At 38.2% G+C, this 72,089-nt stretch overlaps 2 protein-coding genes across 2 annotated transcripts; one reads left to right on the forward strand and one right to left on the reverse strand.

Annotated features, from left to right (window-relative positions):
- The first annotated feature begins 4,377 nt into the window (after nt 1-4,377).
- LOC108675814 (thioredoxin domain-containing protein 2-like) lies at nt 4,378-5,106 on the forward strand. Its single transcript, XM_018163843.1, has one exon. The coding sequence runs from the start codon at nt 4,378-4,380 to the stop codon at nt 5,104-5,106; it is 729 nt and encodes a 242-aa protein (XP_018019332.1).
- Nucleotides 5,107-18,453: 13,347 nt separating this feature from the next.
- LOC108675815 lies at nt 18,454-35,099 on the reverse strand. Its single transcript, XM_018163844.2, has 7 exons — nt 34,336-35,099; nt 29,939-30,555; nt 28,807-28,977; nt 27,053-27,095; nt 22,520-22,638; nt 21,357-21,540; nt 18,454-19,243 (listed from the first exon to the last, which is right to left on the reverse strand). Exons 1-7 carry the CDS (start codon nt 34,748-34,750, stop codon nt 18,843-18,845), a joined length of 1,950 nt encoding a protein of 649 aa, XP_018019333.1. The 5' UTR covers nt 34,751-35,099; the 3' UTR covers nt 18,454-18,842.
- Nucleotides 35,100-72,089: the final 36,990 nt, after the last annotated feature.

A 72,089-nucleotide genomic window follows, 5' to 3' on the forward strand; every position in this document is an offset into this window, starting at 1 on the left:
GACGGGATGAATCGTAATATGAAAAAAAATTCTAGAGTGCGGAATTCACGAGGCATTTTCCACATTCAGAAACATTGGCTTATGCTTCGGATTTTAGATGTACGATGTGAATTTTTAGTTATTTCTTCGGAGACTAAATGAATGCTCGAGTAAGCAAATTATTACTTTAGTCCTCCTTAACTTTAAAGTCTTAATATGAGTTTCCCGTTCAACTTCTTAAGAATCTTCTTTTATTCCTGCTTCTTCAATTGTTCGAAATAGAAATAAAAAAGGCCCTAGAAAACAGACTCGGATCTCTAATTGAAAAAAGTTTTCAAGTTCTTTGAAGATCAATTCTTCCACCGTTTAAATGTGGAGAGCAGTGAAATTATTTGTCTCTCAGCAATTTTGAAAGTTTTGCACACTTTCTCAAATTGTTTAAACCAGTCTGTCCTCTTATTTTAAACTTCAACCTCGTTTACGCCTTTTCCCTGGTTTTCAGGCGCTACGAAATATTCTATTATGAATTTTTCTATTCCCGACATAAACTTTTGTTGCGTTGTCGTATGACGTCATTGAGGCTATAGTATCATCCCTCTCTCGCGCAGCAACTTTCACGACGTTCTTTAGCTACAAACCCTCATCAAAAACCTTGGTGCTCCTCTTCAAGCACACTCGGCGTTCCTCACTCACGGTGAAGACGAGCTCGAGATTTAGAAGGGAACTTTTGCGAGTGTTCGCCGTTGTTATGCGTGCCCAGCAAGCACTGATCGCCATGTGTACTCTGGTCCTGCCTTACAGGCTCGTCTCTTCATCATGTCGTAATTAGGAGCTTTCCTTAAGACCTGCGTCACAGGCAGCGCTTTGATCCTTCAGGAGAGGACACTCTTATAGCGTTACGGAGGTCGACAAGGTTTCGGCGAGCTCTCCGCCTCGCTGCCATTGTCCTTTTCTTCAGATGAGAGGCAAGCTCTGAACTAAAATGCGGGAGAAACGGAAAATGTTCCAACAAAATTTTATAGCATGTAAAATATGCAAAATTTCTTGTTGACGTCAATTGGGGCGTCAATTATATCATTCACAGTAAAAAAAAGAAACAACTAATGGCAATTAATTAAAAAATCCGTAATTTGCGGGGTCCTTGTACATTTTGAAGTAATTTCCAACCTCATCTGAAGGGTATCAACGGCTAGTACAGGGTGCGGCGTGGGAACTTACTCTTTTAAAAAAATCACAAAGTAAAAAGTATTAAAGATAGCGTTTTAATTCTTTCTTTTTTACAAAGAGCTACATCTGTCTCTTATACACATCTAGATGTGTATAAGAGACAGTTATTATCCTATGTTCATGCTTGTGGCAGGGTGGAGCAGGTTGCACGCGCGGGCAAACCTGTTTTCACTGTGTGAGTACACCTAGTTCCGATTACTTTTGTGTCATTTGATAGTCATAAAAACCGATGTGGTTAACGTGCCCATAATTCAAATTATTTTCAATTATTAAAAGACATTTAGGTTTTTTACCTTACAATTTATTCATGTATTCAAAATTATCACAAATTCATTATATGTTAAATGAAAACGTCTCGGAGACCAGTTCCATCATCAATATAAGAAATTTCATGAAATCCACATACAATACTTCCTATTGACTGTACTTGTGTTCTATATAATATCTGTCTCTTNGCGGGGCACTCACTCGTAGAACAACAAATGGTGAAAATATAAATTTTATTCCACTAAATGATAACTTGTTACGAGAAAATGAATGCATATAAAATAAGCAATCCACGGCGATTACTTGACAGATGCGAGGCATAAAATTGTCCATATAATATAAGGTGTGCGAACCGAAAGCTGTAATTACCTTCAAATGAGTCAATTACAGTTTCAGACCTCTTATTTCGGCTTGCTAAAAATTCACCTATATGAAGAGAAAAACACACAAAATTACGATAACTATATGAAATAAGAGACATTCTGGCCTTCCATGTACTAACTCAAAACATTTTTTGAAGAATGTAGAACATCGCTAAAAATTACATAGAATTTCTGACAGAAAACTTGGCATTTCATATGGCAGAAATAATAAATCCGTAGAAACGGCAGCGCGTGTTGGAGAAAAATATACGACTAATTTCAGCGGCATGTGGCTGGTTTTCATAGATCCATGAAATTTTTTTTGCTTGTGCCAAAATAAGATAGTAAAGTCTGAGGGTCGTTTTTCAGTTGTTGAAATACTGCGAAGATGAACTGAGGGCGAGCGGTGAGCCCGCTGTTCATCGCGGCGGTGAGAAGAAATACGAGGTATAGGGTGAGGGCTGTGAGATATAGGTTGAGGGCTGTGAGGTATAGGGTAAGGGCTGTGAGGTATAGGGTGAGGGCTGTGAGGTATAGGGTGAGGGCTGTGAGGGGTGGAGGGTGAGGGCTGTGAGGGGTGGAGGGGTGGGGATATGAGAGGGGAAATGTGATAGCTGAAAGAAGCAGTTTTGGGAGATGAATGAATTGAAAGAAAGAAGAAAAGAAGTAGTAGTAGAGACATGAAAGTAAGGAAAGTAGAGGGCTGATGAATGGAGGATAGGAAGGGAGGTAAGTGGAAGAAAAGAAATGGAATGCAAGGTGAGGATTAAACGAGGAGAAACGAAATACAGGAGGGAATTTTGATAACTAGTTTGAAATTTGTCGGGGAAACTAACGTAAGCCCGACCGTAACATACGGGATCGTCCCGTAATTTGTAGTTAGTAAGTAACGATAGTCCATTCCTCTCATCTCCGTCAGTCAATCACTAGCAAGCGTCCATATCACATGTCAAACTAATTCAATCTGTGTGTTGTCATTTATATGCTTGCCAGTACTTCATTGTCCGTCATGTGTAAATAAACCATTCTAAACCTTCGCCGACTTGTAGAACCTGGGTTAATTTCCATTGTATATATAGCAAGACCTATACCATCCGCCACAAAACTAACCATCTGCGAGGTGACGAAATTATTATTGAGATTTATCCTTTACAATCTTGATACATGCTTAAACTTTAACATTTGTCTGAGTACCTGCTGTTGCACGTCGCAGGGCCCTGTCAGCGCAGAAGTTTTGACTGCACGTAGTTTGTTCTAACACAATTTAGGCACCAGGGCCTATACTTGAAAAAAAAATTAAGAGCTCGTAAGTTTATCAGCCAATCATTGACGGCCTTTCGAGCAAAATCCACGAATCATAGACAAGAAAATAGAGCGTAAGTACTTACGTTCACTTAGCGAGTTTTGAAAGTATGGCACCAGGCTCGTGCGACGACAGCACATCTGTGTTCTTTGCTGTGATCGTGTAGAAAATTTGAGGTAAGGAAGGGCGGAAGGACGGTAAAAGGATCATATGAAAAATTTTCACATGAGATACACCAAAATTCCACAAGCAACACAAAGAACGCAATATTTGTGAACTTCAGATGACATTCATAGGTTTTCCTCATAACGTAAAATCTCTAATAGGGCATAGAATTGAAATCTAAGTTCGAGCTCAGAAGTCAATAACGATTAAAAGTGAACTTTACGAACAGCTTCAGAGTTGGCCGTAAAAGTTTCACTTTTACAATTTTTTTCGACTAGTTGCTTTGTCTCCGTCGACGAAATTTCAGAATTGCTGCTGCCGGATCCTTTTGAATTCGATGTAATTGAAATATGCGGCAGCGCGGAAAGCCATCAAGCGCCAAAATTCTATATGAATTCTAGCCACGCTCGATTTTGATCACCTTATCAATCCTTGAAACCTGCAGGGAAAGCGCCGTCTAAATCAATTAGTGTGAAGGAACTGATGTATGTGACTTGCATGTCGTAAAGGATGTAATTAATTAGAGAATAGAACTATATCTTCGGTCCGATGGGTTACTTTTTTGACGCCTCTTTAAAAAATTTGTCTTGGAATCGAACAAATACGACACAGCTTCTTCAACGAATCAATTTCATAACATAGATTTTTTCACGGAAAAACGTTATGATTTGGTATCATCAATCTCTTTAAAAATATATCTTCGAGCTCATTGCGGTGAAACTAATATTAATGTTTTATGGGTGAGGCATAGAACGCCAATTAAGGTGCTGGCAAAGATAAGTAGGTGCGTCTAGTTTATTTCTCCTCACTGTAATGTTACAAAAAATATAAGAAATACTAAACATACAGGGCCTTTGTGTTTTCCTACAACAACATAAAATGCACCACGGTGTCCACCAACATCTACTAAAGTGACACTCCGGTGTCCAAAAACAACAAAAGTGGCATCACGACACCCAAAAGCAACAAACGTGTCGCCACTGAGTAAGAATCTAAGCAACATAAATGTCATTACAGAGCTTAAATTACCCAGCAGCAACTTAAATGTCATTACAGAGCTTAACAGGTGTATCTATGTGTCAACGTAAGTGTTATCAAGGACCCAACAGGAGTTTCCCTAAGGCCCAACAAAGTGTCTCCAAGTCCCAACAGAAGTGTTTCAAGTCCCAAACAGCAGTGTCCCTAAGTCCCCAACAGGAGTGTCCCCGACACGAGTGTCCCCAAGTCCTCAACAGAAGTATCCCCAAGTCCCCAACAGAATTGCCCCAAGTCTCCAACGGAAGTGCCCCCAAGTGTCCAACAGAAGTTCTCCCAAGTCTCCAACAGAAGTGTCCCCAAGTCTCCAACGGAAGTACCCCCAGGTGCCCAACAGAAGTGTCCCCAAGTCTCCAACGGAAGTACCCCCAGGGGCCCAACAGAAGTGTCCCCAAGTCCTCAACAGAATTGTCTCCAAGTTCCCAACAGAAGTGTCCTCAAGTTCCTATCAGAATTGTCTCCAAGTTCCCGACAGAAGTGTCCCCGAGTCCCCAACAGAAGTGTTCCCAAGTCCCCAACAGAAGTGTACCCAAGTTCCTGACAGAAGTGTCCCTAAGTCCCAACAGAAGTGTCCCCAAGTCCCAGCAGAAGTGTCCCAGGGTCTCCAACAGAAGTTTCCCCAAGTCCCAGCAGAAGTGTCCCAGGGTCCCCAACAGAAATGTCCCCAAGTCCCCAAAAGAAAGGTCCCAAGTCCCCCAACAGAAGTGTCCCCAAGTCCCCAAAAGAAGTGTCCAGCAAAAAGAAAGCTGTGCTGCCGAAATCGTTTAGGTATACAACGCTTGCGTGAAGATAAGAGGGTCCAGGCCGGGCCTTTGTCCCTAGCGAGGGAACAAAGGCACTAATCTTGTTGTCGGTCCTCGGCTGCTCCTCAACACAACCCAAAAAGCCCATTGCCGCTCCAGGAAAGAACTGCGCGTCCAGCACCAGATTTTGCGGCGAGCAGCTGCTGCACTCCGGGTAATGTTGCGCTCAGAATCGCAGAGAAAATTAAATGCGTCCTCTGGACTAACCGAGCTGCCATTCTTTATGGAGTTTCGTGGGATGCTTCGTATCACGTTATTATTTGTAATAAACATTATCACATAATAACGCAATGCGAAGATTCCGTTGTTATGTGTACTGAGCATTATTACATTCTAAATAATTAGTCAAGACTAAGATGCATGACTTCTTATAGGTATAATGAGTACAAGTAATCGTTACTCAAAGGTGCTTAATTGTAAGCCTTAAAACCTTGTGATGGAATTTATGCTTGTTTCATCATATAAATAATGGCTGGTGCAAGATTTAGGTGACAGAAAGACATGCTTCCTAACAATCTTCCTACCACACAGATTAGGAAGTTTGTTGGTTGGGTACTGTATTGATATTAAATCCAAATGCTGTTTTTTTTTTCGAAATTACACAGTCGACTCAAGTATTTACGGTGGAAATTTCACAATTATTTTTTTGTGTCTTGTGGAGCGACAGAACCGAAACATCCATGAAACGAAAACTGTAAGCTTTCATGTCGATGGCGTTAGTTTCTGAGGCCTAAGTTAAGGACTTACTCAAGTAAAATTCAAGGGTAAAAAAAAACCAAGAGAGTTTTCACACCGGCATTTGCAACACACACTCGAGTTGAAAGGAAGTCGAAGCAGGTGCTGCAGTCCTCCAGCGTATGCAGGCAAGTTCCAGAGGTGGCCATGTCGACCGATGTAAAAGCTTCTACGCCTCAGAGCTATGAGGTGATTTACCCAGCAACAGAGAAGGACTTCATTCCCGCCACCTGGAGATTCTCGAGTCGCTAAGACAAGGTCCAAAGTCGGCTACCGCAGCCAAAATTAAAGAATCTGTTGCGGCTGCCGGAATTATGGACGATGTGCCAGGTTCGGTAATGGTGATGGTGTTTGTGAGACGCATGTGCGATTTGTTTTGACCTGGAAACGACCCGAGAAGCCGATATATTTGATTATGATTTCCACTAAGACTGAGGGTAAGAAGAAATCCTCTTGGCTTGAGGATGTCTCTGAGCACAGCGATGATAAACTCTCAGAATGGAGATGGAAAGAACATTTTCCATTAAAACTTTCTAATAATATGATGCCATAAATTCCCGAGGATCTACGAGGTGTTCATTGCTTGCTGGCGGTTCGCACTCCCGATTCCCTACATTCATCATTCGATGCGATTGACCGCTCGTCCACAATGAGGACATTATCAGCATACATGAGGCAATAAGTTCTTAAGTATGCATACACCTAGAGTATATTTTGGAGAGTAAGAGAAGCGAGTATATTTTAGAGTAAGCTGAGAAACACTAATACTTATCAGGAGTCATGCTTTGCCGTTCGAACATGACTAGAGTGCACTCGTTTTATATAAGGATATGTAGTTCTGATACGTAATAGAAAGTCTTACCATCTTATTATTACAAACCGATATCGATACCGAGACAAAACGCAGACGCTATAATAATCGACGGCTGCGCATTGCACAGACTTCAGGGATGGACGTACGGCTGCTTAGCGATGCTTTCGAATCAAGTTTCGACTGAACTCCGTTTGAAGGCTTGTACCGTTAAAAAAGGTCTCCACAGCTGGCTCTGCAGTTGGCAGCACTAGTTGGCAGGTGGCATTTGCAGCAGATGTAGTTTCTATCGGCGTCACTTCAGCTTCGGATTCACAAAAAACACGCCAAAAAAATTGTAGAAGCTGGCAAATTTAGGAGACTTGGCGAGCTCCAGGAGCTCTGGTTGCGGTAGGAACGCCATCAGAGCAGAGGAGGAAGAAGGGAAGAGGCAGAAGAAACTTGAGCAAATGTAATATGGAAACAGGAAAAGGTGAAGAGTATTAACGTGATTAATGAAAATCTCGAGCTTTAATCGAATAATTAGTATACGGGAAGAATGTTATCAAACAGTACTTAGATTCTTAAAGAAATAATGGAACTGAAAGCGATTTGTAAATCAGATTATTGCATCGCTAAGTACCCAAACTGAGACAGAATAAAAATTGATTCTCAAGCTGAGAATCTTTATTATTTTTTATTGCCGTAACTCTCTGCAAGAGCAAAGCCAAGAACTGTTTAGTTAGGAAGAAAATATAACGACAGTTCATGTGTTGTAGAAGGGAATCACATGATAAATATTCCATCATACAAGTAGCGTTTTACTTTTTTGTTGAATAACTGTTATCCGTAAGACATTACTTCGTCTATGATCGCGTCCATAAAATCTTGTGCCAATCGCTTTTTATTCTTCGTCTGGCCATCTTCCGTGCCCTCAGTCACGATAAAAGATCTTGTCAAAGATCCTCTCATGATGGCGCGGACAATGTAGCATCCCAAAGACACTTATTTCTCCTCGATTCCGTGAGTTCAGGGAGATATTCAAGTATGTTATTATACGAAAATTGTTGCTGGGAGAGCTTCAGCCTTGAAATTATTATAGCCCACCCAATTCTCACTGGATTCATTCAAAGATAATTGAATGAGGTGCCTGTACCGTAGGGTCTTACAACAAGCGGTTCTTTCTTCCATTAAAGAGAGCTATGAAGGAACGAAGTTCAGAGTTTATTCACAACAACATTGGACTGCATTTAACAAACAAGAACAAGCCTGCTAACATTCTCGTGTAGTTTCGGCAGCATCGCATTCGAAACCATCATGACAAAACTCGAGTGTTTATTGTTCATTTTCGAGCTACAGTTGTATATGTATGGGTCGAAAATGGTTGTATATGTCCCGCTATTGCTTTTTGCAGAACATTATTCGAATTTACATGTCGTTAACAACGCTAATTGTGAGTAACAGAGAAATGATGTACGTATTTTCACTATAAATTCTCATGCTATGCAACATTTTAACAGGTTGAAGTTTTCAGTAGAAAACAATGATCTTAGATTCACAACAGAATTAATTTCTTCAAAAAAATTTTTTAAAGCCAATGTATTCATATTTTTCATAACCACACTACTGCATTTTTTAAATACAGTAAAAATTTTACCAATAAATTAATTTCCGTTGCGCAGGTTTTAAATGCATAAAGTTTCTTTCTTGTGAAAGAAATATCCTCATAGTAAAATTGTTACGGGTTCTTTTCGCACAATTAATTACAGAAATACTTTTCGCTTCGTCATATATTCTTATGATTATTTATTTTTTACCACCAAAAAAAGGAAATTGGACATTTGATGATTCGTTAAATAAATGTTTTAAAATTCCTAATGCTTGCAGAGAATATTGCTTCTTAAAAAAAGGAAGGCCAATTTTTTCAGTATCATCTTTGCTCTGAGAACATTATGAGCCAGCGAGGTGATTCCCAAGTCGATCCAGACGGCGGAAAACCGCAGCGCCTGGAAGCTTTGATTTTCAATAACGTAATCCGATTTCGATGCTGCCGGCAAGTCCCAAACCTTTCTTCAATAATATTACAGCAAAAATTACTTTGAAAAATCTTGCCTCCCTCAAGCAAATGAGCTGCTACTTCATATAGCCTTCATGGGATATCAAACAGCATGATTTCCTAAGGTCTCATCGAAAATATTTTTAATCTCACTATTAGCTGATAATGAATTTATGTCAAAAAAAATTCGGAAAAAAGAAGATGTACAGGTAATGTTGCAAAACATATTCCAAACTCCGACCAGATGAGAGCGTTAGCGTGTATTATTGCACGATATTATTTCAGTGTTGCTCCAAAAAAAATTGTGTACTGATTGTATTATGTCAGTTAACTAACACGTGAAAATTTAGTTACAAAGTATCATTCGTCAGTTCCCCTATAATTAATTTTCGGTCCTACTATTATACAATTATACTATAATTGTATAAGCTTCTGATGCAGGGACGATGAACGTTCGCCCAGCACGTAAATTAGCGACTCTATGACCACTTTACGCTCTGTTTATCTGAGCGAAGTGAGCGCCTGATTAGAATGCGGTAAATTCCCTGGCGGTCGTAGGGCGACCGAGAAGCGCGCGCGTATTAGGCACCTAATACCTTCCTGGGCCCATACTTTCAAAAAATGTTGAGAGATCGTAATTTCATCAGCCAATCATTGACGGCCTTTCAAGCAAAATCCACCAATCATAGACAAGAAAATAGAACGTAAGTACTTACGTTCACTTAGCGAGTTTTGAAAGTATGGCTCCTGGGCAGGCGCGGCCGAGTCTGAAATCAGGCTCCCTCCTCCCCCATTTATTAAATTAACTACGTTGCCTTGTGCATATTCCTGCACAAACGCCTGGACTAGAAAAAAAGCAGAGATGAAAATGCATTGACGTGGCACAATAATGAAATTGGTGAAGGAATGTCTTGCCCATCTCGACAAAGAACTGCAGCCAGTATAGTACTGGCTGAAATTCTGGTGCTGGTTAATATGACTTTCAAAGTTGTTAATAAATTTCTTGCTTCTATTTGTTAGCATCCGCTCCATTATGGGAGGGAAAATTACTTTAACAGTACACAAAATCTCACTTTAACATACGCTCAACATTCTCAAACATTTATCAGAACCAAAAATTCCCCAACATTCGCTAGGGCTCAACATTCTCCAACATTCACAGCATTTAATGTTCTCAAACATTATACAGCCAGTGAAAAATATGCCTTACCATTCATTCGTACCAAACATTCTTTCACATTGACCAGTATTTAACAATCTTACATATTCACCAGTTCCAAGTATATACTCGGATTCGACAGTATAGAGTACATACGACAGTACATCCTATCGAAATAATATTCACAAGCAAATGAATCAGTAGGCCAATGTATCTACGAGGCTCAATTTTAAGACATTGACTTGAATTAGAACTACCCTCCTATTATCATGGCTCTGCTCAAATATGGTAGCCAATTTTCCCCTTTCCAGCGATGGAATACTTAAAATATTATGAATTGTTCGCGGTAAAGCAATTTAAGGTAATACTCGCATTCCTTTTCTTGCTACGAAGGGTTACATCCGGAATTCTTTGCTAATGACTTGCCACGAAAATGGCTCGATGGCTACTTCAGAAATCTAATATACCTGATGATACAATTGAATAAAGTACATCGTCATAGAAAAAGTGCTCCTCACTAACTTGGCACCTAAATTAGTCCGAACTGAACTACTTCCCACTACTCAAAGCCCAACAGTCTCAGGCACGGGTAGTTGATAACCCCAACTTCTACATTGTACCCCAAGTAAAATGCGGATTATTTTGGTATCCCTGCCACTGAAACGTGGGTGTTTTTCTAAACACTTGCAATAAGTGTTACAATAACGTACAGAAATGCACGTTCGTACGTTCATGTACGCGCATCGTAAGCTAGTTGAACAAGCGTAACGAAGCATGATGAAGATAACGCAATACATGCGTGTTAGCTAAACGCGCGCAAAGGTCGCGTGTTGATGGACACGCTTGCGCAAATGCTTGCTATCCAACAAATTAGTTCAAAATTTTTTTCCCAAAAGTATCGAAGAATTTAGTGTGAGCAAAAAGCACTGAAATCAAGCGTGTTGAAGATTTCAGTGACGCACGCGTGTAGACGTGACGCACGCGTGTAGAAGTTCGTATGCATGCACACGCATTGTCGGAGTTTCTGAATCAGGGGCTGATCACGCTCGCGCTGAGAACTCATGCCAGCTACTGATCAGGGTTAGCTGTCTAATGTCAATTCGGCCATCGGGCATGCGACTCCCGAAAACGGCTCCTAATTAGCAACCGAATATAGTAAGCGGCTGATTAGCGTCTGATTTGCCTCTAGGGCGACTGAGGCAAATCAGACGCTCCGGTACCTCTGAACGGGATTAGAATTTCGACTGGCTTGTTGTGTTGTTATACAGACGCTTATTCTGCGTTCTTCATTTTAAGGATAATATTAGTTTTGTAAATTTTTTTCCACACACCTGGCCTTCCACTCAGTTCATATTTAGGTGCCTTTTTATTCGAAACATCGTATATCAACCGGTCAAAAAGGTTATGAGTCATTTTTTCTGCGATCAGCTCTAACATTGTGAAAAAATTCAAAGAAATTGCTTCAAATAAGCAAGTTACAAGTCTATCCGTGCAATTAGTCATGGTTGACCAGTATACGTTTTTCTTCATAATTTATCAAGATTTTTGCTTTTTAATAGTTGCTTCTCAGAACATCATCAAAAAAACGCACGAAGAAAATTAAAATAATTGCACCGTGCATTATTTCTTTCATAAAATAACAATTGAAGTAACTTCGATATTTAAAGGGGTTAAGTATGTAAGCTCTGAACGCACTAAACGTCAGTGGTGCCTCGTCGGATAAGTAAAATTTGCCTCCGAAGGCGTCAAACGTCAGTTTGCCTCGTTGGATGAATTAAATCTGCCTGTGAAGACGCCAAACGTCAGAGGTGCATCGTCGGATGAATTAAAAATGACGCCGAAGACGTCAAACGTCAGTGGTGCATCTTCGGATGAATTAAACCTGCCTCCGAAGACGCCAAACGTCAGTGGTGTCTCGACGAATGACTTAAACCTGCCATCGAAGACGTCAAACGTCAGTGGTGCATCGTCGGATGAGTTAAAAATGACTCCGAAGACGCCAAACATCAGAGGGGGGATTGTCGGATGAATTAAACTTGCCTCCGAAGACATCAAACGTCAGTGGTGCGTCTTCGGATGAATTAAACTTGCCTCCGAAGACATCAAACGTCAGTGGTACGTCTTCGGATGAATTAAACTTGCCTCCAAAGACGTCAAACGTCAGTGGTGCGTCTTCGGATGAATTAAACCTCGCATTTCGTTGGAGTCGCAAAACTTGCCTTCTCTTTAATGGCGCTTTAAAGTGAGCCAAAGCCCAGGCCACACTAAGGCTTCTGAAAATATAAATGCGGCTTGGCAGGGCTTGTTGACTCAATTTAAAACAGTTAATGAGGCTTGGATATGGATACTCAACGATATGGAGGCTCAATGATATGGAGACTCGACGATATGGAGACTCAACGATATGGAGACTCGACGATATGGAGACTCGACGATATGGAGACTCAACTGCGAGGGAATGGAATTTCTAGCTCCGCATTGTTACTAGAACGAGTTTTGTGATGAATCTCCAATTGAAAAATGACCCGTAAATTTAAGCATAATGAATTATTACTTGGAATTTCAATCGTGAATGCTATGGATGAAGAATGTTGTAAATCGTGAAAAATTTTCGGGCTCTAACATCTCTTGGCTAACGGATGAATTAAGCCTGCCTCCGAAGACGTCAAACGTCAGTGGTGTCTCGACGGATGAATTAAATCTGCCTCTGCAGACGTCAAACGTCAGTGGTGCATCTTCGGATGAATTAAGCCTGCCTCCGAAGACGTCAAACGTCAGTGGTGCATCTTCGGATGAATTAAACTTGCCTCCGACGACGTCAAACGTCGGCGGTGCATCTTCGGATGAATTAAACCTGCCTCCGAAGACATCAAACGTCAGTGGTGTCTCGACGGATGAATGCCATAGCATACCTCGCATTTCGGTGGAGTCGCAAAAACTTGCCATCTCTTTAATGGCCGCTTTAAAGTGAGCCAAAGCCCAGGCACACTAAGGCTTCTGAAAATATAAATGCGGCTTGGCAGGGCTTGTTGACTCAATTTAAAACTGTTAATGAGGCTTGGATATGGAGACTCAACGATATGGAGACTCAACGATATGGAGGCTCAATGATATGGAGACTCAACTGCGAGGGAATGGAATTTCTAACTCCGCATTGTTACAAGAACGAGTTTTTTGATGAATCTCCAATTGAAAAATGACCCGTAAATTTAGGCTTAATGAATTATTACTTGGAATTTCAATCGTGAATGCTATGGATGAAGAATGTTGTAAATCGTGAAAAATTTTCGGGCTCTAACATCTCTTGGCTATATTTATCACACAATTGATAACGACACTTTTTTTACCATCATCATAAAACAAAGTTGATTGAACAAATATTTGACATGTCGATACCACGAAACTCTTCTTGGCGAGGCACGTTCAACACTCCGATAAAACGGTCATTTATAGTTATGAGGTTATGAGGAAACTAATCATGAATAAATTTTCCATTAATTGCCAAGATTTTATTCGATCCTTTGCTCTACGTTTATTTGACCCTCATTTTTCCTCACGCGAATATATTCATAGATGACTTCTGTGAAGATTCAGAAAACATATAAGTGAATTACAAAAATTCGTTTGACGTTTTTCTGACGTTTGTTTAACGAGGCAAGCGATTTTCCGGCTGTTAAATGCACGAGGTCGACTGCGGAGGCTCCATCAACTGACGGACTCCTGTCAGCAAAGTTCGGCCGGAACGCAAAACGCAATTTAAAGAATTACGAAGATTAAAATATTCCCGCGCATGGGACTTTGAGCTGTAACTGCAATAAAAAAGTTATAACGATGAACCGAGTTAGATGGCGGAGTTGGGAAAAGCATGGGCTTGCAATGCCTAAAAAAGTAATCATCATTTCACAGGTCAATTTGAGGGCGAAAATTCGGGATTAATTTGAAGAATAGTCTTTTGGTTCGTGGTGAATTTAATGGTGAATAATCTTTGCGCTGCCTATTTATCTCAGAATTAATGTTTCGTGTTGCTTTTTATGGTAAAGTACTGTTTCGTGATGCATTCAGTTCAGCTGTTTCGAGCTTAATTCAATTGTGAATAACTGTTTCATGACGAATTAAATTGAGTTTTTTTCTAATTATATAAGCAGTTAACGGCTAATCCGTGCCATTTCTAATTGTACACGGGTCTGCGGTTACTTCAATTGTGTATAACTCCACCGTTGAGAGTTCTACAGAAGCAAGTTAGTTCAAGTTTGGTACATTCAAGTATGGAAGTTAAAAACTTCCAAAGTAAGTTCAAATTTAAATAAATGTCTCAATTAGGGTAATTTTTTCTTGAAATAATCTCACTGTGGTGAGTTTCACCATGAATACTAAACCAGTGGTGAGCTTATGAGTAACTACAAACTATATCAGTTTGGATACCACCAACCAAGCTCAGCATTCACCTGCAGTGAGTAAGTCTTCTAAGATGAAGGGTTCTTCGATTTTCAATATAAAGTCTCAGGATAATTAAAAGATCTCAAAATTCTGAGCTCTGAATATGGCATTATTAAAAGCAATAATATTAAAATTGATCAAGCATTTTGATAGCATTAGGTATAGTATAAATAATCTCTCTCATAATATCCTTTATAATAATATAAGTGATATCAATAATATAAGAAATCTTAATAAAAAACGTATTAAAATTCAACTTTAACCTGAAGGAAGGCAAAACGTTGATACGAAAATCTCGTTCGTAAGAAACTGCAACTCGTGTAATGGCCGGTGACCTCTGCCTGTGGCTAGTAAGTCTTATCCGAATTTGTAGACATAAGGATATGATAGAACTCCTTTATTTATTGAATATGTTTATTCAGCACATAAAAGATATCAGTGACTCTTAAAATTGCATGTAAACCATCTTTCATCGACGTTTCAGGGCTAATTAATTCTTAAAAACAAGTATGTGAGTGTGACAAGCGTATTCGATGATTAGATTTCTAAAGATGAAATAATCTTACTAATTAACATTATATTGTGGACGAACACGTTCGATGTCGCGGCAGAGAGTTGCAGCTTAAGCGGTTGAGCTACAATTAAAGAAATTCGATTCAGCTGCAGATAAGTTAATCTCATGGCTCGAAACTCTGAATGTTTACTTTTCTTTTACCCCAAACCTGCACAAATAAATAAAATTTGCTCTCTATTTGCACTCAACCAACCCCCTTTATAGAACAATTGGCTCACTGAGCTTTATTCCCACTAATTTGAAGGTCACAGGTGGATTTCAAAATGGATCCTAAACCATTCACGTCAATCACTACATATACATATAATAACCACCACTTGAACAGAAGAGTCACGTCTATGTAATGAGGACTTAATTCACATATATAAACTGCTATCATTCTTGGAAAACTAATCTCAATTTATTTTCAGCCTGAAGATTTTTCTGAGTTGTGCAAAAAAGTTGGTACGTCATCAACGAATATTGTGGTGGTGATGGCGTTAAGTAAAATAGCTTGTGCTGTTAGCCTTGACCTTTTTTCATCCCCCTGCCTAACCGTTACCACGTTTTTGATCACTGTTAAAAAAACTGCAAAAATGAATGGCTCGAATGACGTTACAGTGACCGGGTTTTAAGCAGGACATTTTACTGGAAAAACGTATTTTCCTCGCACTACAATCATAAAAATGTTAGCCCAAACTACAGAGAATCAGAGGTTAAAACTACGAAGAAATTAAATACCGCGGCGGGCGGTCGCTCTTCTCCAGTCAGGCACGCTACCACCCGAGCAGCTGTGCTCAGTGAAATCTATGAGTAATACGTTGAACATACTCATGATTAAGCTTTTTTAATTTTTATTAATGTGTAGATCAATTTTGGCTTTTTAACCTTACGAGTGCCTCGAAAAAATAAATTACAGTTATTTACCCGATTCATCGACGAGTAACCTTAGTATAATATTCATTTGCCAAATTAGAATTAAAGTAAGATAAAGCCATCAAATTTTTGGTACGCTTAATGAACTTTCATTAGCTTCATCGAACCAAACAGAAAAATGGTTTTACCTAACGAGAAAAATATTTTTTTACTTCTCTTAACAAGAGATTTATATTCTATCAGTCTTCAAAGACTTCTCTTTACTCCAGTGCATTTGAACTTAGCCCAATTTTTAATTCGATTTTTTCTTCAAACGGTTTACCCAGCTGAAGTCTAATTAACTCGAACCACGCTAAAGAAATAGGTTTCAAATATGTGTACAAAAACCGGCCAGTCTCTTACTGCATATAAAAAAACTTGCACACACACACCTGAAAACTTAGTTGCTGTAGCTAAAAATATGAAATTCTAAGAATTTAGAACGTCAGACACTCAATTGTCGAAATATTTCAGTCTAGCATGTAAGGTGGCGCGGACCATGGAAATATCACCCAACACAATTGAGGCTCGATGAGACTAACACTAAACACCATATTTAAACTTTATTATAGAGAATATGTGACAATCATTTCCTAAAAAAAGTATTGAATTTTCTCCGCCGTTTTCTGGAACAGGGTACAGTTCAGATTTTTTATTGCAGACTGTGTAAAGTACTGCTATTTTGTTCACAACCTGGCCACAGTATAACGCCAGTGGGCCATTTATATTTAAGGCGTTCCAGCGAAGGGAGCTCACAATCTTTCGCTCGCTATAAGTCTGAGGCCATCGTCTAATTTAAACAAGGAATGCTACATTTCAATGTCAGTTGTGTCATTAATAACTGTGTTGCACAAGTAATGAAACTATTTAATTTTAAAAAGTCCTGGCATCGAAAGGATTTATTATTTAAGTTTTCGAATTACCTGACATATTACATGTACTCCCAATAACATATGTAACAAGTCTTGTGAAGAAACTGTTAATTTTGCTATTTATACACTTGTCAATTATTATGGACACTGCTGAGAAAAATGACATTCAACTTGCATACACGACCATAATTTCAAAACTTGCAATCGCCATGTTCAAACAAAAAAATAAAAACTGGTCTGCCTATTTATACACAGCGGGTTTTCACGTCTAAACCTTTTATTTTTTGTGAAACGAGCACGAAGAGCATTTATACGCCGATAACGAGCGATTTATATTCTATCAGTCTTCAAAGACTTCTCTTTACTCCAGTGCATTTAAACTTTTCACAATTCTACTCCTGATTAAAGAGTTACAATGCCTAAGAAATTGTTTGTCCAATAAATAACATCTTACCTTCAGCACGTTTTATTTTATGCATAATTTGTTGTCCTGACAATTGTTTAATGTTAACCCTACCAGCTTGGCAGTTGTTGCCTAGTTTTTATGACAATGAATTGCATGGACGCAAATATTCCCATGGAAACAACGGAAAGATCAAGTCACTTGCTTTACACGAGACTCATTGAGCTGCATCATCACATAAAAAGACTAATTAAAGACATTACAAAGAAAAACTTTACAAGAGAAATGCTCCCATTGCCGTAAACTTGCCAAGAAAATGTACACGTGCAGACCATACATATTTACATATATAATTGATGATGTTTGGTAGTTTTTCTCACTGTTTTAAAATATAAATGAGACAAAGACATGGTAATGATTGTAAAAAATTTCAATCTTTAATCTTTTTGCGATTGACGTCACGTCATCTGATACGCCAGCTCAATTTCTTTCCATTGTCATTGCAAGCAATTATTCGGTTAAAAACGTTCCATTTCACGATTCCTCTGAGAGCATTAAAGCTTTATCTTCATTTGAAATTTTAATTTTTAGGAAAAAGACAAGGCTTTTGAAAAGCTCAACTGAATGCTTCTATATTAATGCGGAGAAATGTGAACAATTGATTGACCTTGCGTACAAGGATCACATTTTATGGAAAGAGAAGCTAGTGCGTGCGAAATAATTCAATCTCATTCTCATTTGCACTTCTAGACGCTCCATTTTAAGACAATTTTCTTAGAAATTTTAACTTGTGTGCCCAGCTCCCGCGTTATCCTTTCATTTGTTATTATAATCTTGATGTCCCGGCCAGCTGTCATTGGCGCGTCTCTTTATTTAATAGACAATTCCATATCAAGAGACAAATCAACATGCTTGCAGAAATATTATTTTTACCAGCATCATTTGCTTGTCTTCAGTTAGTTCTTGAAAAGTTGATTTCAGGAATGGCGAACTATTTCCATACTGTTCTGAGTTTTGTTGCTCCTGCAATGGCATTGGGGAACCATACTATTTGTTAACTATTTCAATTTATTTACACGACGACCGTAGAATTTACGTAGTCTGTTAAGCTATGTTGTAATAGGTTTTCTACAGCATAATAAACTCGGGAAGTTTTCATATAAAAAATACACAAACTTAATCTGCCATCGACATTTATAACCACACCGAGACTTCTTTGTTACTGTACAATAATTCTGTACAATGGTTATGTACAAACCTCTTAGAGAATGCGCACAATGACTAGGCGATTGAACACACCGTTTGCTGCAATTAAATCAGTGTCATCTAAAATAATTCCCGTAAAAAATTGTCTCTAAAAGACAAGTCTGAACTCATAAATAAATTCCACGGGCTGAACAAATTTTTAATTGAAGCTTGGATGTCATGCATGGTAGCGTTGCTCAAAAATCCATGTAACTTGTCGACGAAAGTTAGTTGGTTTGCATTAATCATATGAAGCATTTGGTGATGAATGGATATAGCTAATTTTTGATGAACTGAAAATTTTAGTCATTCCCCAGCGCTATTTTACAAACGGTGTTGTATTCGTTCATCTTGTCGAAAATTAGTGAAACAAAAAGAAATCTAAATTAACAAAGTAAGAAAACCTATTTTTAAGACTTTCTTGGTGAAATTTTTGAACATAATTTAAGCATGAATACTTGAAGAATTTAATCACAGCAAATGTCTCATCGCCGTATCAAAACCCGCGTTCATTCGAAGAGGAGTCAATAAGCTAGTCATGTTTTAGACGTTCTGACTTCCCTGGGAGACTCGAGCTTACAAACGACTTCTGTAACCTCCAGAAAGTCGGGATTCTGGGGCCACGTCTTCGAAGCTGTCGGGTTCCCTTCTTTATCAATCTCCCTTTGTTTGTTTCTTTGTGTTATCGAAACAAAATTACGCACGCAGTTGTGAATGTCAAAAACCTTTATGACGTTAAAGCAGAAACTGAGCGCAATGCTCGATGTCGAGAAAGCTGTCCAGCAAACGAGGGCCAAGAGGCTGTAGGTTGACGGCTGTTGAACATTCGCAGACATGACCAATTGGCAGACAACAACAGCTGTTACAGCTGTAGTCGCTGCCACAGCTGCAGGGCCTCTGTTGGTTGTGCCATGTTGCATTGCTGCTGGATGCTCGTCTGTGGAGCAAACGAGGAGCATTTTTGATAAACTTGCAATCAAATAAAAGAATTTTGAGGCTAAAAATTGAAATCTGGCCAATAAGAATTTTAAGTTTGGTTTTAACCAGAAATGTTTAAACGAAATAATTCATAGAAATAATTCGGATTATTTATGGAATATTAATGAACTTAAGACGAATATATATTGTTTAGAATTTATTAAATTATCTTTACTTCAAATATTAAGTGCTTTTAAGTTTCTTTAAAGTGCTAAATCAACTCAGTACAAAAAGGTTAAACGTGAATTATTAGTGCAGCATACAATAATTTAACTCATAATAAAGTATGAATTTATTTAGAACGTAGAATGAATCGCGCTTGCAAACTTTATTAAACTTTAGATCCCGATAAATTTTTTAATGAATTTCATAGCTTAATATCAGCTTAATTAAGGCTATGTCTCGAGTTTCAGGGCCACCAATTGATCTTTTTGTTGAATAGAGACGCAATTGTTTGCTCTGTTATTGTACGAGTCTTGCAAATATCAATCCCTCTCCACATGATAATACGCAATCAAAATAACTTATGCGGTTTAACTGCTGTAAATAATATCATATTAAAGGTACGAGTTTTTATAATGACAATATGTCAAAACTAATTAATTTTCAATTCGTTTTGTTGCAGTTGAGTGACACGAACAGAGCCTATATGGGAACAGTGAAATTTTTAATTTTATAGATTATTTTTATTGCGACTCTCAAGAATTATTTATCAAACACAATCTTATTAACTATTAATATATTAATAACTCCACCGTATGATGGCCGTTGAAAATCAACATAGATGCCATGTGCTAAAGACAAGCTGCACATCACTAGTTTTAACTCGTAAATTCATTGGGCATTTTTTGTGAAGCCAGTATATTTTTTTGCAGCTGGTACATGTTTCTTGCAGCTGAGATATACGTGTTTTACTGGGATAAAATTAATAACCCGACCAGTGTCCGGACATATTGTTGTGAGTCTGTTTCCTTTGTTTGATGGTAAGATCAAACGATGGTATTTTGTAAGATGGTATTGTATGGTATGGTAAGATGTTTGTTATGGTAAGATATTTGGTATGGTAAAAATTTACGGTAAGATGTTTGATGGTATTTTGTTGAGAAAAATTTTGCTCGATCGATTAGTGCGCTTAACGTCAAAATGACTACATGATTAATCAGGAAAAAACCTACACAATGTGCGTGGTGTTTTAGGCAGCATTACATGCACCACGAGAACGCAGGACTCAGTCGCTATTAACGCAGGCGAGAGCGATTGCTTCAGCGGGGACCAATTAGAACGTCTAATTAACGCGGGACATTAGTATTGCCTCAATGAATCTGTTGATTGCAGAATAATAGTAATATTTTTTTTGTAGCTGATATTGTTTTTTTTTTGTGAAGCCAGTTGATTTTTTGCAGCTGGTACATGTTTCCTGTAGCTGGTATATACGTACGTGCGTCACGAGCGACAAATGTATAAGCCTGTATTTATGTTGAAGAAATTCTTTAGAGAGGGAAGAATTTTGTTAGAGATCATCCGAAGAAGAGTTTAAAAAGTTAGATGGTGAGTTATAACTCCATGAATAATGCAGCAGTGAGAAATGCTAGCATACAATATTTTATGAATCAAGTAAAGTTGGGACAAAAATAGACTATCGAAAGTTACTTAGTAGAAGAAGTTTATAACAGCCACTCAGCACTCACCGCGCAGCATTCATCACTTACCGCGCAACATTCATCACTTACCGCGCAACATTCATCACTTACCGCGCAGCATTCATGACTCACCGTGCAGCATTCATCACTCACCATGCAGCACTCATCACTCACCATGCAGCATTACATCCGGGACCCGAGGGCGGGGTGACCTGCCTAGCGACGACTCGGAGACGGAGGACGACGAAGGCGGCGCATCAGCGTAACCGGGGACTAGGAAGTCCCGAACTCATCCTCATCACTCACCATGCAGCACTCATCACTCACCATGCAGCACTCATCACTCACCATGCAGTACTCATCACTCACCGAACAGCACTCATCACTCACCATGCAGCACTCATCACTCACCATGCAGCACTCATCACTCACCATGCAGCACGTGCAGCGTCACGCTGGCGGGGTCAATGGACGCGGGGGCGCACGTGTAGTTGCCGGAGTCCCGCGGCGCCGCGCGTCGGATGGTCAGTGAGGACGCGTGGCGGTCGCTGGCCACGCGCACCGCTGCGCCGATCACGAGCCGCCCTCCCGCCGCGTGGATGAGACGCGTGCCGTCCTGGCCACGGGGAAGGGGACGTGGTCTTAATTTCGTGAAGAGGACGTGGTCTTAATTTCGTGGAAGGGAAATTTCGTGGAAGGAGACGTGCTCCTAATTTCATGGAAGAGGACGTGGTCTTAATTTCGTGGAAGGGGACGTGGTCTTAATTTCGTGGCAGGGGACGTGGTCTTAATTTTGCGGCAGGGAAATTTCGTGAAAGGGACGTGGTCTTAATTTCGTGGAAGAAGACGTGGTCTTAGTTTCGTGGAAGGGGACGTGGTCTTAATTTTGTGGAAGAGGACGCGGTCTTAATTTCGTGGAAGGGGACGTGGTCTTAATTTCGTGGAAGGGGAGGTGGTCTTAATTTCGTGGCAGGGGACGTGGTCTTAATTTTGTGGAAGAGGACGCGGTCTTAATTTCGTGGAAGAGGACGTGGTCTTAATTTCGCGAAAGAGGACGTGGTCTTAATTTCGTGGAAGGGGACGTTGTCTTAATTTCGTGGAAGGGGACGTGGTCTTAATTTCGTGGAAGGGGACGTGGTCTTAATTTCGTGGGAGGGGACGTGGTCTTAATTTTGTGGAAGGGACCGTTGTCTTAATTTCGTGGAAGGGGACGTTGTCTTAATTTCGTGGAAGGGGACGTTGTCTTAATTTCGTGGAAGGGGACGTGGTCTTAATTTCGTGGAAGGGGACGTGGTCTTAATTTCGTGGAAGGGGACGTGGTCACAAAGAAATTACGATGTTTAAGGATGCATTTATTGTCGCCACTCATATTAGAATATGATGCCTGCATGGTAACAACTGTTACCGTCAGAAGATGAAATATAAATAAATAAAACGTAAATTTATTGAGAAAACAATTGAAATCGACAAGAAAAACTAACTTATTATAAAAGTAATCGCGTTTTTAACTAGTTAGACTTTCTTGCAACGTAGAAGTTACACTCCGCTTCACACTATCAATGTAGCTAATATCAAAGTGATGTTGTAGCCCTGACCTGATACCAGAATATGAAGCTGGGCTCCTCAACCGTGTTGTGCAGCTCACATGTTAGCGTCACTGTGCTGCCGGCACGCACGAACTGGTCCTGAGTGCCTGAGATCACGGCTGAGGGTTCTGAGAAAAATGTAAGATATTTGTAAATTAAATTGATTAATATGTTCTATAGTAATACTTTAGTGTATTAATATAATAATTTATTATTTTTATTCAGTAAAATAAAATCCTCGATTTTCTGATCTATCGCACTCTGCATGACAGAGCCACAAAATTAATCGTTCCGATGAAACGTGATAGTATTCAAACAAGAGAAAATAAATAAATAATGAAAAGTATAATTAATGTTGTGAAATTAAATTCAACGAATAGCTCAATTAATATATAAATGTCCCTCTGGGTTGGTTTCTACACATTTAATTAGAAAGAATGCCTGCGAGGTGCGACAAAGATTACTCAATCACACGTCATCATCGATTGGTTATAAAGAAAATAGAAAACTCAGAGAATAACAAATAAATTATATAATAGTTTGACAACGAATTATTTTTATCTAATTCTAAAAGTTTCCCCATAAGAGAGCTAATGAATAAAGTTTATATCGAGAAAAGCCTCTGCAATCACGTCCGTCCGAGCTCTTCTTGGGGATGTTTAAACTTCCCCTGCACTTTTGTGGTAGACTTGGGGAATACAGATTACCCCTAATGAGCAGGAGGTCTCCTCACACAAAGTGGGTGTAATTATCCCCATCGCCGCTCCCAGTGCACCAATAGTCCCCAGTAAATCACCCCCATGGGGATTAGATAAGAGGATGAGAGGCTCTCTAACGCTATTTCTGAATTGCCAAGCGCTGCAAACATGGACAGTACATGTCAAGTGAAACAGAGACATGACGAACCAACTACTCATGTTTTTTTCTTGCTGTATATTGCAAACATGGACAGAACATTTCAGTGGAAACAAAGAGATGATGAACCACGCATTCATGTTCTGTCTGAACGCTGCAAACATGGACAGAACATGTCAGTATAAACAAGGAGATGATGAACCACGCACTCATGTTCTGACTGTACGCTGCAAACATGAACAGAACATGTCAGTAGAAACAAGGAGATGATGAACCACGCAGTCATGTTCTGACTGTACGCTGCAACAACGCTTCCGTGCAGTTTTCTTTTGGTCAAGCGCATTTGCGCAGTTGAGAAAATTTTCATTTTCTGAGCTTTCAGTTGAAGCAACTGTAAGAAGCGAAAAAAACATCCTGAATTTATTTTTAGAATTGAGACTGTCTTTAAAACCTTTGTTAAACATTAAAGTTCATAGCGTTCATAAAAACACATACATGCTATTGTCACAATGTTGATCAAAAATGTGAGAATTGGTGACAAAAATTGACTGGACCTGGCTTTTAGCAGCTAATTCTAATGTACACAGTTGGTCATGTGGGTTACCATAATTAATTAAAATGCATAGAGTGCTTGTTACATAGTGCTATTCGATTTCATAGATACAATGCGAAAATTCTATTCCATTAAAACTTCGGGCATCAGCTTCGTCATATAATTATACTCAAAGAGTTTCTTCATTCTAGACACTATAAAACTTACAGCCTTTACTGCAGAAAATACTTTTTTATATGCTGAGTGACACCTTCTGCGCAAATACTCAATAAAAACGTGCATGTTATATTCATAAATCAAGATTTCTAGCTTCAATTGCATAACTTTACATCTATATACTGCATTTTTCACAAAAAAAAATCATTTTTTACTGCTCAAATTCTCATTCAGTAGAAGTAAATTATACTAATGGAGCAATTAAAATAAATCGATAACAAAACATGGCTTGGGCTCTGAGGCACAGGGTGCTGGTACATGAATGTCAGGGAACAAGTTCGTTCCCAAGACCATCTTCAGAGCTACTAAGTTCTGCAGACTTCGACTTGAGTTTAAGTTGACTTCGGATGCAGCTAGACTACGAAGAGCATGGAGAGTAATTTGCTTATGCAGGGAGGCAAACTCTATTGAATTTAAGGGAGAAGTTACTCCTGAATTCCATTTGAAATATTCGCGTTATCCAAGGTAACAATTTCAATAATTTAGTTTTAAAGCGGACTGTGTGCATGGGCTTACGATATGCGTGGATGTCATTACAATTCATCACATGTGTGAGATGCTGCTGTCAGATGTGGCTGTTCAAATAGAGAGGCGCGTGACTGCGTCGATTTAAACGCAACAGTGAAGAGATTAGAAGACGTCAGCTGGAGCCTATATTTCTGAGCTGACAATTAGCGAGATGTCAGTCTGGGGATTCAAATGTGCAGAATGGGGAAGAAGAGAGGAGGTGAGGTCGGGTGATCGTCAAAGTTTGTTCAAATTGGTTCATATTATGTAAACTTAACACCTCGGCCTGGCGCTTTAATGCTAAGTACCTCGTCGAAGTTGTGCTTAAGAGTGCCGATTGATGTAATTGAGTGACTGGAGGACCTATGTATATGCCGTTTCCTAAAAGCCTGATATCAAAATAGGTTTCCAAGATATGTTCATAAGATTATGTAATTTGGCGTTTAACGTGAAAAATTATTTAAAATTTAGATAATCTCTGATGATCATAAATTTTTTCCCTGATCTGATGTATAAGCACTATCTTGCATGAAGTTTAGTGAGCGAGATCACCATATTTATTCATTTACCCATGAAGAAATGAATAACTTTGCGTTTCTTTACGCGCATCGACCCGCATTCTGTGTGATGTGTGTGGTCTGTGTGATCTGTGTGGTTTGTGTGATCATGTATTATTCGGCGGTTATGATCGACCTCCGAACTCTTATAATGAAATGGTCGACATCTTCAATTTTGATTTAGAAATTCCTCATGAGACTTGGAGTTCCTCCAGTCTTGGTGACTTGAAAGAAATAATTTTTGCATCCTGAACTAGTACAGATATTAAAATTTTGTTTTCTTATTTTTCATTCATATCAATCAAATTCTTATATCAGGAATTCATGCCCTCCGAAAAACTCACTTGGCAAGTTTGCTTCCCTCTGAATATAGAACGAAGGCTAACCCTTTCCCCTGATGAAAATCAAAAACGGCCTATAGGCTTCCGACGGCTGGCCAACGCTGTAGCGACACAAATGAAGATATGGTTGAGAGTGTCCGAGTGGTATTCAAAGGGGTCGTTCCAAAGTTGTGTTGCCTACAACTCTACAACAGCTCTTAACTAACCGGGGCAGTTGCTACCCAGGGCCATGCAAGTTACTGTACGTCTCGACCCATATACCAGCGGCCGCTCCCTAACTTAAGCTTAACTTGTGGCCGCGCCAAACCACATCCGCCAAGTCGGTTCCAAGTCAGAATTCTGCTCGGGATTTTCATGGGCCTAATAAAAACTGAAGTCGTTTTGATTGGGGAAAATGAAGTAATTTCTCACGAGGAACGAGCAATTTGAAGGGGGAAATAAATTCCTATTTGAGTAGAAAGATGAAGAGTCTTCTTTTGATGCGTCAAGCGACAATATTGTGAATAAAATCGTTGTGAAGAAAGCTGTGAATTGCAGTTAGCGACAGAATTTTCTGTTTGCGGTTTTGTCGCATGTTGGTATTAACAAAAAGTGAATACTTATTTTTATGAATCGTCAAATTATAATTTAGAAAAACTCGTTATATGGTGTGCACGAGGTGATATTTAGAATGCAAATTTGTATGTTAGTGATTGGACAAGCGGAATGTATCAATACCTTATGAAGCTACCTTTGAAGTGGGAATTTTAGCAGCACTAAGCGATAATTAGAATGAAAATTTGTATGTTAGTGATTGGACAAGCGGAATTTATAAATACGATTGAAGTGGGAATTTTAGCAAAGATTTCTCTTGGTTTGCGTGCTGGCTAGACTTGGCAGGCACGGCACCAGGTCATCGGCTTGCCAAGATCTCATCGCCTTGCGAGCGACGGCGCGACGAGAGGCCGACATGTGAACGAAATTATTTGCCGACCTCCGTACGCTCTGAAGCTCGGCTCTCGTCTTATTTAAAGCGTCTGAGAGAACTGAAATATTTTAGTAGCAAAACTGCAAAATTTATCAGACAATTTTGTATATTGAATAAGTTTTTTGATAAAATTTTACACTTTAATTGGTGAGCCTATGACAAGTTTGCTTCCCTAAATTCACGCCAACTGAAGACTTGGTTCGATTTTTTAGCCCCTTTTGGTGTAACTTAATGGAGTACGAAACTGGACATGCAAAATCTATTAAATAAGCTCGGCACTCAAAAATGCTAACATATAATAAAAAACGCTTTCCGTGAGATATATTTATTTATTTTTTGCTAACTTTATGAAACTTCCGTTCGCAGAACATTTCTGGACTTCACACTGGTTGTAAGTTGCATAAAACGTCTTCTATTGAAAACGGCCTATCCGTCATTTATTTATGCGAGTGTTACAAGACAATCTCGCTGACAGGCAACACAAGGAGCTCGTAGGATTAGCGTTAAGCTCACCGCTTAATTACGAGTTCCTTGCAAGCTTAGAACCTTTGGGCTGAGTGGAAACTTCTGCGGAATGTCGTTTGCATATCTGCCAGGGTTAATATCTTGTGTTATATATTGTCCATGTTTATTAAGTTGTACATTTATTGTGCTACGGGACGGGATGGAATGTTATGCGAGTCTAATCTTCATTTGTTTGGATTCTTATTTATCAATTTGGTTCGGGTGAAATTACCAATAAAAATAATCGAATGGCATTGCTGTGGTGTTCGTACTTGTCTTTATTAAAAGTTTTGGGCAGCAGACTGACTACTAACTTGGAATTTGTTGAGTTTCTGAACGAGTTTATCTTGAAGCCACAAACATTTATCAAGTATTTGGTATAAAATGTTCATGTATCCCAAGATAGGCGCATATTGAAACGGAAACAATGTAACACGAGCACATAAAATGATGTAAATACGATACCGTAAAAGCTGCAATATATTTGGTGTAAATTTGAATAAATGCGATGAGTTTCTCTTTCAAAATTAGTACTTTTCTTCAATTTAGTTCCACAAATTTAATATTAGCGGAAAACTGTAAAATAATTACACGCTGTAAAAATCTACTTCGTCGGCAAGCTGTACATTATTTTATATATTTAATATTCCATGATTATTTCACAAGTAAAAATGATGAGAAGTGCAAGCCGAAAAATTCACACACGAGTGAGCATATGTTTCATTCAAAGCACAGTTACTCGCGAGGCCTCAGCTTATTATTAGTAGCGATGAATTTGAATGCATAATCAGCTTCCAAAGTAATTAGACGAAATTTGTCTTACACTCTTACTTTAGTGAACACAAGTTTTGAAGAAGTTCCCAGTTCAAACTCCGCTTCATATGCCTCCTCACTAAAACAAAGATCACCGTTTGCTCATATCAAGTTACGTTCAAGTCTGAGCTTCATTTTAGTTTCGAACTTTCACTTCAAGCGAACGTCGAATTTTTCTTAAATAAACGAAACACTTTAACGAGTTGTCAAGTTTGCAAATGTAGACGTTTTGGTGCTCTCTCATATGAATGATCGTGAGGAGTTTGGTTAGACAAAAATTATGACTGAATTCATTGTAAAAAGTGTGACAACTTATCTTGCTGATGCATGATAATGGCTCGTAAAGACTGCTTTTTTACCTGCAGTAGTAGATTGCGCAAACTTGAAGTTCTATTTATTCATGTTTGTCTAACAGTTGTGTTACACTTCATCTAAAAAATTTCGCTGAATGCAGCCATCGTCATGAAATCTAATGTTATTTTCCGTCAATGATTTATTTATTGTTTACCAGGCTTAGGAAAGTTAGACTTGAACACAATTTTTACAGACAACTAGCGTCTGGTCCCGGAGTTCACAGTCTCCGATGGCGCCGGGTCTTCAATTTAGGCAATTTGCAGCGCTTTGAAATGTCGCGGCGCCAAACTTGGTTTGCTTCATCTCGCGTCGCGCACCCGGTGCTGGTCGTTCAAGTTTAACCAAGTAAGCAATACAAGACATATTCAAGTGGCATCACAAGTCAAACCGTAAGAAAACAAATTTCTGAAATAACTCACGATGAGACGAAAAATAATTTATGTTGTAAAATCAGTGGAAGCTGGTAAAATGAAATTTTTTTCACTGCTCAATCGAATAAAAACATTTTCAAATTTCAGTTTTGATGTTAACGCAAGTACTTTTAGAGATAACTGCATGGAATTTTTCTACCATGCAAAGTTCAGATACATTCTATCTCGGCAAAGCAATACTAAAATATATTTTTAAACGGTTGAGACTTGGCACTCGTAGTCGCCGGCGTCCCGGAACTGGGCGTACTGGATCCGTAGAGTCCAGGACTGTGTGCCTCCCTCGTGCCAGGCGCTGAAGCGATCGTCAGCGATGAATGTGTTGCGATCCACCGTTAGGATGTGCGAGTCCCGCTTCCGGAACCACGAAACCTAAGGCAGAATATTTAAATAGATATGTAACTATAATTATTATTATTATAATTACATAATATGTAACCATAATCACCGATCACGTGTTGCTGTTTTCTGAACTACGGTAACTACATTTGGGTAAGAAGAAGTCCTATAGATTTGTAAACTTTTCTAGGGCGATAAAATACAATTAGTAAAAAACTAAAGAAGAATAACAACCATAACGTAACGGGGTAATTCCTAACAAAGAATTCGGATTACGTTGAAATAACGTAATCCAATTTCCAAAAAAATAATTTGTATTACGATGAAAGTTACAGTAGATTTATATGTAATTCGGTCACATCTTTCCTCATCGTGCAGGCCTGACTAACTGCACTGTTGAGGAAGTCGCTAGGCCTGCCAACTTTCCATCAACACTGAACAAAGTACATCGAATAAATTGTTGCCCTCGAAAACATTACTTAATTTTTTGAAGAGATGAAGAAAATTTATTGTTTATGTTTTTGAGAGATTAATGCCGGGTGAAAATGGTAATTTTTATGAATGTATCTGAATTTTTGCGAAAAAAGGTATCAAATGCTCGGGTCGTAAAATGAATTCTTCTAATTTATTCTAATTATTGGTGCTTGCTGTTTGAGTTAGCTTTTTCCTTTAAATAAGAAATACATCCATTACAATAACAAATAAATGCGAATAATCTCTTATCTTAAATAACAAATAAAGGTTTGTAGTTTAGTAGGCTAAACTTAATACGAACCGTGAGCTATTTACTATCGAAAGCTTGAAAGCCTTATTGAACTAAAATCCCGAAATGTTGAAGCAAATGTTGTCGTCTAAAGTCTATTTGGTACCAGTGAATAGAATTCCAAATCTGTCCTGATTTTCGCACTGGCCGTCGAAACAATAAGACTGGGTTTGACCAGCGGCCGAAAGCTCAAGAGCTCAAGAGTGTCACTCCAAACTCCAATTGACTCACAGATTTATTGCCGAGGTTTTTTATCCTGCATGGTAGGTAGGCACTGGCACCCAGTTGAGCCGTAATATTCTTCGGCGAAGACACGTGGAATGATGGAGGACCAACACCTAGAAAACTCCTGCGCTTGCACCTCACAGTTGATCTCCTATTCCGTCCGGTGGATTGATTGTTCCACTCGTTCGAATTTATAGTCCATGTGCGTGATCGATAACTTTGTATTGCATTTCGCCGGCACCGGAGACCCTCGTGGACGTTGCTTGGGCTGAAGACACTTGGACTTTTACCCTTAGGGATGAATGGGGGCAGTTCGGTAGACATTGTCTCACTCCGGTGCAAGTTGTCTCGCAAGAAATAGTCTGATGAGCTTCCTCGAAGGCTTCCTGACAAATAAATTTGATTGAGTCTCTGATTGTGGTGGACTTCCTCATCTTGTTCTGAGTTCTGGACTTCCAAGGATCGACGTCGCTGACTGGTGATGGGTGGAATGTTTTCATAAACGGATCGTTTTCGGTCTGCATTTGAGCGCAGTGACCTTTCCAACTCAGCACCTCGTTTCTTTCTGCGACCTCTCTCCTGAGGACTGCGGTCAAGTCGACTCGCCAGGTTATTTGTCCCACCTGAAATGAAACGTAAAAAACACACGTTAAAAATTTCCAAAATTTAGCTCTGAAATATGGCGCCTCAGTTAGTTTCTCCGAACACATGATGTAATATAACGCTTAAATGCATTTTAAACATGGTTTGGGGTTCAGAGAATTATTATTCGCGTTTCTTGACGTTACAAGCCAAAAATTCTCAATTTTAAGTTAGGCTAAAGAAACATGATTATAGTTTGTTCATTGGAACATAGATCCCTAAATGACCCTTATGAATAATATAATGCACGAATTAATAACAAAATATAAAATTAGGATTTTATTTTAGGCGAATATTTTTCCGATAATATTTCATTAATTCCTTCACGCAATTTAGAACAAATTCAAAAAAGTTGTTGGCGCTCGTTTTTTTCAAAGTCGGCGCGCACCATTGAAAAGGCGCATCGTTTGATCGGAACCCACTTCAATTAGACAATAATAATTCAAAGTTTTTTGAGCAGGTTAAGTTGCTGCCGCCTTAACTTCAGTTTCAATTCTTAATTGGAATTCATTGGCTTCCATGAGGGCGGTGAGGAGACAGAAGTTTTCAAACATAAGTTTTGTGCAGAGACTTAATTTAAACTTGATAATTGCATCATCACTACTAGCAAAAGTATGATCAATTCAGAAGTCGGCCAAACAGTCTTTGCCAGTAATTAGTTTCCACCAATGTAGATAAAAACGCCGAGAAACTGTGATATATTTAGTGTCTATATTTTTTCCAAGTAACTAAGAATAATTTTCATGAAATTTAAGCCTAAATTCTGAATTAAAAACAAGTTTTTAGATGATGCTCCAGTATATGTATAAAAAACTGGAATCACCGTGAAAAAAAAAATAAAATAAAATTGATACGTGTAGAAGTTAACTGTGGAGACAATAACTGTTGAAGTTGCAGGAGAGATGGCAATCCGCGCAGGTAATGACGTCAACATTATCATGTTGCACTCATTAATTGGGATGTAATATTCATTGCACAAGTAGCTAAAAATCGTTAAGACCTATATTGCGAGTCAAGCTTTTACTCAAGTCCCTATTTGCCACGGCTTGGCATAAGACACTCCATTTAATTTGTTTAAGCAGCAAAAATATTCAGCGGTCTCATGGTGTGTCGTAATGCAGTCGGCCATAACAGCACAGCTGAATATGGTAATTTTTTCGGAATGTTGGTGTAAAAGAAAAGGTTTTGCCAAGGAAGGCCTGGCGGCGAAATAAACATTGTTCCGTAAGGACCGTTACTCTGCTGCTTGTATTCATTTACGACGCTTCTTTCTAACAATGTGTTCTATTTTTTTGCACCAATGTCTGGATATAAAAGGATTTTCCTTCACGGCGACCGCACAGAAAACATTCTTGCCCGATTAGGTCTGAAAGAAAAGTCCTCATTTTACGATAAGAAAGAACGTCTGGGAACGGTGAATAAGTCTTCTCGATGTGCACAGCGGCACTGAGCCTGAAAAGAAATACGCCCGAGGCATGTCTCGCACCAAATGTTTTACTTCTTCCTTAGCAGCGCCCGAAAATCGAGGCCCGTTCGATTCCTGGACTTCGGTGATAAATTGCGATTTAATGAAGGTCTCAAATTTTATTCACATCGTCACTGGATATAAAAAACCACAAAATCGGTTCAATTTCAGACCAGAATAAAAAAAAATTGAATATTCTTGACTTTTCACACAATTTATTAAAATTGTGTGGTAAAATTCACAAAAATGTGTTCATAATGTGGACTGAAATCGAATCGATACCTGCTCGACAAAGTAAATATCGTTCATGGTGTTCATGTTTACCGTCAATGAGAGACCATACAAAAATAAAAAGTAATCAGAAAGATTGTTAATGACCAAGACAAAAAATTATACTGTTTTTTTTAATCCAATGTTTGTTTGGACAGTGTTGTTATGTACAAGATTATGAATGCAATGCCACGTTTACATCAATTATGGTATCATGTTTGCCATGATTGTGTGGAATTTAGGGCTGTTAACCATCTATGTTTCATTTTTCTTAATGTCAGTATTTATCAAAAATATGTAGTTAAAAGAATAGCATTATGATCAAAGGCATAATATCAAAAATTTCACGTAAGTTGCTTCAGAAATAGATCACCATTACCAATTTGAAATGAGTATTTTCTCATTGTTCACTTAGGAAAAATATCTGAATTTAAAAATTTTATTGAGACAAAACATTTTTTAAGAATGCTAGCTAATGAAAACATTATTATTGCAACCTTATTGAACTGAGATCATAACATTTGCAGATCTGTCGGGTACACGACCAGCGTAGATGCCCTTCATAAATACATAGAGTATATATAAAGGGTGCATTGCGCATTATAGGCAAACATGGCGCGAGATTTTCGCAGATCATTCCATGCAGAAATGAGCTCAAATTTTCGTATACAACGTGACATTGCCATGGATGATTTCATGCATGAACGCGTTCAACTTTTCGGATGCAGCATGGCATTGCCATGGATGATTCAATGCAGAAAAGTTGTTCAGAGTTATTGCCGTGGATCATGTAATTCACAAACGTTCTCTTCCGTTGATTCCATGCAGAAACGTGAACAACTTTTCGTGTGCGGCATGGTATTGCCATTGATTGCCTTGTATGTATAGTTTTTATTTAATTTTTACAATTCCACTGTTTTTGAATCAATGCTTTATTTGTCGTTTTTATGATGGAATAGAACAGATCCTTCATTTCCACTCATACCGGAAAATCTTACTTTTAGCCAATTTAGGTAACTTGTCATTTATCCGAACCAGTCGGAACGGATATGAGTTGCAACTCGCTTCAGTTTATCTATCAAAAAACATGCGAGGGAAAATTTGTTTGAAGAAATCCTCGCTGATATTGCTGTTGATTTTCCTCTGCTGGACGCAATTGTTCAACTTGTTGAATGGCCCTTCGGCGTATAGCTTTTAGTGGAAAATAAATAGAATTTCGAAGGGATTATGTAGCCAAATATGGCTCACTCTTTCACAAGGGCTGACGATCTTGAACTGATCTTTTTTTATACTTTGACGAACATTGTGCCTATAAATCAGCTGATTTTATTTACCCGAAATTCACTTTCTTCCAAGTAAGAATGCTGAGCACAAGAAAGAATGACACTTGCATTGTACTTTAAAACTATTTAAACGAGATGGCATTACATAATCTTCATATATGGTTGACATGATTTAACTTTCTAGTCATCGAGTTCCTACTAAAATGGCTCACAAAATACAGAAAAATATAAATTCATCTAAATTTCATCGCCAACTGCCCTATTGATGAGAATTTGACAATTATCGTGAGCCTGATCAGGCTGTTTCATGAACTGTTGCTAGGGCAGCAAGAAAAGAGACCTCAGTTGGCCATATTAGCTGCAATGGCCTGGGAGAGCTCGTCATGGAGCGCGTAATGTTAAAACATAACAACATAATATTATTGAATAAATCAGCATAAAAGTTGTACTAATTAGTTAGCACTATCAATGTTGGTATATGAGTGCTCATAAAAGTTGCCTTAATTTGCCATGATAAATATCTGATATATAATTAATGAGTTGATAGCTATATATAGCGCGGCGGCAAACTGGTTTTGTTCTTAGTCCGTAATTGCAACTTTTCTGCAGCTTTTTATCAGAATGCACTCGTAATATCGCAACTTGGGGATTGCTTTGTAACAAACATTTAATAATTCTGTGGATGACGGCATAAAATATAGAATCTAGTTAAGTGATAGTTTTATTAGCGCTAGATGCCTTACCTCGCTCTCTGTGTTCAGTTGAGTGCCATTGCACGGACGATTGTTGTTGCTGGAATATTTCTTCTTGTGTTGTAGTTGCAGGGTTAGCTTGTTGTTTCGGATTATTTTGTGGCCCGTCTCCCCAGACTCGAAGCAGCTGCTCTGAAGTGTGATGGGGAGACAGAGTGGCATTCTGAATTGAGCGATTCGATTGAATTTTCTGTCTTCCCACCGACGTAGAAAAAGAGTTTGCCTTCGCTGAATCACGCATAAATGAAATTATATCATCGACGGTAAGAAAGGGAGCGGTGGAGTTATTGGAAAAAGAAGGGAAAGGAGCGTAATAGGTTGAGGGTAGAGGCGGTGAGAGTGTCGCAGAGCAGTGGCAGTACAGAGCTGTCCAGAGGATGTGTGTGAGTGTCATCCAGCCTCTCATGATGATTCTTTAGTCTAATAATCATTCAAAATGTTGATATGAGATTTAGAAGGTGTTGTGAGAGCGATTTTAGTTTACAAAGTGAACAGAGGGATTTAGAAATGACGTAGAATTCGCAATTAAAGCATCGAAGAGAAAAATTGTTGATGTTGTAAATTACAACATATAAGTTTTCCTTGTGGTGTTCTCAAAATTTTTGGAGTACGAATTCGATCAATTTGTAATGTTTTATTCCTTAATGAATCAAAGCACTTCTGCAATTATTATCACCAGTATAGAACTTTTTTCACTGATTCGTTTGATTACACTGCACTTCTTCACAAAGTTAAGGCAGAGAGTAGCGCTGAAGAAGCTCTGAAAGAGAATAAAAAGTGTTCAATTAAAATAATTTTCCAATGATCAGAAACAAGAAAGCAGATATAATTGTAGCCTAGTAATAATAAGAAAAAGGTCTACGATTTGCCAAAAATAATCTAACGAATAGAAAACACTTTAAATTTTCTTACAGTGTTGTCTAATCATTAAAATTAATTTTTAATTTTAATTTCTAATCATAATACTAATCATTAAAATTAATCATTAAAGTTCACAACAAATGAATGACTTTGCCATCGAGCCATGCTGCCTGTGTTGAATTGCAAGTCAGAGTGAGGTTTGAAGCGAGCGAAAGGAGCGCCCGTGTAACGATTTGAGCAGATCCATCGAGGACGGTTGATGAACTTCACAGAATATAAGATCTTGTTTATTTACACGGGAATTAATAAGGTTTTCATTAGAGTGCTGGTGGTAGGAAGTACTCTCTGATGAAGTATAAATATTTGTTAACCTGGACATTTTCTTGGTAATCTAATGTGAAAGAATTAATACGTAGCATCGGAAGTCAAATATTCGACCGACTCTAAACTCATACTACTGGTGTACTTACTGATAAATTTTTACCCTGCCATCTACTGTTAATTTGCTATTGTTGTATCTGCAGAGGCAGGTACTATCGTAAGGGTTGCCTGGCGAGGCTACGAATAATGTAATACATGACGGTTCATTAATAAGTCGTCGTGACACTAGTCCATAAAATCAATAACTCCCTCCATTGTCATTAATACTCGGCCTTAATGAACGGTTGTGAAAGACGTCTTTGTTAGCAAACCTGTCAATGCTTATGAGTAGGAAAAATTGCATCCGACATCAGTTCTCATAAGAAATAATTTCTGGCTTATATTTGATACTCGAGGATTCGTCAGAGGAACGGACAGAATTGGAAAAATTCTAATAGTAATATCAAGAAATACTGGAATTATTCTCTGCATAAATGAGGAGCTGAAAAATCGAGAATCTTTACATATTAAATATAAGCCATACGCTTGATGAACACTTTATTTTACGCTGCAGTACCTGATTTACCGCTCTCAAACAGGATTAAAATGCCTCAGGCGATTTACTTAGACAATTTTTTTTATAAAAATAACTGCACACCAATTGATTTCCATCCTAAAAACTTGAATTGTGAATAAATGAGGCTTTAGCAGAAATTTAAGTTACAAACTATAATATTTACGTCGCCAGTATTGAAGTTTGAATGTTGTGGGAATTTGAAGCAATTACATAAATTGAAGGCAATCAAAGAACTTTTGCTTAGTAGAGGCCAAAAATTTTTCATGATTGTTCGCATGAAATATTAAATCTTGAACAAATCTAACATAATTGATAGCAAATTTCAGGCAGGGTATAATTGAGGTAGAAAGTTTTACATGATAAATTCCTCTATGTACAGTACACTTTGAATGTAAAATATGATGTCCGCAATAAACTTTAATCTGTAATGTAAATAGTGAAAACTAATTTATATTTTCTTGGCTAGAAAATTGCCCAAAAGAAAAAAAAAAGAAAATGAATGAAATACAAATTCCCTGGAAAAAATCTATTAAAAACAAATAAAATTCCCAGCAACAAATCTATTCACCCAAAAATGCTAGATTGCACGCTAATAGTATCGAGGAACATCAAATGATGTTTCGACGTTCGAACAGGCTTAGAATCACACCAAAATTAAACCTCCAGAGTTAATGCTTCTTATTAACTATTTCTTTTTCAGAGAAGTACAAAATCTTTATTCCCTCCTACCTTCACATCTATTCGTAAAACAACGCATAAATCAAAGTGTCTTCCCTACAACAGTAATGAAAAGTAACAGTAAAGACTTCAAATGAATCTACAAACGAGATTACTCGCTCCCTTCGCTGCGTCAAAGCTGTCTTGTCTTAATGCTTTCTGCGCTTGGTTTCCGCTTTGAATAATCAAGTTGATTGCTGAACCTTGATACGATAATATTCTGGAAAAATATACAGACAAATTACGAAGTTAAAAATTCCTGCCTTGGTTATTTGGTAGGAGCTTCATTTGTTTGTATTATTGAAGCACAGAGAGCGAGGCATCGCTTTGCAGATCATAAAAGAATCGCTGCGTTGTTCGTCTTTCTGTTTTATTATTCAGTTGTTATTGCATTAATTATTGGTGATAGATTGCGGGCGTGGCGTTAAAACAAGCACCTCTAAAGATATATCTGGTGGCTAGAGCTTGAAGGTTTCAATGATAAACGTACAATTATTCTCTGAATTAAAGCCATTTAAATAAAGGCTGATGGAAAATATTAAATCAAAATTAAAAATAATTAGAACTTCTGAAAGTCGACGCCCTCATGCGGCGTAATTGGAGGAACTGGTTTGAAATACACTCAACGATTTGCCGGAGCCGCGGCCTCAGTCACTAAGTATAGAAAGGACTCTCATAAGCCTAAGTAGTTCAGTTAATGAGCTCTAATGGAACGTGGCCTGACACAATGGCACTCTAATGAGCCATTACAGGACCATTGCTGATACGCACGAATGAGACAACACGGCATTACGATTGCCATGCGAGACAAGCAGCTTTGAGTTACAGCGACAGAAATACTGGGCTCCAGGGACGAGGTTTGCCCAGCACACGCAGGTGTCAAGGCCTCCAAATGAGCACGAGAACAAAGTGAAGAAGCACATTGACAGAATTGCTGGGTTTTTGGAGGCATGTTTAACTTTGCTTCAGGTGTTAAGTTCATAAATCAGGAGTATACTCGTAATTCTGACCATACTAGGAGGCATAAATGGGCGTGTAACATGCAGTATGCCGGCATTGATACGGCTTTCATTTTTGAAGAAGTTAAGAAAAGAGAATTTTGCAAATTCTCTTTTGGAAAAAGAATTTGCAGGGCTGGGTGATACAAGGACGGAGAAATTCGAAAAGCAAGGTACGGAGATCAACAGAACGTTAATTTTTAGTGGGTCCTTCCGTGTATAAACATTCGAATTGCGGATATTATGTTTTTAGAAAGTAATACGTAACAGGTGAAAGACATCACAGAGGAATCAAATTTTTCCAAAGTTGCAATCAAAAGTTTGTTTGAATATAAACTATAATTCACAATAGAGGTTATATATAACATTATCAAATGCAATTAGGACCCAACTTGCCTAAAAACAGTATTCTTGTAATATTGTAGTTTGCAAATTTCCTAATACTGGCAATTGGACCGCTAAGATCAAGCGTGACCAGATCTGACATGGGTGTTGAATTTTCGGTACCCGTCATTTAAGTTGCTGTTCTAGACTGGCATGCTTGGTTCCTATCTTATAGAATTTTATCTCCAATGCCAGGGTACGTTATTGTGTGTGATGGTGTCAAAATTTGAATGCATTGTGAACATATATTTGATGTGTAGAGATCATAGGTATATAGTGTATTATTTGTGTTCTATTTGCAACACTTCTCTTTAACTTCACTTCATGTTTGCTTCAAATCTAATAATCGATATTTAAAACACTTCTACCTGTCCAATCGATCTGAAATTTTGCACACTTGCGTAAAGTCGGAGACAATGCATGAATCAATTCACAGAACAAATAACTTTGAACATTTAATTTGTTAATATTAAAAAAATTAAAATTTTTTTTTTTTACATATGAAAATTAAATAAGAAATTCATAGTACATGTGCAACAACGGAGACACTGAATTCTCTATAAGAGTTGTCTTTCAGGAGTAATTTTGAATCGCACATTATTTATGATCATGCGCTTCATCTCGTAACTCCCTTCTCTAGCTCTCTCTCTTCATGAATAAGATGTGTCTTTTGCTCAATATTTCGTTACGCATTCACTATGTCATGGCCCTCTCTCTCTCGTGTTTTATCAGATTTGTTGAAGTTCTCTTGACGTGTCCGAGTTGACAGCATTTACCATCTGTACGCGTCCGATTTATTATTATGATCTCCTTGGGGATCTGATCTGTTACTAATTTGTTCTCTATTTCGCATAGGATTTGTCACGATTACGTGTTCTGATTTGTTCATTTTTGTTCACCTTTAAATATATCAACTTTAGCTTTGTCTTTTGTCTTTGGTGACCCGTCCAGCCTAATTAAACCTTGCTTATTAAGCCAATAATGAATCTTCTTACAGTTTGCGGTCATTGGTTAGCGTGTAAAGACCGTCCAAACTTTGGAGGAAGCGACTGGTTAGTTTAAAATCTATGGCTATTTCGGCACAACACCGTTGAAATTTATATTGTCTAATATTTAGCACACAAATATTCTGCTATTTTATTTTTTTCATGAATTTTTCACAGGACCTATGATATATTCTCAAATATCTCGCACATAAAAATCGAAATATTTCTACAATCGATAATCCGTGAATCGTCTAAAAGTCGCAAGAGGACTATATAATTTAGCAACAATACCAAACTCATTCACTACATCCAGTTACCACATGGCGAAGCTAGTTACCGAATATACGCGGGGTTTCTTTTACTTCAATATATTATATTATGTATACATAAAATAATACTTATACAGTGTTTACACTGTGTATATAGCATATATGTATATAATATAGTACAGTGTATACACTTTATACTATATACTATACATCGGGTTGAATATGCGTAGACAAATAAAGTGACTAAAACTTGGCTCTGTTGCAAGCGTTTTGGGAAAATCTACCATCAAATATACCAAAGTATGACAGTTTACGTGAGTTTCCCAATAGCCGATGTCATCTCTAGACACGTAAATATCGGAGCATACCTGGCCATTTCATAGATCGTAAAGATAACGTCTCTCTCAGAGCATATCATCCCGTTAATTGGTGCGTCTGTGCAACCAAATCGGTAATTAGCAAAATACAATTAATATATTAGCTACATTGATGGCGAGTGCTGCACGGCGTCTCGGGGACGCAATAACCCAATGGCGCACTTCGCAAGTTTACTTTAAATCTGGGCTCTTAATTGCTGCGGGTAACGGAACTCTGCGAACAGCGTCCCTGATTTAGTGACTAGTCTTCAATACGTTAGGAGTTGAATGCGAGCTCTGAAAGGGGACAGCAAATTAAAGTATTCAGTGAATATGTTAAACAAGTGAAATTAGAGGTTTAAAATTGTCAAGTAACAAAAATCAGTTGCTTTTCGTCTCGACTGAATTTGAGAACTATATACCGCACTCACTAATTGAGTACTCTTGGGGAGCTCACTTGTCGGCGTACGGTGGTTGCGTCTTTATCCTTGAAATTCACTGCCAAATTAGGTTCTGATCCTCAATCTAACTTTGTAAGGCGATTATTCGTTTGAAACCAACGGCAGATGATCATTTGTTGATACGTGTTTTTAGTAAGAACAAATCCCCAGCGAGGAATATGAAGATTATTACAAAAGCAGCTTTCACACAAGCCGCTTAAGCGTCATTACTGTGTGCGAAAGCCTGCGCTTCGACATGCTACAAGAATAAGCGTGATCAATAGCACAATCCCGGTCCCAATGCAGGCCATTGAGGATTTTCTTTGGTAACAGGCATTATGATTTGATTTACTGACCGTCAGTGATAACAGTTTGATCAACGCTGCTGTATCCCACTAGGAGGAATCAATAATAATATAATAGCATCCGTGATACAGTGCATTATAGTACAATGGTTGCTCTCCAAAGTTCTTCAATCAACATGTAGGCTGAAGAACGCGGAACACAAAACAACTCGGTATAGGAAAAAAAACTTGATTCATTTTATTGGTTTTAGTGCTATGAGCGTAGCGACGCAACCATGAATGCGATGCAACAAATCCATTCTGAAGCACAATGATCATCGTTCATCACTCATTGATTCTTGCGTAAGTTAACAGTGTGAAGAGCTTCCTGTGATCGTTTGAAGTCAACGATGGTACGTGAAAGCCTGTCAATTTGTTATTCGTTTTTTTCTCTCTGAATATTTTCGAGCCTTCAAACCAAGACTCAAGCGGAGCTCAAACCAAGCCACTGATTTCAAGATTAACCCCTTGAGCCGTAAAGCATGGAGGATGTCAAGCTTCCATTACCAAACCGCGCGATCGCCAAATATCACGGGATTCGTATGATATTTAAATCAATCGCCGTAAATGACGTTTTCTTCATAAAATTACCAGTGATATGGTATCCCGACTATTAGTTCCACTCAAAAAGTAGACTTAAATCAGCCTAAATTCGAATAAACTTTGAATCCATGAAAATACTGCTCCAAACTACACGTTACCTTGGCAGTTTTAGGGGGCAAAGTCGTTTATTATTCGCCGTTAAATTTGAACTCATCGCGTGATCGTGTCTCATCAAGGCCATCGCGCAAAGAGGCTGTAATTCCATGTGTCATGTGCACCGGTATTCCAGGAATTGACGGTCTCAACATCTATTGAATTTATGTCTCTGGTCAAAACCAGACGATGACGCAAACTGTGGTTCTGTGATATAGATACTGAGATACTGGTAAGAAATACAAAGACTTCTTGGTAAGACAAACGAAGTACTTTATTAGGAAGGAGAACTTAATCGTGTGATTTTGCATTAGAGTTTGGAAGTTGATAAGAGGTTGATCGAAGGCAAGCTTGGCTTGAGCTCACGTGGTATACGGTTGCGGTATGAAGAGCAAAGTGTTGTGAAATCTGATGCACAGAAAATGATTGTGCGAGTGACTTGTGAATTGAAGCGAATGCTGTAAATTAAAATGTACTGATACTGATTAAAGTGATGCATGTTATCACTAAAATTGTCTGAATCATGCCATTATTATTCACGGAATGCAAACTGCTATAAATATTATTTCAATTATTCTAAGCTTGTTTGAACTTAAAAGGATGCGAATATTATACAGAATCCAATCAGCTATATATTCAACGAACAAGCTTTTTTTGTAACGTATCAATACTTTCCGATGTCCGCCTCCGCTTGCAATTTGAAACGTAAATATTGCAAGAAATTGCAATATGCAATCGACGCTTACAATCGACTCTGAATTACTCAAATCAGAGCAGGAGTGTGCACCAACGGTAGTTTCTTGCATATTTTATCATCTAACGAATTCGGTAAACATTTGCTTTTTTCCCTAAATATATAAGGAGGAATGATAATAAAAAACTAGCAGATTTCATTAGTAAGAATATAAATAATTTAGTAGTAGTATCACCTTTTTCTATACTTTGAGGGTGGATGCACTAGAGAGTGATGTACATGTCAGTGTCCCAGAACAGATGGGAATTCATGCAACATATGAGCCATCAAAAGACAATACAGTATGTGTGTGACGGGCGTATGCGTGTAGTGAAGCGTCGCCTACACAATGTACAAATGATCCCACGACGTATCGCCTCGTCAATACTTCGTCTTATAAGAACAACTGGAACAAAGACAGCGCGTATGATGGTGCGAAATCTTTTTGTTGAAATAGAATTATAGTTTTTATTCAGTATAGTAAGAACGGTTTGTCTTTACTAAGAATAAGGGGAGCACTTGCGCCGGCCAGCCATCGTGCGCACATCGCGTGTGTATAAGACAGGCGAGATTAAAAAGCAGAGTATCACTCGATACAACCAAGGAAGGTGGTAATTTATTCGTTAATATTCTATGATGACCTCCATTCTAGCAGATGATGATTGTAGGTTGGCTGTGTAAGGCGTCATGGAGTTTCTTCATACAAAATTGAACAGTTGATGGCCTAACCATCAAAGTTGGTCGATTTGTCATTTAAATCACAATAATTTGTTCGCAGTGAAGATAATTTTCGCGCAGAGAAGTGATTTGTTCTCCTATTGATTTCTTAAGTTTCAATTGTTCTGAACAGTACAGAGCATATAAATATGCGTCCGCGAGAGCATCAATGCGCTCAAAGTTTATGCCTTCAATTTGCAATGAATCGCACAGACAGAAATTACAGCCATTAAGCTGCTGTTCTAAATGCCATCCACAGTGATTACGATGCGCCCGCAATGTAAAAATTCCGACGGAAAAGCCCGCTTGTTACTTTAAAGCGCCCATTAAAAGCCTATTTTAACGCTTACCAAATGTTCTCAACAAACTCGTGTCAGCTTTTCAGAGAATAGCCAATGTTATGCATTTGCATTCACCGTACATTCAACGACAAATTTTAATTCGTTCATGATAATAATGGGGTCGAATTGTGGATGCGCCTAGGCGGCTTTCGGAGCGTGCTCATTGCAGTAACATGCTTAACAAAATAACAATTGGGAAGATTTGTAAGATGACTTTCATTTCTCGGACTTGTCTGGAATTTTTTTTCTCCTATTTTAAACGATCAAATATAGTGATGGAGTATTTCTCTTTTCGTGTGTAACGAAGACCTGATTTTCATGTTTTTTTCTGCATAATATTCTAAATGAAACCAAATGACAGCAATATCCAGTCATCCATGACAGCAATGTCCAGCCATTGAACTAGCAGAACTAGTTCTAGCGGAAACCAAATGACTTGCCAGCAATGTCTAACCATCCATGACAACGATGTCCAGCCATTGATCTAGGAGACCTAATCGCTTCATATCCATCAGCTATAAGTTATGGCCTCGAGCTGCAACAATGGAAGTGATGATTTGAGGCTCCCAAATGAGACGGATAAGTTTTGATGGTGTTGGACCCGACACTGTCATCGTGGTGTTGGTGCGATGAAAGCGTTGGCGTTGTCTCTGAGATAACAAATAGTTTCAGGGATGGGGACGGGCGGTAAATTCTAGATAGCAGCGGGCGCCGCAATCGCAACCTGCTCCTGCTGAGCTTCATACTCGTGTTTCTTGAGGAGTTGCTGGTAGGCTGGAGATTGTGAGACGGATGTTTGATAATAAATGACGAACATTGACTTGATTACAACACGGAACATCAATGATAATTATATAAAAACATTCATACTAAGCAAGGAAATACACATCAAAGACACGTCCTCGTGGGTGTCAGATAAACGTTTCACATTTTTTGCTGAACAAAATTAAGAGTTGTTATCAGACTGATAACTTTAGCAGTAAAAATAATAATACAGCATAATCAGCTTCAATTTACAGGATAATTTTGACGATTCCTGACGTTTCCCTCAGATTCGTTGCTAGAATTTGCATGGCCATTTCAGGATGACTTCTGAGGGCAGATTATTCTCAAATTATTATTAATTTCACCTGAATTTGCAAATTAATTCACCTAATAATACCAAGTTAACAACTGGATGCGTATTAGCGGGATAAATGCTCATATGTACCTACGATTAATGTTAATTCAGACTTCACATTGAAAGTCAGATAATTGAAGTAAATTTCAAGGAGACTTGAAATGCAAATGTAATACTTCAAATGCCGTACCTTCAACGTAAAGCAGCTTTAATTTGAATCCAAACAGATTCAAAATCAAGCACTTTAAATGCAGCTTGCTTATTTTCTCAGGGTCCAGTCGTTTTCTGGACGAAGAGCTGGTCAGCATCAAAAGTTAATACATTATTCATGGAATCCATGATCAAAGTTCGTCTTCAGTGATAGGTTATCGGTATCGTTGGAACGCGCCAGATTGGTTGAGAAGCCAACCTCGGGCCTCCGACCAACCGCAGAAACTCCGCGACGGATTTCTTTCCAAATCCTCTGATGAATCTTACGTAGTACAGGAAATGTACGTTATTTGGCTGTCATTGTCTGCTCCTGGTAGTAAACATGTAACTGTAAATAAATCGTTGCTACATATGAACGAGATGGTACTAGGAAAAATTGTTCTAACATCGATTGCAATTAATAATTCTATAGCAGTTTCAGGACGATAATTCTACTAAATAATATATTTAAATGTGAATGATCCCTCCGCTTCCAGTTTGAAAAGATATTATCGGCAGTCTGTGGAAATTGATTCTGTATTTTTTTACTACGGTAACCGACAATCTAGTTTGCCCGTGAGTCTGTTGGAGCAGAATCAGAATCACTGGAGGCTCCAGGGCCGACAATCATCATAAGTCAGCGACTCTTCCCTCAATTTCTAAAGCCGACACTAACACTAACAAATGTACGGTAATCTGACGCGTCCGTACTTCTCCGAAGTATTGCAGTGCCAAGTAATAGGATAATGAGAGGACTTTACTATCCGCACCACAAGTTAGAATTACACTAAATACTTGTGGCTCTACGCTGCTACGGCTCCTGCGCTGGTGTGGTACGCAGTAAGGAAATGTAATCTTCGATTAATTAAGGCGTATCATCTCCTTTACAATACGATCTCTTCAAATAGTGAACATTTTCGAGGGTTATTTATAAAATTGCGATGTAATGTCTGAGTGTAATTTTTGAAAAATTCTCTGGTTGTGTTGGTGTTAAAAAAGCCTGAAATTATGCAATAAAAAGATTATACAGTGAAATACGACAATTCAATTTCTACGACAAATTATATGCTTTAATTATATGTACGTCTGAAGTGTAATTTAAATCCAATGATATGGTTTCAATTGTGAAAGAGGGAAAGCCGTGGGATTTAAATTACATCGCCGGAAAGGGAAAGACACTGCCTCCAAGACGATTTAATATCTCTAGCAGAGAAGCTCCTTTTTTATTGCATTAAATATAATTACTCATGGATGGAGATATCTTTCTGGAAATTTATTATCTTATAACATAGTTTTTATGGTTGATCACATTCATAATGATGCCAAAGCCTGAACAAGATATAAAAGTTGATATTGCGAGTACACTTCTGTAGGTTCCCCCAAAAAATTATTTCACATTACACAACATAAACAAAATTAGCATAAAGCCGGTAGTTAACTCTGTACGGTGTTTCTAAGGTAACATTAGCATTTTAGTATTTTAGAATGATTATTTTACATGCATGTGAAAAATTTGCATGAAATGCAAATTTTTTTCGTATGGGCCTCTTCAACTGGAGAGCTAAATTGCCGAAGCCTCCAACATTTGCCCGCGGGACGAGTCTGATGAGCGAGGCTCCCAGCAAGCATAGCAATGCAAAGAAACCTCTTACAAGAAGAGCGAAGAAGCCAGCAAGAATTTATAGGGCGAGTTTTCGAAGAGCCAACCTGATTTATGGAGTGAGTTTTGGCGGAGCTTGATAGCCACGAGCCGCCGGAAGCGCGAGTCTCGTCGCTGTTTTATTCATGGAACCAGTCAAGTTGTCGACGTGTTCTCGACGTGTTCTGGACGTGTTCTGGACGTGTTCTGGACGTGTTCTGGACGTGTTCTGGACGTGTTCTCGACGTGTTTATGTACAGAGTTCTGAATTTAAGTGCTCTGAGTGTTGTAGAAAGTATCTTATACTATAAATGAAGTTCTCATGCGTGTCGATTGAATGAGTAAAAGTTTTACAGAAATATTAAGAGATATATTGAACTTTATACTTAATATTGCTGCTCCCTTGACAATATTAATTTGAAATTCTCGGCTAAAATGTGATTTGTTCGAATTAGTGGCGTAATGCAACAGTGAAGCAGAAAAGCCCTATAGCATAAATGAGCAGATTTGAGAAGACATTTGTCACTGTGAATTATATGGCAAGTCAGTCTACTACTGGATTCTTCTCGGCTCATGAAACAGAACTATTTTTGTTATTTGAGTTATACAACAAAATTTCTGTTTTTTTCAAGTACTTTCTTCAATTGGACTTTTTGGAGGAGGTGGGCTGAATTTTCTCAACAAGGATTCCTCCAAAAATGTAACATTAGAAATTAATTAGATTATTGTAGAAGCCAGAATAATTGTATTGAATCTGTCAATGATTTCAAATTTGTCAAAAACGCAAAATAGATTCTTTTGTGCTTTAATGGAGTTTCGACATGAATTCACCTTTTCTCTTAACAAATTTATTTGCGCCAGACCATATCTGGGCTTAATTTATACTGTCAGGATGTCTAGTTGAACCTGGCTTAGTCCATTCAATATGATTTCAATGTCATTTCAACCTGAACCGTAATCTGCGTTGTGCCTATATTGGGATGATATTGGAAATGAGCCGCACGTTTGATTGATATTGTAACCAAATTTCGTTTTCTTCCTCAGAATGAAGCGACTGCTTCGTGTGCTAAGCGAGGTCTCGCACACACGACCGAACGATCGGCCTTTGTCACCAGTTTTGCTAATCCCTGAAAAAGAGAACTTGTGAGTAGATCTTCTGAATAACTTGAAGCTTAATCAAAACTTTGATGCCCGGGTGTGGGGCCGACATCGTCAATTTTGTCAGGAATTCTAATGACGTCAATTCCAGCCGCAAGTTTTGTTCCGTAATCTCGAAATTTAATGATAAAAATACTTCTTTTTATCGGTGGTTTCTCTCATGAAAGTTTAATGGATTAAAACTATACTTGATTAGGTTTATACTTGATTGTACGTATCTTAAATTACATGCACTACGTAAAAAATTGTTTACAATTTACGATCAAAAAATGCTGTTTCACGTTCATGCAGTGTTTCTCATATATATGATTTGAACGAACTACTTTTATTTGAGCCAAAGTATTATTGACCCATGGGTCGAAGTAGATAGTTACCGTAATTACTGATGATTACTGTTAGTTTCAATACAATACTAACAGTTATCAGCTGTCAGCATCAGTGATTCAAGTCATCACAAGCCCAGACCACGCGTTTTTTAATTGTTTAACGAAACTCGCACGCGATTAAAAAATATTTTAGACAAAATGTAGCGCCGGCAAAGCTCGTTTGTTCGTACAGCAATTTAATGCACCAGAAACCCGCTGGGCATTAGAATCGTGTAATGGAAACCTGGGACACTTAGAAGGGGGAGCCTTGCATCGATCCCAATGGAACTAATTAAAAATCTGAATTAGATGGCTAAAGAACTGGGGCTTCGCAGTGAACAAGTGGTGGTCGGTGATTGGATTTACGCTTGGCTGAGACTTGAAACTATTAAGACCAAATCGGCCGGTTCCTGAAAACACGATTTAGACTTCACTCTATTGGGCTTGTGTTCCCAATGCGTTACTTGCTACCTTACAATAGCAGTTCAAGACAATGCTTATTGTAGTTAGTTAAGCAATTCATGAAAGTTTAGCTATTGAAGAAATTGCCCAAAACCAGGGCAATAATTTTTTACATTCAACTCCTTACGCCGAAAAATTCTTCAGAGAATTTAATGCGTTTCATAGATGAGTTGTTTCCTGATGAGAGTTAACAACATCAGTTTATTTTCAGCGTCAGTCGCAGATATATTCACCACGAAAGAAATTCGTGGTGAATATTCACCGTGAAAGAAATTCGTGAAAGTATATTCACCCGTAGTCACAGCTCATTGATTTAGAGATTATGAACTTAGAAATGCTCATATGGCAACATTTGATAGAATAAGCAAATTACGGACACGTAACTCCACCACTTTTACTCTGTCCGCGATCAGTTTCGCTTTACCCCTTCAGTGTTCCTAGTTCATATTTTGTTTGTGTATTTTCTGGTGTATTTTTCTTGTGATGCTCTGATATATAGTTGTTATAACCTTGCCAACATTTATATTATGTATTCATTTTTCATGTTCTTTGCAGTTTTATTCGATAACTGCAAATGATCATTTCCTTTACTATTAAATCGACGAAGCAACTTATAAAATTATTGAACCTCCTTTTAAGCCTAGAGCTCAGTACGTCAGGAGATGTAACTTGTGCTGAACCTCTCTAAGCGTAGCGTCTTTGAGGAAGTCGTAATACTCGCTGTTAAAAGCAATTTCTGTCGTCAGTGATTTTCCAGCCAATAATCAAGTCCACACACGTTTCGAAAACTTTTTTGAAAGATTCAATTGAAAAATTATCGGCAAAGTATTTTTACCGGGGATGTCCAGAATTTTTTTATGGTGCTTACTATTTGCAAGTTTCTCCATCGCCTGGGCGCTGATTGTTGTCCGCCCCAGCGGCAACTTTTAAACTTGAGTTTTAGTGCGAAAATTTGCTAAAACTTCTTTACAATGGTGCAAAAATCACGTCAAAAACTGGTAACTCATTCAGGTTAAGAAAAATACTCCTGTATCTTTTCGTAGAGGGAAATGATTTTTCCCTCTTTCCCGGGCTGGGACGCCTGGAGGCTATGTAGGAAGTTGGAAATTTAGGTGCTTCAGAAATGATGCTCAACGAGCGGCAATTTCTTAATGGCGCATTCCAGCGCAATAGGCGTTTTTAAAGGCAAGCAATTTAGGTAGGCTATCAAGTTTTTATTCTAAGGTCACGAGGGATGCGGCAAGCTCATAAAATTAGTAACAATTCCTTCAATTGATCGAATGAACGGGGTCTTTGCTGACCGCAGCGTTGTATGGGCGCCAGGGTCAGTGTTCAAAGGCAGGTAATTTTTCACAACACATTTTGAAAGATTATTCTCAATCAATTCTTATAACATAGTTTGTATATGTATAAGACATCATTTTCTTTTCATAGACGCCTCATGCATATCGTTATATTTTTGTTAATATCATTATCTCTTCAGAAATCATTTTGCAATTTGTTAACTCATTGTGCGATTAAAACATCAACTTTTGGGTGTCAAGATGGACAGATTAAGCACTCATCTAGTATTCTAAATAAAACAGCCTAAACATTTCTGGAATAAATTCGTGCCGCATGTACTCGACGGATGACAAAGTTCAATTATCTCGACCCTCTCCTGAATTTGTTCGAGATATATTAACGTATCAAAAGAGATAAGGATCGAGATAGACCAGGTTTTTCCTGTTTGTTTCGATAGTCTTCCCCTAGGGGACTTTGAGGAGAGAAGTTGCAGGCTGAAACATATCTCCTGCCAAAACTTTTCATCGTGCGGAGATTTGTTATAGTAAGTCTGACAAACAATAGTCTTGGGTATTGCCTTGATTTGCTATGTCCGCCGAGAAAAAACGTTTGCAGTAAGGAAATATTTCCCTATTTGCATATATATTCGAAAAATCATACGTTAGGCAATGGTTCCTTGACTTTCTCACCTTATTTCCCTGTATAATATTCATGTAACAAATTACAGACACTAACATACGCATTTTTTTCAATGCTGAATTTTTGTGATTAACGGTAGATCTTGACTCAGTAACGCTTTCATTTATAAAAATGTGGTAAATTATTGAGACAATTTTCTTGGCTTCTAAGTTCCTGGTGAATTTTTGTTTTCTGCTATCCCCAAGCGATCAATCACCCCCACGGGAGAATTTCCTTTAATTCAAGAGTCAAGAATTATGAATTGTTGCCCCCTCGTATTCTCCTTCTACCATAATAGTCATAAAAAAATTATAATTATTATTTAAAATTACTGATTATAATTTGCAGTAAAAAATACTCAATGTCAGAGTATTTCTGTTTTTTCCTTGGCAAGCTTACAATTACTTTATATCACACGCTAGAGGACTTTGCATTTACGGTTGAGGATTAAACTATACGCTCTCTTTCATCTCAGAAATAATCCTGCGATGCGCGAAAATTTGGCCAATAATCACTAATAATCACCCCATGAGGGTCATGGAGACATGACCAACGATTAGAAATCGTTCATATCTTAGTTTACAATGGAGATTATTGGGCGAAGTTATCAATCATATGAATGAGCGAAGAGGCGCATTATGAACGCGGCCGAAGCGTGTGAACGGCTATGCCGGCTGCATTCATGGAACTTATGCATGTTTATAGCAAGGCTGCTCTGAATTTGCGGGAGCTACTTTCGATGCAGTTTAGAGAATGAGTAAAATTTATATAATTTTGGGCACCTTCTTGTCATGCAAACGCTGAGGTCGGTAAAAAAAATAATTTTTAAGTTTCAGGTTAGGAGCCAAACTGTCCAATAATGCTATAGCATCTTTGGAACTGCGAACAAACTCTACCATGTGCTCATCAGTGTTCTGTATATGCAGAGCTGGAATTATCTATGTGCATAAATTTTTTTAATAATTATTAAACTAAAAATAGTTAAATCCATTAGGAAGTGAAAAAATGTAAAGAAACATGCAAACAATAAATAAATCGCAGAAGCTAAAATAACTGCAAACGTTTCACCTCCTTCGAACTCGACCCAGAAAGTAGACCAACCCTAACATGATTTAGATCGTGATCGTCTCTGCATTACCGCCGCCTAGGACTCGGGGAGCACGTAAATCAACTTCTCTATGTCCGCTTTGGCTCAAGGTTTGAAGGGCAGCCTCTGGGCAGCTTGCTAGCTCGCTACGACTCGGCTCAGCCAGCCCTTGTCATGCTCTCAGCTAGGTGACTATTAAGTTTGAATGAAGATTCTGATCAGAAACTGATTTCGATCAGGTGGCCTATCAGACCCAGAATAACTTTGCACAGAGTGCAGTGACTATTCGGACATAGCCTATAGGCGGTCCCGAATTTCGTTAAGAAAGATTTTGCCGTTCTTGGGGCTCATTCCTATTCGATAAAGAAATTTTTACCAGTTAAAATACTAGAAAAGAAACTAAATTGTAATGAAAAATTCATGAAAATGTTTTCTGTCTTCTGGTAACAGATAAAATTATTTTGGTTGATCAATATACAGAGTATTTGCTTATTAACCTTACAATTACGTAGGTTAACCTTCCAACTATCCTTACCGATTGTACGTATAGAAATTTATGATGTAGTGGAAAGTATTTTGAAGAGGATCATGTCTTTTCTATATATCGACGTAGTGATCTGTCATTAATGACTGTTTAATGACATATGAATTCGTATATATAAAATATACGACTAGTATAAAAATTATAACTCAGTACTCACTGCAGTGAGTGACAGAGAGCGCATTTTCTCATCGACGAAAACGTGAAGTTACGGACGGACAGACAGATAGACGGACAGACAGACGGACGGACATGACGAGCACAATAGAGCCTTTTTTCCATAAACGAGAAAATGCGCTAAAAATATAACTCAGTACTCACTGCAGTGACTGACAGTAAGCGCATTTACTCGTCGACGAAAACATGAAGTCACGGACCGACAGACAGACGGACAGACAGACGGATGGACAGACACGGCGAGCACAATAGCGCCTTTTTTCCATAAATGAGAAAATTCGCTAAAAATAATTGACTGCCCGTTCGTGTGGTACACCGGATCCGTAAAATCCGTCGGCCATCCAACATTGGCTCTGATGAAATATTCATAACCCAACTAAGCTGTTTGCCACTTCATCCCCAAAGTCTGAAAATTTCCAATGAGAATCTCTCGCTTCAATTTAAACCTATTCAATTAGTGTGGAAGTTTTGAACCTCGGATGTTTCTTTAAACAAATAATTATCAAATGCTCCGTTTACGGAATGCCTGGTCCAGGAATACGAGCCCTGCTCATTCCCCATCGTTTTTTGCAATTTTTAAGCAATGCGGATTGGCTCCTAGTTTACGAAGGCAGCAACACGCTTGGCTGAGCGCGATGTCGGCAAACATTGAGCCTTCGTGCCGAATAATGTGCCACTCATGAATTTTTTATTGAAGCTTAAGTAGCCGTTTTAAGAAGCGCTTTCTTCCCTCAGTGATACGAGAGCGACGCATACCGAGAATCAGTGCTACGAAGGAATGCGGACTGCATTCTTTTAAGAAAATGTATTCATCACTTCTGTATTTTTGACTAAGGAAAATTGGCGTAGACGTGGGGGGCGAATATTTTAGGCAACGAACAAGAACTTTCGTTGGCGTTGTTGGTGTATTTTAGGCAACGAACAAGAACTTTGTTCTCAACCAACAACACCATTTCTAACACCTTAATTGTTTATGTCGTAATATTACAGTGAATAATTATTAAAACGATGAATAAAGTAAGACGTATTTTTCTCTGGCAGTGGTAAACACCATATTTATTAAAAGCCATTGTATTTCACTTACTAAAGGTTCATAAAAATTTGTTTTAATGAAAGGATTAGCTACAGATATGATGAACAATACAGAAGTAGTGTTACGATCTTTTTATGAAAAATAGCTAAAAAGCCTTTTTATAATTCCTTGCCTATATCCTTCTGAATATTGAATATTGCCACGTGATGAATTATTGCAATAGGAGAGCTTCTTATTGCAGATTTTCTGTTTGCACGGGACACTCTTTCACCTGATTATTACTTGGCGTATTTTTCGGCTCATTTCACTTTTAAATTTATCTCAGACTACAAATGTTTGTCATTCTCACGAATTTGACTGGCCGTTCGTGCGGTACACCGGATCTGTAAAATCCGTCGGCCATCCAACACTAGCTCGTTTGGCTCGTCACGTACGAGGCGTGCCCGAATCTTGAGACGTCGGCGGAATTTCTTCCGTCGACAGGAAAAAATAGTCACTGATAAAAAGTGAAAATGAAAAACCTGCAGAACTAAGCCAAGAGTAAAACAGAGAAAATGAAAGCCTCAACTGTTGCTCAGCGTAAATATGGTCTCTGTTTTGACGCGCTCCGCAAATTGAATGCAAGACGTGCGCTGCGTGAGAATCTTGACATCCATGATTGCCGAGGGGAGACTATACACAAGACGGGCTTTGAATCAAGAGGACTCGCTAGGTCCCTAGGGCCGGAGTTGTCCTTGGCTGCGGCCGTGATCTAAATTCTCAGCACCTAATTCCGCGAAAACCACACATCGTTTGACGTGAATAAATGAGCTCGGAAACTCTTCAGGATATTATGCAACTTACATAATACGACGAAATTTTGTGGTCAGGCAATGTGAAATACAGTCTTGAACTAGGCTGAATTATTTGAAATGAACCTTGGATAAAAGTATTTGTATAACCACGGGTAAGTATTTATGTAGGGATAAACCGTATTCATTTAAGTATTTCCGAATGATTTTAATGATTCCCAGTACAAATAACCTCAATTTTCATGGTGAAATAGTTTACACCTTTTTCTTGTAGCTACAATGTTAAATGTTAATACATCATGTTTTCTTGAGGAAAATATTATCAAGCGATTAATTAAATTTTTTCACTCCATCATTCCACAAACGCCAATACATCCGTTTATGGTTACAAAATATGCTTCTTACTTGCAAAAATCAAATTATTTTCTCATATGATTTACTTGAGCTGTGATGCAGCGAGGATTTTTTTTTCGTTTGCATTTGCCTTAGAATTTAACAAAATTTCAACAATCGCGTGTTATTCGCTAACGGATAACTCATTGCTGATGTGCGATCACTATCAATTTAAAAAAAATTATCACCGTCATGTTTTACAATAAGAAACCCCTCGGTTCTGTCGACCAACAAATAAAATTATTCAGAGCGGCTACCACCAAGCAAAAATCGCTCATTCTTTTTTCGCGCGATGAAAAAACTTGAAATGGAAGGAAGAATTTAAAGCGCTCGTGTAACAGAAGAAATCGACAATTTCCTCCATATTAAAAAAATATAACTTAGTACTCACTGCAGTGAGTGACCGAGAGCGCATTTTCTCGTCGGCAAAAACGTGAAGTCACGGACGGACAGACAGATAGACGGACAGACAGGCGGACGGACGGACATGGCAAGCACAATTGCGTCTTTTTTCCATAAATGAGAAGATGCGCTAAAACAGTTTTTGTCAGTAGATTAATAAGTAAAGAATGCGTCAAGGCTTGGGAATGTGTATTTTAATTACTGTTCTTTAATTATAGGAAAGTTGCAAGGATTTGGTTTCTTCGCGGAAGTTGGTCCTCAGGTCCTCTTCGCTGGCTAATTAGAACTCAAATTTTGCTCAGCCAAGACACAAGAGCTTTCGACCTTAACATGAGATATATATACTCTGGAAAAATATTCGGGCTTTTGCTACAATTAGAACCTTATATTATAATCAACATTAGAGCAATTTCTGTGAGAAAATTATGTGTGCACTATCGACAATTAAGAAAATCTTATATGTGATGTTATTTGTAATTCTGATTCAATGTTCACTTATAGGAACGTGGAATTTCGATTCACGAATATACAGTTATATTAAGTTTATTTAAAGTTAAGTTAGGCAAGGCTAGGCTTGGGTTAAATTACGTTTAGATCACGACAGCCACAATCATCGCTTCAATGAAGAGGAAGCCAAATTCTGCAATGTAGATATACAAGTTCAACACTGTAACATAAACCAACTGACAATCTCACAAAGGCTCTCAGTCAGGAAAAAGTGTTATAATTCATTTGTATCTTACAAATGAATTAGTTTAACACGCAAACTACATCTTGCGAAGTTACTATTAAAGTCAAACTTTTGATTACGTAACTGCAAATGTTTTCGAGTATGAAGATCGGGTTTCATAATAGTTGTTCTCTGTCTGGCAGAGAAATTGGACAGACGTTTTGTTAGAATCACTGCAGCGGCAGCGCAAATTGGAAGCCATGAGCCTGTGATAATTGAAGCTAAATTGATATAAAGTTTCGTGCCTGAGCGAAACCTAAAGACGGACGTCTCGTCGAGGAAGATGGCGCGCCGGCTGCTGTACAAAGTGACTTGTAGAAAAATAAATATAAACATTGACCAAATGATGCGTAGATTATGTTGGCTGCTGACAAGAAATGATCTGGACAAATATATTAAAGACAATTAGGAAGATCGAGGATCTTTCTTAAGTCAGTCAGGCAATTTTATGTTGTTTCCATTTATACTATTTATATATCATTGTCATTTTCTGTTGATAAATTCACAAAATGAATCATTCCTTTGCCGGTGGGGAATTTTTCTCATCTTAATATGCGAAAATACGAGTGGAACTAATTGTCAAGCTTGCAGGCTCACACTATTAACATCAACTTATTCAAATCGGTAACAACGTTTTCAATGCACACACAAACAAAATTAACGTTAGTATATGAGTAAATTCAACCCGTTATTACTTCAGAGGGTTTTCATAAATTATAAAATGTGCAAGACTATGTACGTGAAGGAATTAAAAATTAATTCGCAATACATTGTTTCGGACTGAATGCTAGAGGGTAAATAATGTGCTGCAAATATTCACCTTAGTTTTAGTATCATCTTAAACACGACAAATTATCAAAAGCATATTCAAGTTCACATCCACACCAGCTGCTGTGAATCCCACAGGACTTTAAACCAAGCCTAGCTGGTGGAGCCAAAAAATCTGCGAAGACAACAAACATAACATCCACTGTCGGTCACTGAATAATTTGTGCCAGGAAGTATTCTTTAAGAAGGTTCTACTTTAGAGACGCATTGGCTCTCAGCGTCAACAACATTAGCTTTCGTGCATTTTTCAGACCTCCTGCAATTATATCAGGAATCCCGCTATATTCGTTCGTTCAATACAAGTTATATTAAAATCATATTGAATTAAAAAACTTGCTGAGTAATAATAACGAGAAACCAAAACGAAGAATTTTCACCGCAGTACGTAACTTCATTTAAAGCACCAAGAAGCGTACAATGAATGATCTCGGTAGCCATTATATGGGAGTGTCGAAGCATTTCGTGCAGATTGTCACTGCCAGAGTTCGCCAGCCTAAGCATTTATGGTACCTGCATTACGCTCATTAACATAGCATAGCTCATTAACGTCAATGAGACTGGTACTATTAGGTCCTGACTGTCCCTTCGGCCTCATTGCTGACAGGACTGGCGGTTAGCTGGATAAAGATCAGGGTTATTACAGTTCCAGGCACCGCTTGGGCACACGTGTCATCAGGGCACAAGTTAACAACCACAGTTCGGGGTCAGTCTCTGGCAGCACAATAATCATGAACACAATTGTGTCACCTGGGCACCAGGGTTACCATTTATTATTTAGTGCTACTAAAAGCCAAATTATTATCTGGTAATGTACAATTTTTGCTAGAAATTATTCAACGACAGAGACATCATAATATCATTATTTATTTGGTAAGCATGCGAGCCGAGTTGAACACGAGCCTAGTTGAACCTAGTTGGCTAGTCACAAAAATATCAGTACCTACGTCGATAGTCGTCTAAATCAATGTCTCTTTGAGAATAAATATTCCGTTACTTATGGCAGCTAATGCACGTAAGTGGGAACGTGACCATTATAATGACGGCAAATTAAAGCTGCTTATTCTTGGAGGCATTTGCCCAGAGATCGATGGCTGCCGTGGCATTCTCGCTCCGTAGAGTTTGTGAGACAAAGGCTTGAGGTTCTCAGGGACATTCAGGAGAGGCCCTTTCAATTCATTATTGCGGCATTTGCGCTGTCGTTGGCCACTCATGTTCATTAGAAGGGCGCCTTAAGAAAAACATAAGTGGAACCTAACCACTTGTAACGATGAAATACATTAAGTTTTAGTTTGTTTTGCCAAGTGCCCTAGGTATATAGATAGAATTATCTATTTTTTTACTTTATCCTGCATATATGAAGATCATGTTATTGATTCATTCGTTATAGTATTTAAACTTAATTTTAACTCATGGTTTTTATACATATCTGTGAGCGATATTTTTCTCGACTTTGGAAAATTTTTATCAATTCATCAGAAGTAGCAGCTATAATTTCAACAATTAAATATAAGTAGGTATATATTGCAATAAAATGATGCAAATTTAAATTTTTCTTTCGCTCAATCAGTCGAACAAAATAGCAGTAACTTGAATTTAATCATATTTCTTATTAAGTTCATTACGAATATACATTATGTATGCATATTAAGATGATAACCAAGTTTAGCTAAGTATTTAAAATCTTTATTATGAGAGAAACTCACATGACCTTGAATGACTGTAAAGACCTCAGAGATGTCAAAAAAATATCGTGAGCAAAGGACCACTAACTACTCGTGATTGCTCCTCGTTAAAGTAAAAACGTTCAGTTTTATTGAGCCGTCAAAGCAGTGCGTCCAACAACAACTCGGTGTCATTATTAAAAAGAATTTTAATTTTCGAGAGAATTCGTTATATTTTTGGATAGAATGGGAAATTGCACTCGTTAATTTAGTTTAATTCACGGATTAATTTTCCATTCATTCATTTCACAGCATCTTTTTACAAATATCTCGCACCTCATCACAATAAGTCAAAATTTTCTGGCTTATTTTGGATTAATCCAGTAATATTTACTAATCGAGACAGCGAAGTTTTGCTGAAAAAATAAATGCTCAGAACTCTCAATAAAAGTGAGAAAGAAGAACATGGACCAGGCATGTAATAATTGTATGTAAGAAACTCGTACATTTAATTATGAACATTTCAACGATTTTCTTCAGATTCCCACGAAAAATACTGGACTAGAGTGAATTACCTGAATAGGAAAATCAGGAATGGTTTCACATTCGTTAACCTTAGATCAAAAAAGACATTACAATTCCCATCGAGGTATATTCAGTATGTGGTTGTACGTCTGTCTGTGCGGTAAATAGGAACGTTTAACGATAAACCAGTGACCACGGGTTGCTGACGCTGGGCCACAATTGAATATGATAGAATTTTCAGCTCGCATTCTATAACATTTCACCAAAAAATACCTTGCAATTCCCATCGTGGAATATTCAGTATGTGGTTGTACGTCTGTCAGTGCGGTAAAATACGTACGTTTAACGACAAACCAGTGACCACTGGTAGCTGACGCTGGGCCACAATTGAATATGATAGAATTTTCATCTCGCAGCGCGCAAAGCTCCTTGATCGTCAGACACGCGCACGATCCGATATTCGGCAAGGGAATCTGCATAAATCGAGCGGCCAGTGAGATTGAGAGCACTTCCCTGGCATCGCAAAGCCCCACTGAAACACAGCGCTGATCTGTATCAGAATGACCCACTAGATAATTATTGGCTTCAGGAGGGAGCTCACTGAATCATTACCGGCAGATCTGACATGTACAGGATAATTCTAGATGATGAACTCAATTTAAAAATTTCGTTTTTAATTAAGTATGAATTCAAAATTAATAATTTAGAAACGAACTGAAAGAGAAAGACTCCATTTTTTAACCTATTCAAACGCGGAATTTGGCGGCAGCGGTAGTTGCAGAAAACTACATTTCCTACACGGTAAGTTCAGGAAGTTCAGGAAGTGAACTACACGGTAGTTCACTTCCTGAGCGTTGGGTAGGACGCATAGGAAATGAAGATCTGGCTCTACACTTCCGGCCACCGAGATCGCCTGATATCATGCATGTGACTATTTCTTGTGGGATTACGTCAAGGAAGCTGTTTACGTCCCGCCTCTACCAGCAACTCTCTTTGCGTCCCGCCTCTACCAGCAACTCTGTTTACGTCCCGCCTCTACCAGCAGCTCTAGTTGATCTGAAGAACCGTATCACTGCTACGGTGCACTCAGTAACAGAAGATATGCTTTTTCGTGTGTGGGACGAGTTTGGCTACCGTTTAGATATTTGCCTTGCAGCACTAGGGGAACATATTCAACATTTATAAATATATAAAAAAAGTAATTTATCTCTTTCCATTGATGTATACAGTTTTGAATTCATACAAAAATACTTCCGAATTTATTAAATAGGGTGCATCACTTAGAAAAACACTGCATAATTCTATAAGAAGTCGACCGGTATTCGTAATTCTATATGCAAGCATATTCTCAGTAAAGCAATACAGAAAATGATAAGACTGGGTGTAGAATGACGATTTTATTCACGTTAATGCGACAAAAATTCATAGCGAACATAATTTTTCTTACCAAATTATAGTTAAGGCCGCAATCGCAGGGGCAAGAAATGGGGCAAAAAACCCTGCTATGCAATAAGCTGCGTATAACATGCGAGAGCATAATAAAACGTACAATATAAATATGAAAAAACTAGGTTTTCCACATTTTTCTCACTCTTATTTTTGTGTTTGCACGAAACGAAACACAAATTTCTCGTTAGCAAACTCCCGATATTGCGTTAGTGTCTGAGCCCCACCGATTAATTAACACGGCAGACTTCCTCATGAGAAGTTACAGGGATAACTTCTTGTGCAGGTTGCCTCTAAATTTGCTGCACTTTGGCACCGATCAAATTTACACCTTGGCGCGAACAATACACGTAGTCCGCTTAACAGCGCGGAATGCAAGATCAGAGTTGGGGGTGTAAAATTAATGCAGTTGGCTTAAAAATTATGCAACAAAACATGGCATGATGGTTAAGCTGACTGCATGAACGGGTGTAGTTATGGTTGAGAATATTTTTTAGAATCGAAATTTTCTGCCATAAATGAACCTCTCGTAAATGGCTCATTAATTTTTGTCCAGGGTGGCTTGGAATTGCTACGTCGCTTAAAACACAAACAAAATAATAATAATAAATAATAATAATAATAGGGGCGGTTACAGCATTGATTAGGCTGTAGGCCTGTAGCAGATTCCTAACATTGCATAACATTCACAGCTTGTTGCGGTATCGAACACGCAACTCACTGCTTCAATTTCAGGGCTTAACTGCCCTGCCTCCTTGTTGATTCTGACCAAAACCTGGCTAACAGAGCTGGAATCAAACTAAGAAGCTGAGGATACCAAGCGTTTACTTATTATTTATTTCACTTTTTGTGAAAAAAAATTTTAAAATTCGTACTTGGACATGACCTACCCATTTAATTTTGGCGAAGTCACTTCACTAGCAATTACGGGTAAAGTCCCTTATCAATTAGGGAGGCCTGTGCTAGTGGAGAGTGGCCCAGGCAGAGAGGCCGTAGACCGCATCTTATCTTCGGAGATTTTTAATGGAAATCAAGTCGGGACTAATGGTTGAGAGAAGGCATAGAAATTCCTGAGTTAAACAAATGAAAATGCCTATAGTAAAGTTTTTATCAAAGGATATGTGTCAAAGAATATATTATTATTGTTATTATGATTAATATTATTATTATTATTATTATTATTATAATTATTATTATTATAATCATTTTCAGTTCATGTTTCTGTACTTGAATCTATACATTCGTCTGTCTGTGCCTCTGTACTTTTGTCAGTACTTGTGATTAGATACAAGTAGAAAGGGCAATTTTTTATGATAGTGCCATTCACTATCATACCATCTCGATAGTACACCTTCGTGTTATTTACAGCGCGGCTCATTGGAAACTATTTCCTAATAATATTTTAAGATTGTCAATAGTGTAACTAGTGTCAATAGTGGTAACAATGCAAAATGTTTTAAATGACACAAAGAATAAGTGATTTTGAGATGGTCACATGAAAATAAATCAGGTCAAATGATCAATGTTGTTTAGGCACCAAACATTAACTTGGCGTTGGGCGTTATTACAACTGGACTTTACTGGAAGCAAATATAGAATTTTACCCAATAATTGATTCAACGCAACTAAATTGAATTTGATACTTCCGAGTTGAGCTCCGCAAATTATGAATGAGTTGTTAGCAGAGAATAAAACTACGATCAATAAATATTAACTGAATTAGCTTCATGAGATTTAACATTTGGAAAGATCACAGCCAGGCGAACAGGCTGTTAGTGTCAGGCGCCCTGGTTGTTTGTGTCAGGCGAACAGGCTGTTAGTGCCAGGCGCCCTGGTTGTTTGTGCCAGGCGAACAGACTGTTAGTGCAAGGCGCCCTGGTTGTTGGTGCCAGGCTCCTTTAACTCCACTTGCAGTTCAATCCAAATCAGTTATTTACTTTATCATCCTCTTGTGCACAAACAGCTATAGATTGCCGATATTATTCTGTTCTTCGTCTTAGATAGTGTTTCTGAAATTTGTTTCTGAAATTATATTCTGTGTGGAATATCTCTGAAATTAAATCATCAGATCCCGAGGAGAATTTATAGGCTAGTGACGGGATAGAAAATTCTCCTGGAGTACGTGTGAGCGGCGAACACCCATTCGTATTCCCATAGCTTACCATCAGACATTCGTGTTCTTTTTGTCATATAAATAAATAAGCCTGTAAAGTGCTAGAAACGCATCTCATTTGCATTTTTTATGAATTCATGAATAAATTTTTTTCATTCATCTTGCATTTACGAAATTCCAAATTAACAATAAACTGACAAAAAATGGATCATGGCCACTTTTTACATGATTTATCAGCCAATCTTTAATAAAGCGCTCTTCAAGATGCAAGCGAAGTTTGCGACACTGCAGCGGAGATGGTCAGCAAGCTTCATTATCATTAAAATAGCTAGAGCGAACTAAATGTGTTCCGTCTCATTAACGGCACTCGGCTTGGATTTAAAACGACTAGATTTACTCATCTTATCCTGAGTGAATGAATATACGTAGTTACATTTGCCTTTCAAAATCAACGGGGCTCAAGTAGAGGAGAATTTCTTAACTAACCGACATGACAGAGAAAAAATCGCTGATTTTCCCTCATTGCTTCCAATAACAAATATGTATGCGACTGTACAAATTACTTGAGTGATAAATAAGTACAATAATTTGTGTGATATGCCTAACAAAGCTAATGCGTCAGCTGGCCCAGGCGCTTCTTACAACTACCACTACACGACACATAAGAAGCATACCAAAATTTTATGTGCCATTTACTCGCAATTCGAAACAAGTCATAACACCTTGAAAATTTGCGGCAGAGATATGCTCGGTATTTAAAAGAACATGAAGATAGAATCGCACGTGGCACGACACCAATTAAAACACCAAGGCAGTTAGGGCTGCTCTATATTATGTAATGAAGCGTTTCGTGCTCAAGGTTTTGATATCGTCGGCACCAGCAGGGTAATTTGTCACACGCTACACAGCACCGAGCAACTTGACGGCCGAGAGCACCGACCACCTGCCCTAACCACCGCCAGGCGCATACTGGCGGAATGCCACGACCTGCGCCTGGAATGGTCCTGGAATAACGCCATACGGAATGTGTGCATGCAAGCAGCTGGAATGGTCCTGGAATAACGCCATACGGAATGTGTGCATGCAAGCAGCTGGAATGGTCCTGGAATAATGTCATACGGAATGTCTGCCTGCAAGCAGCTGGAATAGTCCTGGAATAACGCCATACGGAATGTCTGCATGCAAGCCGCTGGAATGGTCCTGGAATCACGCCATACGGAATGTCTGCATGCAAGCCGCTGGAATGGTCCTGGAATCACGCCATACGGAATGTCTGCATGCAAGCAGCTGCAATGCTTTTTTCGAGTTTATAGAGTTTAGCAATTTTCGGAACTGGAATGGTTTCATCCATGCCCACTTGTAACACTCAAGTTTGTCACACTCTCAGAATAATAACGTGCAAGTAATTGATCATAAGAAAAACTTGAAAACTAGTTTTCAAACAAATATGGTCCATGTATGCTTACAAATTTTTGAAGAATTTTAAACTCTTATCAATAAAACTGAAGTTTTCAATATATTAAATGCTGCATTATGCAATTTTCAATAGACTGACTGCGCCTAAATCGGTTTATGCATCATCCCGTCTTACCCGTGCTCATTCATCTCGCATTCCTTATTCGCATTCACCCTGCACATTCATCCCGTATTCTCCAAGAAAGTTTATCCCGTCTTCACCATACACATTCATCCTGTATTCCCCAAAGAAAGTTTATCCTGTCTTCACCATACACATTCATCCCATATTCCAAGAAAGTTTATCCCGTCTTCACCATGCACATTCATCGCGTCCTCCTATTGCACATTCATCCGGTCTTCCTGATGGTCTTTATTCCAGGATTCTCTATTCACATTCATTCCGCACCTACAAGTTCACTTCATTATTGTAGCTTGGGAACCTTCGTCAAATTTCCACCGGCATTGAGGAAGAAAGGCTGGTCTTTCCTTTGCCAGCCTCCCTAAGGGGAGATTATGACTTGAATGATCATTTTTCATGGATCCCTTTAGACTTTTGGCCCGTAATTCCTGCTTCTGCTTAACGATCTTTCTCGTTAATGGGAGGTTAAAGGGACTACGCTGCTCCAACGAACGTGGATCTGAACACCAGCACGTGGATCTGAACACCCCATTGCTAGATTGATAAAGTTAGGAACCAAACCTGCTAGTATATCCAGTATAGCCTCATGAGATGTAATTTGTATGTGTATCAATTTCATAAGCTTCACATGTCATGAGCGTTTAATTTACAGGTGTTGCAGTGAGTAATTCAAAATCACTTTTGCAAACTCTTACAACCGACAGTTGAAAAATATGAATCAACGATTGGCATTGATATACGATATTATAATAGACAGGCAAACACGAGCGATGACGCGATTACAGAGAAGAGGCTGAAAATGAAGTCTCGACATTTTGTCCTTCAGCCTCAGAGCGTCTCTCTAATATACGCACTCAATGAGAATAATGGCAGCTTCTCATTAGAGCATCACAAAAATTCGTGTCGGCCGAAATTTTCGTGCGAATTAAAAATATTCGCATCGCTGGAGGGAGACCCGCATAAATTAAGGTGCGGTCTTAACTTCAAAGGTAAGCTCAGTGGTGCTGAAGACTTTAGGATTTTGCTTTCAATTTTTTCTGAACTGGAGTTCATGTTGAGTACGTCGATGGAAAAATGGCTATATGTCGACAAATAATGAACTAGAATTAATCCAAGCATGACACGTCAGATTTGCAATAAGTATCATATATTATAAAGGGCTTGTAGGGATAACTAGACAGGATATCACGCATTAAATAATTTCGCAGTTTGTTACTAATTTTCAGAGCCACTAACTTTAAACTCATCATTTCGCCAACGATTTATTCAACCATTATTGATATTTTTACCATAAATGTTTTTTTTTTCAGCAGGATTGCATGCCACCTCATAATATTTCTGCAACAGGATTTCCACCGTATATTATTTTTGTAGTAGGATTTCGGCTCTTATGCTGGTTTTGCAGCACCATATATGGCAACGTTCATGTTCTTTCAGAAACAGGATTGCAACGCTCACGAAGGAATGCTGCCAAAGTAGCCCATTTTTCTTCCATTCAACCATATGGTGGAAAGACTCTCAAGAATTGGATCAATTTGTTTCCTCATTTCGGTGGAAAGCTTCGAGCGTCTGTACCACTGACAGTATTGGCACGGTCTGCAGCCAATAAACTTGTCGGTAAATTTATCTGATGTCGTTGTGTCTACGAAGCGCGTACATCGTACACTCGGACTGCGACTCATTATCAACGTAGACTTCATTGAATATTTCGTTAAAATTAAAGATTTTATACGTGTCTCATTACGTGGCAATTTCTCAATGATAGTTTTCTTTGCCTAAATTCTTCGATCTGATGAAGGTCACGATCGGTTTTGACGTTTTCGTGGAGTTTCTGGCGTTAATAATGATTTTGTAACAAAATTTTATGATCTTTTCATAAGTGGTAACCCGGTTTATTAAATGCCAAAGATCTGACTTCTTTCTCGATCCCAAATTTCGTATATTCCATATAGCCAATGACGTTCATTTTGTGGCGACGTGACGCAAAATTCGCGACGCAAAATTTGTAAAGTAAATTTTCGTCAGCCTTAGGTAACATCGCCTGCTGTTGTTTGACGTCGCAGCTTGCGCATTCATCGCATGTCTGAGCGCTGCACACGAACGCTCATAAGATAAAGAGAAAAATTAGGTCGAGGATTCTCCTGCATGAATATTGATTTTGATATAATGGAATTTAACGCAAATGATATTCATCAAAATTGATAATGATAATAATTATACAAGTTAAGTAGGACGAACCAAACCTACTGAACCGTAAAATTCATTATTGCATTTAAATCAGTTTATCACGGTTCAAGAGCTCATGCTTGAGAAGCAAGCTTTAAAATCAGGATTTGATGTTTTTGGCCTTTCCCGAAGTTAACAAAATAACGTTTTGAAATTTCTTACAATACGATTATATAGGCAGCTAATATAAAAGGAAAATCGACACTAAAATTATCAATACTGTATAACACAATACAAAACATTAATATTTAAGCAACATTAATAATATCGTAGAACTCTCTAGGAACGCACATCAATCAATAGTGAAACCCCCAGACGCAGAGATGAATAATATACACGGCTTTTTGAAGATGCATCAAAGATGATTGAAAACTTTAACGAAAAGACTTATCATCTTTGTACCTTATAAATTGCAACTTTTGAAATGTACGTACAGAATAATATGCATAAACTAAATTAAATTCCTTCTACAATAAAATCCAACTTTACTCTCAAGCTAAATACAAGTTAGAGTTCGCCGATATGTGACTGCACAGTTCACAATTTTGGCAACATAACAGCACAGTTCAAGTATCCTCGAATAAAACTTATTTATGGTAGAAAAACCTGACATTAAACTGCTTTCAAGATTTTCCTCTCTGATTTCCCACGATACAAATCACGCGTTTTTGAACCCAATAAACATCCTATAGAAACTGCCATGTGCCGCCCTTCAAACGAATTAGGATGTCGCTTCAGCTTTATTGCAACGTTCGTGGTCAAAAATTGAGAGTCTCATTTATTTTCAAGAACTCCAGCCATTAAAGCCAATCTATCCCAATGATATCATCGTAAAGCGCTCCCTCGTGATGACCCTGATAGCTTGGAAGACTCACATTTACCTTTGAACTCATCTTTGATGAACGGTCGTCCATGTTTCCGTAAACATGGCAGATGAGCTCTGATCTTTTCAGGGCAAGAAAAATGACGAGAAACTGAAACTGCTCCATTACGATTTAAATTATTTTAAATTCTTTTTCGATTTAAATTATTTTTCCGAAACTGCTTCGAACTTTATAATTTAAATCATTTGTAATTCTTTCTAACGTTTTCACTCTCGTATCACGTGCTTATATGTCCGTGACGCTCTCAAATAATATTATTGACGCATAACAACGCAACGATGGACAAGTTGCATCCGTCAACGCTCAGTGTGAGCGCTGGTTTCTGAAATGCTGCGCTGGTTGACCGTTACTTGGTTGCATGTGACGCTAGAGCTATTAATAAACTAATTTTTTGTTACAATACATTTATTATTACAATGAAACTTTTATCTATTGTAATTATAACAGCAATTAATAAGAGAAAATTAAGCAGTTTTTATCATTTTAAAAGAATTAATACACGTTAAAATGACACAAAAACTTCATAACACCAACTGAGTAATCCTCAAGCCTATAAGATGCATCACGACGTTTCAGTAAAAAAGCACTACAATTAATATGTTAAGTGACACAAGAGGTTGCTACTTGATGCAACTCTTAAGTAATGTAAGTGCCTCACAAGCGCTGGCATAGCAGGGTTAACGTTTGTGTGTACTGTACAGCATTGTTGGTGTAGTCGACAACGTTGGTCACTAGCAGCACCTGAAGCAAGTGCATTTTCTTACATTTAGTTTTAAGACAGTGCAGCCCGCGTATTGAGTGTAATGCATGTAGCACTTGTAATGGATGCAGGACATGTAACACGCGTAGAGTGATATGTAGCCCGAGCAGTAGGTGGAACAAGCTGAACATGCTATGAGCATTTAGCACGCACAGCACATGTGTGGCATGCGAAGCAAGGGCTTGGCGTGCAGCACGTGGAGCAGGTGCTGTATAACGTGCAGTGTATGTCTTAGCAAATAACGTGCAGTATATAACTCAGCGTCGTGCTAACTATAACCGGCATGTATAAGATGCTTTCAGATTATAGTGCATGCCTTCAACCTCTGATCAAGTTAAAATTTCGGTCAAGTTCAAATCACCATGAAAAGCGTTAGCAGTTCTAACAGTGTTCTATTATCACAAATTATTGTGTAGATATATTAAAATTGTGTAAAATTTGTACCTAACAAATATTCCTTAAACGTCTAAAATTCCTTCGAGTATATTTTCCTATTAAATAGTTCTGATCCGTTGAATCATGCATTCCCAAAAAGGCAAACTATGCGTTTAGAGGAATGCACCATTTCTCTGACCGAAATTTATTTTAAAAATACAGTATATTTAAACAGCAAATTAATTAATGTCCACCCATATTTAAAATTTTCAATACCCATTTTAGTCAGTTCTATGAGGCTTATACAATAATTTGTAAATGTCGCTAACTATGGATGAGAACATCACACAAATAAAGAAAACAATCACTCATGTGGACAGATAACTCCGATCTACTTCACAATTAGTTACGGTAGCAATAGTTTATTAATTATTCAATACTACAATAGATGAAATTGCTAATGCTATTCATCGTCAGAATGAAAGATTTTAATTACAAGTATATAAGCTTCCTTTCATAATTGAGGCGTATCGAACTTATTTCACTCCGCCAGTCACCCTGCGCTGAGCGACGCGGCTGGCAACTGCACCCAAATAACAAACCGTCCTTCCATTGCCACACCGACTCGGCCCTGACAACGCATTGCTTCCGAGGGAATGATTACCGCCGAGCTCATTAGCCAGCAGGATCACGGCGAGGCTTAAATAGGGGGCGAAGAGTTCGTCAGTGCCCTCAAGTGGGAGTCATAGTTACTGTAATCAAATGAGGAGGTAATGGCGAGAAGAAATATTCATGGCAATCAGATAACTTCGGAGAAGCCACGTTTGACTGATGTCACAGTAGTCGAGTACACGAGCTGGGAACTTTAGATATAATTTCTTTAAATAATTTACGATATAGTTTATTTATATATATTATATATTGTATTAAATATTATACGATAAAGTTTATTTAAATATTACCAAAATCACATATTATCTCCAGCAATATTCAGAAATGTCTCTCAGCCACTTGTTACGGTACCATTGGCACCTGATAAACCAGACCTCAACCCCGCTGACTATTTTACATTTTACATACAGTATTTTTTATTGACACTACGCCTGAACACAAGAGATGCATATCCAAATAGCCTCATATAGTCTATTTTAGTTAGCATAAACACAAGAGCCGTACGTCCCCAACAGCCTCAACGTCATTATTCGTCAGAATCTAACCAAAACCCTATGACAGCATCAGCCTCAGAATGTTTTGTTCGCTGTTATTAACACAAGAGACGTGCGTCATCGTAAGTAAAATGGACTAAATACATTGTCGGGACTGAGCTCACCTCGTTGACAGCGCCCCACGGAACATATACTGGGACGCTCTGGAGACGAGGGACCGGGCGTAGAGGCCGTAGCTGTCGTCATAGTCGTTGTATTCGTAGTCATCCCTGTAGTCGAAGTAGTCAGTCAGTCCATCATGGCGTTCCAGGGATACATCTTGGGCTCGAACAGCTTCTTCTGTGACAATAATGCGTTATTCTAACGATGGATTTTGGGCAATGGTGTTGAAACGCAATTATTGTTTTGGGTAATGCAACTGAAAGTCAATGGTTTCGTGCAATGCAATTCAAATTCAATGATATTATTCAATTGAAAGCTTGAACAGCTTCTTACTCTCTTTCAACGATGCATTATTCTTGTCTTGGAATTCGGAAAATGGTGTTAAAACTCAATTGTTTTGGGCAATGAAATTAAAATAAAATTTTTGTATTCAGTAGATAGGCAATGAAAATGAGAAATGCAATAAAAATGCAATGAGAATGAGAAATACAATAGAATGGCAATGCAAAATAAATGCAATGATTTTGTTACAATACAATTTAAATTCAATGGTTTTAGGCAATACAATTCAACTGCGGAGGTTTCTGCATCAGTTCGGTATGTGAACAGTGTGCCTAGTGCACTGAAAGAACCAGGCTTCAAAAACTGCTTTCTTGAAATTCAGGGGCTTTACTTATTAAAATACAATCGCTGTTATCATATCACTTTAAGATACAAGCTCACAAATAGTATTTTAGCGTTACACGTACATATCCATCTCCCCTACCATATCCATCCTCCCCACTGTATCTATATTCCCCCACCATATCCATCTCCCCTACATCTCCTCCACCATATCCATCTCCCCATCATTTCACCGTTGTCTGAAACAATTTGTGATTTATGTGGTATTTGAAGTTGATTTTCAGTAAGGGCAGCTGACAATAATTTTAAATCCTTATATTGATGTCCGTAGGTCGAATTCGAATAATAAAGAGACTGCTTTCGTGCGATTAAGCTTTGTGTTCCTCAAATATTCAACTATACTGTTCTGAAATATTAAGTTTTTTTTTATTCGAAGTCCAACTGATACACTGACCTGATGTTCCTGGTAGCTGATGAACAGTCTTTTTAATTCTCAAACTTTGAAGCTAATGTTCTTTTAAGGGCCCGATACAAACAGCAAGCCTGTCATTCATGATTTTCTTGTTGGTTTTCACTTCTGGCAAAGTCTTTGTCAGAGTTAAAAATTTCGGAAAGACGCCGGTTTAATTAACATCGAAGTACAACATTATCTTATATCATAACTGGTGTAACTACAAAGCTTATATATTTTTTGTTCCTTTACACGGATTGTAAATAAATACCTAGATAAGTATGGAAATTTTCAGATCGTCATCTCATTCACGAGAGAAATAAAGTACAGCCTAATTAGTGAAGAACTCCATAGGAACCTGCCCGAGGCCTGGCGGTTCTCAATACTAGCCTTAAGCCGGCATGTCTTGCGCCCGCGGGGTGAAGCATCAGGACACCGTACATGTCTGGGACTGCTTAAGTCTCAGTTCAGGGAACAGGAGCACTTCATCTCCTGCCCACAAACACGGCAATGAATGCAGCAATGAATGCAGTTTGGTACGAAAAAGTTCTCATCGAAGAGTTTTTTTCCTTCAATTGGCAATCAATTTTCTGATCAAAATTGCATTTTCCAGTACGATTTAGCTTCTTATCATCGAGCCGTTGATATCAAAAAGCTTTTTAAAGATTGGTGACATAGAATTGATACCTTGGACTGGAAATTCTCCAGATTTGAATCCAATAAAATGCATGTTAACGACATTTGTAAAGATTATGGCTCTTTGTTCGGGGATTGTTCGGAATGAAAACTCGTTGTGGATTGTAACGGTTTCTGAAAACAAAGAATGAACAATTGAACACAAATTGAGGTTATTCGAGATTATAAACAATATAGGGAAAATAGCCAAGGTTAACAAGCAATGAAAGGATCATAACATAAGTAAATGATAACGTGCCAAATTGCTGAACAATCTCGGTCAAGTTTGGTTCAAAATGAATTTTGTCTGAGCTCATTAACTCTGGTCCTACCTAAAAGGTCCCAACCTTATGTATACGGGAGAAGTATGTGTAGTAAAATTCTTTACAACATTGGTTTAAACTTATTCAGAGCAGAAAAAATATGAAGAGCCTAAATATTTAGATCATCACTCTCATCCATTAGAATATTTTACCAGCCTACATGGAATGCAAGTAGGCATAGATCAAGAAGCAATGCCTGCCTCAACTGCGATTTGGTTTGGCGGGCTCCTGAGAACGCGCCCTGTCGAAACATTGCATTTTATTAAAAAAAATTGAGAAGGCTCATATACGAAATTTATTACAAATTTTTCCAGAAGCTCATTACTAAAAGTTTGAGAATTGTGCACAATAATAAGAGCGTAACCCTGAAATAAAAAGTAATAAATTTTTTCCATTTTTCAATACAATCTAAAAACTAAACAATATTATGAAACATTATTTCATTCTAGGAAAACAAATATGTTGATATGATTATATTTTACTTTCAATTCAAAAGTCATCACTTGTTTTATTGATATCCATCTCTCATGATCGATCATTGCAGTAATTGAAACTACCAACACAGTTGGCAATTTCTTATACATTAATAATTATTGTAAGATTGCTATTCACGAGTGTCAAAAGACTCATAGAGTGTCTGAATTCATATAGCCTATAACAAAATTTGACAATTCAACATGTTCCAAGATATATAGACTATGAAACAATTCATCCCTCCAGACGCTTAACCAGTTACTCTGGACCAAATAATCATGACCAACCTCATGACGGTTGTACTGGACCAAATAATCATGACCAACCTCGCACTTAATCCCCAAACCACGATTGAACCTGTAGTGGATGATAATGATTGTGCTGCTTGAAACTACCAACACAGTTGGCAATTTCTTATACATTAATAATTATTGTAAGATTGCTATTCACAATTGTCAAAAGACTCATAGAGTGTCTGAATTCATATAGCCTATAACAAAAGTTGACAATTGAACATGCTCCAAGATCTATAAACTATGAAACAATTCATCCCTCCAGACGCTTGACGGTTGTACTGGACCAAATAATCATGACCAACCTCGCACTTAATCCCCAAACCACGATTGA

This window comes from Hyalella azteca, unplaced genomic scaffold (assembly GCF_000764305.2).
Source record: "Hyalella azteca isolate HAZT.00-mixed unplaced genomic scaffold, Hazt_2.0.2 contig11457, whole genome shotgun sequence".
Classification (NCBI taxonomy): domain Eukaryota; kingdom Metazoa; phylum Arthropoda; class Malacostraca; order Amphipoda; family Hyalellidae; genus Hyalella; species Hyalella azteca.

Bases quoted from the DNA above. Each gene is read 5' to 3' on its own strand.
- LOC108675815 (XM_018163844.2), bottom strand. From the start codon at position 34,750: ATGAGAGGCTGGATGACACTCACACACATCCTCTGGACAGCTCTGTAC. The intron at 22,639-27,052 runs GTTCTAAGCTTG...CATTTTTCTCAG, and splicing joins AGTTTCCACTCAGCCCAAAG to AACCCTCAGCCGTGATCTCA. The intron at 21,541-22,519 runs GTCAGGGCTACA...CCCCGTGGCCAG, and splicing joins GCTTCATATTCTGGTATCAG to GACGGCACGCGTCTCATCCA.
- LOC108675814 (XM_018163843.1), top strand. From the start codon at position 4,378: ATGTGTCAACGTAAGTGTTATCAAGGACCCAACAGGAGTTTCCCTAAG.